Source organism: Lemur catta, chromosome 11 (assembly GCF_020740605.2).
Source record: "Lemur catta isolate mLemCat1 chromosome 11, mLemCat1.pri, whole genome shotgun sequence".
NCBI classification, from domain to species: domain Eukaryota; kingdom Metazoa; phylum Chordata; class Mammalia; order Primates; family Lemuridae; genus Lemur; species Lemur catta.
Window position 1 is genome coordinate 69860198 of NC_059138.1, and position 72089 is coordinate 69932286.

General features: G+C 41.6%; 2 protein-coding genes, 2 long non-coding RNA genes and 1 other non-coding gene across 9 annotated transcripts in view; 2 read left to right on the forward strand and 3 right to left on the reverse strand.

The window, feature by feature from the left end:
• TOMM7 (translocase of outer mitochondrial membrane 7) overlaps positions 1 to 811 on the reverse strand; it is a 7954-nt gene extending 7143 nt beyond the window's left edge. Inside the window, exon 1 of the mRNA XM_045564552.1 lies at positions 628 to 811. Coding sequence (XP_045420508.1) covers positions 628 to 730 — 103 coding nt within the window. The 5' untranslated portion in view covers positions 731 to 811. The remainder of the gene's footprint in view (positions 1 to 627) is intronic.
• A 21305-nt stretch (positions 812 to 22116) lies between these two features.
• Positions 22117 to 25048, forward strand: LOC123647120. Of its 2 annotated transcripts, none has more exons than XR_006738140.1 (3): positions 22117 to 22134; positions 24084 to 24117; positions 24513 to 25048. It is a non-coding gene; the product is annotated as an uncharacterized LOC123647120 (long non-coding RNA). The 2 variants fall into 2 exon arrangements; XR_006738139.1 differs by lacking the exon at positions 22117 to 22134 and adding an exon at positions 22190 to 23798.
• LOC123647886 lies at positions 24171 to 24239 on the forward strand. Its single transcript, XR_006738415.1, has one exon. It is a non-coding gene; the product is annotated as a small nucleolar RNA SNORD93 (small nucleolar RNA).
• Positions 25049 to 27542: 2494 nt separating the features above from the next.
• Positions 27543 to 41180, reverse strand: LOC123647405 (solute carrier family 40 member 1-like). 4 transcript variants are annotated; one of them, XM_045564816.1, is made up of 7 exons: positions 41026 to 41180; positions 39860 to 39949; positions 39313 to 39439; positions 37601 to 37668; positions 34746 to 35456; positions 30339 to 30637; positions 27543 to 28017 (listed from the first exon to the last, which is right to left on the reverse strand). In XM_045564816.1, exons 1-6 carry the CDS (start codon positions 41174 to 41176, stop codon positions 30342 to 30344), a joined length of 1443 nt encoding a protein of 480 aa, XP_045420772.1. In that variant the 5' UTR covers positions 41177 to 41180; the 3' UTR covers positions 27543 to 28017; positions 30339 to 30341. The 4 variants fall into 4 exon arrangements, 3 of the variants coding, with proteins under 3 accessions (XP_045420772.1, XP_045420774.1, XP_045420773.1); XR_006738224.1 differs by having other exon boundaries at positions 27655 to 27739; positions 29729 to 30637; XM_045564817.1 differs by having other exon boundaries at positions 27655 to 27739.
• A 2439-nt stretch (positions 41181 to 43619) lies between these two features.
• On the reverse strand, positions 43620 to 49835 carry LOC123647462. Its single transcript, XR_006738238.1, has 3 exons — positions 49576 to 49835; positions 48865 to 48973; positions 43620 to 43688 (listed from the first exon to the last, which is right to left on the reverse strand). It is a non-coding gene; the product is annotated as an uncharacterized LOC123647462 (long non-coding RNA).
• Positions 49836 to 72089: the final 22254 nt, after the last annotated feature.

The following is a 72089-nucleotide window of genomic DNA, read 5'->3' on the forward strand; positions in this document are numbered from 1 at the left end:
CCCTTGCAGTACAGGTTGGTGTTTAAGGCTACGGTCCCTCATGCTCCCCTGTCTGAGCCCATAGCGCCCTCACTTGATACAGTGACCTTGGGCAAGGAACATAACATCTCTATGGCTCAGTCTTCTCACCTATAAAATGGGTCCAGTAACAGTAATCAATCAAACCTTTCATTGTACAGATGAGAAAGCACAGGCATCCAATGACTATTACAATAATGTTTCATGGCAGTGGCCTCTCCAAGAGTTGTCTAAATTCCCAATACAGGTTTCTTTCCACTTAGGCCCACCTAGAGAGGTGAGAAGAAACACCCTGAAAACTCACCTAGTGCCAAACAGTTTCACATACACGAGGTCATCTAACCCTTACAATCGCGGAAAGTAGGTCTCACCTCTATTTTACAGATGTAAAATAAAATAGAAGGGACAATGTGACTTGTTAAAGACCACCCAACTAGAAAAGGAAAGAATGGGAACTCGAACTCAGATCAGATCGGCCCCACTAGACCAGACAGCCTCAGAGGACGTGCGCGGCGGGATCTCTCTCCCGCCCCCGAAGGCCAAAAATGGAGTCGCAGCCTCCACCACCGCCTTCCCTCCAGTCTCTTCCTAGGTTCTTCTCCCACTGACCTAGGTAAATCACGAGAGGAATAAAGCCCCAGCGGATGGCAAACTGGCCGCCCTTGAAGAGCTGCTGCAACCTCTGCTTGGCCTCTTTGCTCAGTTTCACCATGGCGACGGCCGGGCGGCACAGTGAGGACCCCCAAGAGCAGCAACCGCGTACGAAATCCGCAAGGAAAAGGAAATGCGCACGCGCCACACAACGGCCTTTACGGCAGGTGTCGTGAGCGTCGCCACCAGAGGTCGTAATTCATCACACTTAACCTGCCCCACTCCTCCGCGGCGTCGCCAGTAGAAGGCGCATGCGTATTTGGCTTGCCTCTGTAGTTTGCTTTCCTACTCACATTTTAGGAATCACTTGGCTACTGCCTGAAGCACTGCTCTTGGATTTCCTTGCGTCCGGAACGCCCTCCCTCTTCTTACAGTCATTACCCATTTTTTGAAGTCCATCTCCGGGTGTGCCTTCCTTGATACAGAAGGAACGTTAAATAAATTTAAAAGGACTAGCTAGGGTTTAGTCCCGACTCTTATTCTCACTTGCTATGTAATCTCAGACAAGTTATTTAGCTTCTCGAAATCAAACTGATCTACCAAACACTAGGTAGTCTTTCTTCCATCAAACTGTATATATGTACCCATTAATCAACCTCTCTTCATCCCCAGTTTTTGTGGGGGTTTTTTGGCACTGCCCTTAAGAATGTCATGGTTGAGTGGAAAATATGTGAGTAAACAGATGATTCTGATGCAATGTGAGTGTATGTATTAAGTCCCACAATAAAGTTATGCACAAAGTATGATAGACACAAAGTATGATAGGCAGGCAAAAGACACCTAACATTGTTTGGAAGAACCGAGGAACTTTTGAAGGAGCCAATGGCAGTCAAACTGGAGAGAGGGAATGAATTTGAGAGTCAAGAAGATAAAATCTGCAGGACTTATCGGTCAAATGAACGTGGATGGCAAAATTGAAAGAGGTGGTCAAGGATGACTACCCAGTTTTGAGCTTGTGCAACTCACTGTGTTAGTAGCATCACTCCTTGATCTCTACGAAGTCTGAGTTATGTAGAGTCAGCTTTACAGTGACTCCTACACATAGGATTTGGAATGAGGGCAACATTGTAATGGCTGGAGGTATGTTATGCTCCTTGAATACATTTCTTGTTGAAAGAAAAAAGGTTGAAAACCTCTCTTCTACTCTCAATGTATCCTCCTAATTCGGGTCCTCGTAACCTAGAGTAGATTATGGTTAATAACAGGAAGATAACTGACCTGCCTACCTCTGCTCTCCACCCTCACTATCTACTCTACACACTGTAGTCAATATTAGTCTTCTAAATCACGGTTCTGCTCATGTCACTCCCCTTTTCAGAAGTCTCCAGTGAGTTACCAAGGGCTACCTCCCTAAATCTCAGTTTTCTGAAAATAAGTATAATTCCAAGAATATTGTTGTGAAAAATAGCAGTTGATATTTATGAAAGGTATTTGCAAATCTTAGAGTGTTAGATATGTATTAAGTAATATCATAGTCATTGATAAAAGATAGTACCCAGAAAATGCTAAATTAGTGGAACCAATGAACAAAATTAAATTAGTAAGGAGGAAAGAGCTAGCCTTGTAGCTGAGACAATCAGGAAAAAGTTCATAGAGAGTATGGGACTTGGACGATCTTGAGTGTGTACAGGTGCAGAAATGCAATTTTATCTGTTAAGACAGAGATTATCTCCTTTCCTTCAGCCTTGGCTCCTCCAGTTTTCCCTCCAAACTTAATATCCTGGTTTTAAAACTTCAGTACTAAATCATTAAAAGATATTTTTAAAAAACACACATAAGAGGTTCCTCTCCTATTTTATAAATAATAATAATCACCATTTTTTTAGTATGTGCATAGAAAAAATGCTAGAAGAATATACTCTAAACTCTTAGTTGTATAATTATCTCAGGGGATAAGGGAGAGCATTATTGGAAATCATAACTTTCCACATATGCATATCTGTAATATGTTAAATGTTTTTCATAATGAGCATATGAGCATTTTTCTTTTGTCATCAGAAAAAAAGGTAGATTTTAAAACAAAATAAAACCCTCCAAGGACTCCCCATGGCCTTTACGATAAAAGATAAAAGATCCATGGCACAACCTGTATGGTCCCCAAAGGCACCATGCTGTCTCTCATCTCTGTTGTTAACTCTGCCAGAAATGCCTTCCCATACCTCTTTCTTTTTTAAGGTCTGGTCAAGATCTTTTCCAGGATAAAATCTCGATTTGAGCCCTTGATCCTTGGTAGCCCCATGCTATCTTATTCCTGCTACTGTCTCAAGCTGGCTTGTCATTATTTATCTACTTGACTATCTCCCCAAGAGGACTACAGGCAGAGACACAGTCTCACTAATTTTATATCCCCAATGACTATGTATGTAACACCTGTGGAATTGGTAAATGAATTTCATCAGACATTATTAAGTCTTGGTTGATCATGCTACTTAGTCTTCCACAAAATGAATATCTAAAACACTTATTTGTAAATTTACAGTTAGAAATATCCTTAGTGTAAGAACTGCCATTCTCCTTCCTGGTAGGCAAGAACACTTAGGTGACCAATTATAAATGATTATTAATACAGGGTGCTTACTAGTACATACATGCACTGTGCTCAGTGCTCACATGCATTAACTCATTGAATCTTCACAAGCCTGTGAAGTAGGGACTGTATTATTATCATTTTATAGATGAGGAAACTGAGGCACGAGGAAGTAAAGTCAATTTTTTTGCCCAAGGTCATGAGGTAGAAACAGGGTCTAAACCCAGGCAGTCTTTCTGCAGAACCTCAATGTTAACCACACACTATATTGCCCTATGGGTAAGAAGTAAGCATAGAACCAGAAGGGAAACCTTTGTATGGTCTCAAAGAGTATCTTCCTAGAGCTGTGGTAGATAAGAGAACTGTTTTTACTACTGGAGTGACACATACGATTAGACCAAAAGCTGGCTCAGTGACCTTCAGGGATGCTGGCTGTCTGAACAAATCAGATCCTCTCTAAGTGAGATTCATATTCAAGACAGAAAGAAATAACAGTTTAATTGAAGCTTATTAGAAGAGAAGACATGAAGCAATAGAAGCCACAAGTAGGCAGAAGTCATGAGGCAGAGAATATTGAGTTATGATGATATCAAAGCATGAGGATGGAGAATAACATGCTTTCTGGTGAGAGGGCAACAAGATAATCCCACCCTAGAGTTTGCTGGATGCTGAGAAACCTTCCACTCCCCAGAAATGTTCCTAAGTTGGTAAGTCTGGCTGTGACATGACTTTGACATGGCTGTGACGTGGTTGCAGTTCTCTGATGTAGAGAAGAGTAGAACTAGTTAATGACAGTATAGCCCATGATCTCAGATAATTATAAAATAGAAAAAGAGATGTGAAGGCATAAAGGTGAGAAATCCAGGGTGAAAATAAATCGACTGTCAGGGTTTCACCAGCACTATTCAAGGAAAAGATGCTACTGGCTCTATTTTATTAGAAAAAATACTTCTAGAGAGGATTAAATGGTTGAGCTGTTTAGATTATAAGAAAGAAAGAAACCCATGGATATATGAGTGTTGGATATTTCTGACTGCACAGCCAGGCTTCACAGAACAGGAACAAATCCTTTGAATATCTGTTTCCACATCTGTAAAATGGGAAGAGAGTGACTACCTATTGTAGACTGAAGTGTATCCCTCTCAAAATTCATATATTGAAGCCCTAACCCCCAATGTGACTGTATTTGGAGATAAGGCTCTTAGGTAGGTAATTAAGGGAAAATGAGTCATGAGAGTAGGGCCCTAATCCAATGGGGATTGTATCCTTATAAGAAGAGGAAGTGACACCAGAGAGCTCTCTCTCTTCCCACATGCAAGGAAGGGCCATCTGAGGACACAACCAGAAAGTGGCCACCTACAAGCCAGGAAGAGAGGCCTCAGCAGAAACCAACTCTGCCAGCACCTTGATCTTGGACTTGGAGCCTCCAGAACTGTGAGAAAATTAATTTTTGGTGTATAAGCCACCCAATCTTTGGTATTCTGTTGTGGCAGCCCAACCTGACTAATACACTACCTAACAGAGTTGTGTGTGAGAAGAATTAAGTCAGATAATGTAAATGTATTAATGAAAGTACCACGGACGTATTGGGCACCTCCCTGTGCCAGGCACTTCACCTACATCATCTCTAGTCCTCCAAAACTCATGTTCTTTGCCCCGCCTCACACTGCCTGGAACAGAGTTGGTTTGTTGAATTTTGTATCTGAACGTCATAATCTTATTAACACCACATTTATAAGCCATAATTGTTTGTATGTATTTATTCATTCTGGAAAATTGAGTACCGAGGCTGTTCAGCTCCCTATGCTAAGGAACATTATGTGTAGAGAAACTTAAGAAAATGAGGCACAGTCTCCACTTAAAGATTTTACCATCTAGAGATGAAGACAAGTGTATTAATAAGTTACTTGTCCACATGACTAATCTTCGGAAAAACAATGATGTAAAGTCAAAATTAAGCATAGAGACCCTGGGGGAAAGAGTTGCATTTGAATCCTGGCTCTATCACTTAGCTGTGTTGTTACAAGCAAGTTGTTTAACCTCTCTGAGTCTCTTTTCTCATCTGCAAAATGTGATAACAGTAGTGCCCACCTCCATCAGTTATTGTAGACACAAAGAAATAATGTGCCTGAAACATAGTGTCTAGCTAAGTAAAGATTTAATCAAATGTGAGTAAAGCTATTATTATTGCTGTTTGTTGTTTGCCCCTTCATTTTTACTAGTTTCAGTTTCAAAGATCAACCTTTTTCAGAAGTGTTTTTTTCTTAATTCTAACACTACCTAAGTGGAGCCTCCTGGGAACTGGCTGCATCTACTACTTACACAGCTAAAATGTGGGGAAGGGAAAGAAGAAGGAATATGCATTATAAGAATAACAGAATATAGTCCTCAAAGATTATATTTTATACCTTGTCTCCATCAGGTGTTAATACAGTGCTGTATAATGGTTGAAACCCAACAAATATTTGTTGCTATGAAGAAAAGAATGCATGCTTAGAGGTCATATGGCTCTGAAATCAGACCTGCCAAGATTTGAATCTGATTCTACCATTTACTTAAAATGAGGATTTGAGAACCAGTTGATAACAAATCAGAAAAGCTAATTAATTCTCCATGGTTACCAGGAAACAGGCCCTGGTTTCCAAACTGCAGCCAAATAGACGAGCCAAATGAAAAAGAGAGAAAATTTTATCACACGTCTTGTTTTTCAGAAATGTTGCATATTTTAAAATATATCAATATTCAAACACCATGTGCTTTTTTGGGTTTTAACTCTTACCTTGTCCTCTTTTTTCTGCTATGCTGTTTTTGAGCAGATAAACAATTTCTTATTGCCATGGTACAGCTTGGAATTCTGAAGCATATCAGGCAAGCATATGCAAGAAATAAAATTTCCACAAAGAAGGGATTAGTCAAAAACCATCACTGGGACATCAACCAAGTGTAAGGCTCTGCCAGGAAAAGGGGGTTTCAGAAAACTCATACCCAACCACTGCCCAGGAGGATTTGGTGGTCTTATTTGGGGACAGAGTACACATACCCCTGATGAGACAAGAAAGCGTGGGATAAGGGCCCATTGTGTAGGGCAGCCAATACATTGTTATAGAGATTTAGAAGAGACAGAAGTCACAAAGGGCTGGAGAATCTGGGGGAAACTTCACAGAAGTGAGCCTGAGCTGATTTTTGATGGCTGGGGAAAAGGAAGAGAAGGAGAAAGAAATGCCAGGAAGTGTATTAGGAGGAAAGAGAGAGAGTGTGAAACACTTTAGGTGGAACAGAAAGCTCCAGGCAGGAAATAATGAGATCAAGTTATAAAAAGCACTAAAATGTCAAGTTAAGAAATTTGGATTTTAGCCAGAGAGTAGCTGGAAAGCTGCTGAATATTTTAGAGGAAAAAAATTTACAAAGTGAAAGCATTTTTAGGATTTAATTTTTTCAATTTTCTTGATTTTGTTGAAAAGGAAATAGATGCACATAGTCTAAATTTAAAAGGTACAATAAATAATAGTGAAAGGCCACCCTCCCACTTCTACCCCCTCCTGACTACTTTTCTCCCTGGAGGCAAACCAATGTTACCAGTTTCTCACGTATTCTTTCAGAGATATCTATGCACATGGAAACAAAGACACACATAAATCCACCCCGCCAGCTGCCACCTTTTTTTGTAAATGAGATGCATGCATGCTGATTTACCTTGCATTTTTCACTCAGAAATATAACTTAGAGATTATTTTGTATGAATACATAAAGAGTCTTCATTCACTTTTTTGTAATAGATGGATTGGTTCAAAGGAATATACAGGTGAAATTCTGTTTCCCTCTTCTGTACCTTGCTGCCCAGTTTTCCCTGGAGGCAACCCAATATGTCCAGTTTCTTATATATCTTTCCAGAGATATCCTAGGCATATGGAGACACACACACACACACACACACACGCACAGAGAGAGACACACATCCTTCCCCTGTCTCTTAAAATAAATAGGATGTTGGCCAGGCGTGGTGGCTCATGCCTGTAATCCTAGCACTCTGGGAGGCTGAGATGGAAGGATTGCTTGAGCTCAGCAGTTCAAGACCAGCCTGAGCAAGAGCAAGATCCCGTCTCTACTAAAAATAGAAAGAAATTAGCAAAGCAACTAAAAATAGAAAAAATTAGCCAGGCATGATGGCACATGCCCGTAGTCCCAGCTACTCGGGAGGCTGAGGCAGGAGGATCGCTTGAGCCCAGGAGTTTGAGGTTGCTGTGAGCTAGGTTGATGCCACGGCACTCTGGCCCAGGCAAGAGAATGAGACTCTGTCTCAAAAAATAAATAAATAGGATGTATACTATGTACTCACTATCTCACCTTTCTTTTTCATTTAAAAACATTTTTAGAAATGCAAATGAGGTCTTAATTTGAATTAATAGTATTGCACCAATATCAATTTCCTGGTTTTGACAACATATTGTGGTTATGTAGAATGTTGTCACTGGGGGAAGCTGAGGGAAGGACACACAGGAACGCTCTGTGCTATTTTTGGAACTTCTTGTGAGCCTTGAAGTATGTCAAAATAAAAAGCATTGTATAAAAAAAGTATTATAAATATGTCTTAGTGATTATCCCATATCAGTACATAGCTTCCTTTTTTACAAATGCACAGTACTATACTATATTTCATTAAAAATGTATTTAACTTGTTCTCTATGAAGACAAACTATTAATACTTCAAATGTCCTTAGCACTGAAAAGTGGTAACAGTGTCCATCAGTGTAGAGCCTGTTTTTGACGCAGTAGTTAAGAGTCGTAACCACAATGAAGATTCTCACAGGACAGCTGTGACCGGAGAGTGAGGAGCTCCCACTTTTCATCCTCCTCCTGCTGCTCACTAATTGTTTGACATTGAACATGTCACTTAGCCCTCTAGTCTTGGTTTCCTCATTAGGATTACCTGCCTGTTACCTCCCCATTATTTTGAGAGTTCAGTGAGATGATAGTTGCAACAGTTATTTATTCAAGTCGAATCCACTGTGCAAATAAAAAGTGAGGCAAGTATGATCATCACCTAGAGCTTGTATTGTAATCCTCTATCCACAATCAGGAGTAGTAGGGGTTATCTCCAGACAGAGTCAATCTCAGTTTAAGGAGAGTCAAAGAGAGCTGCACCCTAATCCATGTTCTTTTTCATTTAAAAAGAATGACTTTCTGGGCCCTTCTGTTTTCTAATCCAGTCACTAATGACTGTCACAAGATGTGCCACACAGTGACAATGATAAATACAGTATTTACATTTGGTAGCTGTTCTGTACCACTTAAATGGACAGTTTGATAGCTCCGTCCATTTTGTAGGCAAATCACCCTGTTGGACACATCAAGAAGCAATTTTAGTTAAAAACCAGACATTCCAAAGGGGTCTTACTTAGGGGTGATATTCAAAATATTGGCTTCCACCAGTCAGAATGGCACCACTGGTACCAGCAGCACGCCCACACTGGTTCATATTATGGGCTGGAAGGCAGAGTGAAGGTTTTATTTTTTCCAAAGGGAACTTCCTATTGACTTTCTCCAAGAACAAGATAACTATCATGCCCAAAACCTTCCTTTTCATTTTTTCAAGTTAAACATTTTCTCTTCCATATTCTATGGCAAAGGACTTGGAAAGATTCAAAGCTTTTTTTTTTTCTAAAGAAATGCATGTCTCCTCCTGCAGAGTTCCTTGCTGCACACAGCTTGCTCAGCGTGGACACCTGCTCTCCCAGCGGCAATATCAGTTTGTTATTTAAAATCTTCATGATCACCATGCCCACCATTGGTGATATTAACCAGGTAAGGGGTTATGCCCTTGAATCCAGGAGGTCGACTTTTCAGAATTCACCCTAAAGAAATTATGGACATGTTGAGGGGGTGTCAGTTCACAATCATCATCTTAAATACCCTCCTTAGCCATAGGAATGAGTCCCCAGCACCTTTGTCCAGTGTGACCCACCGTTTGGTGGCCACAGTTGATTGGCCAAAGCATAGATTCTCAACTCAAATAGAGCCAATCAGAGTCTTTCTCCCAGAATTTGGAATTGGGACAAAAACTGTACTTCAGTAAAAAAAAGGGCTCTGAAATGGCAGATTCACTGCTTTTATAGTGAGCAGAAGCAAGCTTGCTCTTTGCCTAGGGGGAGACATTACCTCCTCCCCAAAGGTTGCCTTCTGCAAACATCACCCTGAATGACAGCCTGGGCAAAGTACAATCAGGGCCTTTTACTTTTGGTATGCTCAGGAAGGACATGCAGGGACGCTCAGTGCTTGCGGCAGATTGCCTCTCCCAACAGCACTTTTAAATCAGGATGGGAACTTTAGTCAGGGTTGATTCAGAAATGAGACTGAACTAAGTCAAAAGGAAGGAGATTCCAGAAGTCCAAAAGCAAGGAGCTGGAGAGAGCAGGTGAGTCAGGGGCTGAGTCTGCAGACAAACAGAAACTGAAGACAGGGATATAGAATTTTTGCAGGATAGAAGCCATAAGAAAGGATGAGGCAGGAGAGAATACAGAGGGAGAACGTGGCTAGAGAAGGGCCCACATAAATGGCCCAATTGAAAAGGTAGGACAAAAAGACTGAGGCAGCAGATGGAACAGAAAAGGCAGGCAGAAGGAGAACCAGGCCACGGGAAACTACAGTCAGAACACGCTCAGAAGGTCAGGGAAACCTTCCCCGGCCCATCCCCAGGACAGGTGAGGTGCCCCCTGTGCCCTCCCTTCGCACCCTCCGCCCGCTCAGCTGCCCTGTAGTCAGCTGCCTTTGGATTGTAATTCCCCCCGGAGCAGGGTAGGGTGTGTCTCCACCTCAATACCCAGAATCTGCAGCAGAACCTCTCATGGCTGGCCCTCAATGTGTGCACTTTAAATTAAAGAATTGGCCAGTTAGTAGGTGAGGTAGTTACTTTCTGGAAGCATTATGTGGTCCACGATGCCAGACGCTGCAGATAAATTATTTAAGATGAGGACTGAGAACAAAGCCATCGCTTCTGGAAATCGGGAAGTCACAGGTCACACTACTAGAAGACAATTTTGTGGAACTGAAGGTGCACACACCAGGTCTCCAGGGGGAGGGTAAAAAGTCAAGGTAGTGGTGAGCTAACGTTTTCACATGCCACCACCAGCCATCTCGCGTGTGACTGTCATCAGGTGGAGCCATCTGCTTTGCCTCAAAGAGAAACAGAAGTGTTACAACTGAAATGAAAAGAAATGGAAATGGTCAATTTCAGCTTTTTAAAAACAATTCCACAGTGGTTCTGGAAATTTAAATATCAGAGGAGGAGGTGAATATTGGGAGGAGGTGGGGAGCAGGGTAGAGCTAACACCAATCAGTGGTGTCTGGGAATGAAAAGAGGAGGAAGAAGCCCCCTCAGCCGCTGCCCCCAGCAGACTGGGGGGAGGTTGTGGGTGTGGGGGAGGAGGCCAGAGATGGGGCAGGAGCTTGCTCCGGGGCACCAGTCTGGGGGATCATATCAAGAGATCACCATGTTCCCTTTTTCCCATGACCCCCAAACCCACCACACATGTTCCCACCTCAGGACGTTTGTGTTTATGTTCCCTCTGCCCGGAATGCTCTTCCCATAGGGCAGTCCCTCATTTCCTTCAGGTCTCTTCTTTAATATCAGCCTCTCAGAAAGCACTCCCCTGACCACGCTGTCAAAACAGGAGCCCCTTTCCCTGTCACCTCTTGATTTCATTTCCCTGCTTTTACTGACCTTCCTGACACCTGCAGTACACATCAAGGGGTACGTTGCCACCTGAGCTCCTGTCTGATTTTCTGTCTCTAACAAAAATGATAAGGAAAAGAAATAAAAACAGAAAACGTTCTTCAACTTCACATATACATTTCTCGCTATTCTAAGGAATTTTGTGTGCTTGCTACAGGGTAATATTTCTATTGGAGGATAGAAGTTCCCTTTTCAGGACCCCCGCAAAAAGAAAGAAACATTGACATTGGCTGTCATCACAGACAGTAACTTTGGTTTTGAAATAGAAGGTTGGGTCACCTCATCCCTTGGGAAGCAGTGGCCAGGTCATATACACAGAGCTTCACCACGGAAGCCCCTCTGTTTGCACCTCCTAAGACTAGCTCAGACTGACAGCAGGGGTTCCTCACCAGTCAGACTTTTGAAACAAGAGCAACCTCCTAGGAGAGGGCTAAGAAGCCAGTGTGGTTAGCATCGCATTAAATAACCATCACTCTATCTTCTAATAGAACTATTATAGAGTAGCAAGCAGGCATAAGCTCTCAGAAGTGAAAAATATTTTTTAAAATTGCAGAAATTTTTATATATCTTTCTCCCAGAGAGAATTCTTCTCTTACTGCCTTATAAAAAGAACTACAACCAATTAATTAATAATATAAAGGTCTATAAAGGAAAGGAAGGATTCTCCTCATCTTTGGCCAGATAGACCTAAACATCAAGCCAATACCTGCAGACCAGCCTATGCTTTGGGAGCAGGTGGGAGGAGGAGTTGATTTCATCATCTCTTTGCTGTGGGGTAAGGGTCTTCTGTCAACAGGAGCTTGCGTTGATGCCTGTGGTTCTTCCAGCAGAAGGAAACCCACTCATGTCCCGAGACTTTGCTAAGCCATTCCAGACTGTCATCTATGAACTGTCATGTGTCTTTGGTAATCTCAGCATCCCCTGAACAGAGTCAGGACCCTTAATGCCAAAGAAATAGAGCCTTAATACTTTACTTGGGTGGGACTAGACAATAGTCACATCCTTCCCTGCTCCACGCGGGGCTCACTTCTTTGCCCTGTGGGCTGGTTACAAACGCCTAGATTAAAACTAAATATCCAAGTCATCTTGAATCCAACCCTGCAAGGGGTGTACTGTGCTGAGGCAGACAGGAAGGTCAGCAGAAGAAAGAGAGAGAGGAGATGACAAAACTCATCACACTTCAAATCTTACTCAAATTCAAAGTGATTGCTCTGGATTCTGAGCCTGTTCTTAAGGAATGAAGCCCATTGCCATGAGCAATGACTCCTGCCGCTAGAGGGGTGAGCTCAGACATATTTGGGGAGATGAGCTGGAATGAAAGCCTCCAGCTAGCGATGCAGCCGCTGGGTGGGAGGAGGGGACAGTGGGGAGTGCCATGGCTGCGGGGAGAGCTAGCGCCATCGGCACCATTCTCTCTCCATCCGCACAGGTGAGGCCAGAAACCGGGAAGAGACCATCCCAGGAGGGAGGACAGCAAGGTAGGAAAATGGCTGATTTTAAGCAGTGAGAGCTGCTCGTTATCATCTGCCGTCCCTCACTGGCACACAGACAGACAGACAGACAGACTCACACACACACACACACACACACACACACACACACACACACACACACACACACACACAGCAGGACCACTCTAAGTCCCCCCCTCAATAGAAGATGTACCCACCCACATGCTGGGTTCTCAAGAGCAGGAGACAGTAGTGTCATCCTCAGTGCCGAGAAGTGGCCAGAAACTCTGTGGGGAAGGAGAAGGAACTCCGCGAGGGAGGAGGGGCGGTTTCCCCAGGACCAGGTCACCCAGCAGGCTTGGAGTTCCTGGGCTGGGGTAGTTTGGGGTAGAACGATCAGTTAAAGGCTCACACCTAGTACTCACCTTCCTAGAGGATAGGAGAGCCCTAGGCAGAAGTAAAAGAAAAAGATAAAGTTTCTGCCTCTGTGTACTTCATATTCTTTTTTTGTTTGTTTTGTCTTATGTTTTATTTTTTTTATTTTTTTTTATTTCAACATATTAGGGGGGTACAAATGTTTAGGTTACGTATATTGCCCTTGCCCCTCCCAAGGCAGAGCTTCAAGCATGTCCATCCCCCAGATAGTGAGCACCGCACCCATTACGTGTGAATATACCCATCCCCTCCTCCCCCTCCCATCTGCCCGACACCCAGTGAATGTTACTACTATATGTGCACTTAAGTGTTGATCAGTTAATACCAATTTGATGGTGAGTACATGTGGTGCTTTGTGTGCTTTATATTCTAACAGGGAAGGCAGTCGGTCATAATAACAGCAGCAAATACTTCCATGTGCCTTCCGTGTGTCAGGCCCTCTTCTAAACCCTTTCTATATGTTAACTCATTTCATCTCTATCACAACCTGTACAGTATGTACTGTCATCCCCATCTTACACATAAGGAAACGAGGCACATGCAGCCTAAGTAACTTTCTCATGTGCGAATGGCTAACAGGTAACAGAACAGAGATTTGAATCCAGGAAGTTTAATTTTAGAGTCCATGTATTTAATTGATGTAGATAAGTATAGGTGTAGGGGTAGGTATGGGCATGAGTTTGGAGGTAAAGGTTGAAATAGAGATGGAGAGAGAGAGAGAGAGAGAATGAGAGAAGGATGTACCTATCCACCTCTCCAGAGGATAGGAGACCCCTAAATAGAAGTAATGATCTTGAAAGGGACTTAGTTTTCCAGAGGAAGCCAGTTGAGAGATAGACAGATGGATAGATAAGTACAATAAAGAAAGTGCAGTAAAGAAAGAGTGAGTAATGGAGGGAGGGGGCTTTTTACAGGTACGGTGGCCAGGGCAGGTGACGCTGTGATCGTCCAGGGCAGTTCCCAAGGCCTGCCTGGGCCATGAGCAAGTGTGATCATGAGTGAGCAGGTCCCAGGTTTCAGTAGCAACCCTCAGAGAAGACCTAGGACTGGGAACGGTCACATTCAGTGGTCACTGTCCCGAGGGCAGCTTACACCGCAGCAAAGGCCAGTGAGGATGTGGGGGATACGTGTCAACCCTGTTCTCACTCCCCTGTCATGTGGACCCGCCTGGCCCCCGACAAGCGAGCACCAGATGCCGTCTGGGGACCAGAAAGGAAGGGGAGCAGAAACCTGAAAGACTGAGGCTTTTACAAAAAATAGACTGAACATTTACCTCAAAACCCTGTTTAAATTATTGAATCTGAATAGATTACTCAACTAGACTAAAATGCGAGGCCCGCTAGGCGCCTGCCCTATCCAGCAGAACGTGGACTTACAAGGCAGAGCAGATCAGCAGTAGAAAAAATACAGAGTAACTCTGCTCTCTATGGTACAGTGTCGTGGAGCTGCCGCCTCGACTGTAGGGCTGCATTTGGAGAGGAGAGAACAAAGGACACCGGACGGTCATAAGAGGAAGCCAAGTGAGTCCTGTTGCTTTTTTTGAAGGCGGAAAGTCATGTTCACACAGATGCTTAAGAATGTCAAGGACTGGAAACTAAAAACACATGTTATGTACTTCTCTGGAAAGAAGAAAAGGATTATTCATTTTGTTCATTATAATTTTTCTAAAGCTGAAAGCATGATTTAGGAGAAGCCATTTGTGGCATCGCTGCATTCAATTACCCAGCGCAAATCTGGACGGGCCTGGCAGCTATTTCCAGGCTTCCAAATGTGGGTCATAAATATGCATTCATCAGAAAGGACAATGCAATCAAGCGGCTTCACATCACTTATCATCATTTCTGTGGAAGGCATGTATTAGCCAACTGTCTGCACGGGGTTCAGGCAGCGTGGGTTTTATATACAGAAATTAAGTCACAATCCCCACGCTCTTGAAATTTAAACTTGGCAATGTTGATTTGCACAATTACACAAATAAACACCCTAACAAAGCTTCCTGTGCAATCATTCTCCATCCCACACGCCCACTCTGAGATCCAGCCACAGGGAAGCTCTTTCTCACGTCCACTCAGGAATTCTGCATACACGCTGTTCTCACTACCTGGAACTCCATCCAGATTGTAGCAGAAACTTGGAATGTGGCATTGTGCTACATTCTTCTAGGAACTGAAAAGAGGGGAAATTTCTTTTCTCGTACAACAGGAAGAGTCTCACACTGTCGGACACCTAGACAATTTTTATTAATATTACTCCATCACTTCTTTTCTAAGAAATCACCCCATTTTTATTCAGGGTGGTAATGTGCCAAGCATTTTTCTCAGTATCACTTGCAGCTAAAGAAGGGCAGGTGACACAATTCTGGCCAATGAAATGTAAGTGGAATCACCAAATGGCACTTCTGGGAAAGTGATTTTTTAAAAGGACTGCCTCAGTTGACATTGACCTTTGCCCTTTGCCCTGTACCCTTCTTGGTTTTCTTGCCAGGAATGCAGATGAGATGCTGGATGTGTGATCACAAGGAGTCAACTAGAAGAGTTAAAGCTATAGTTTAAGGTTGGCTGAACAGAAAGATAGAAAGACCCTGGGTCCCCTTGCACCAGTTACGAATTGTTATTAACATATGAGGAAAATAAAATCACTATTTGGTTAAGCCCCTCTAGCCAGATCTCTATTATATGTAGCCAAATGGAATCCCTAATGGATTCTAAGAATGATAAAGATAAGACTCTATAAACTGGGGGGCCACTGTGACTGGCGCTCACTTTTTGACAGTGTTTTCTTCCTTTTCAGCACCTGCGGTTGTCCGCAGAATTTGAAGCAATGTCAGCACAGAAGGGTTTTGCCCCAGTTCAGTCATGAGCACTTAACCATTAAGTGGGGGCCCAAGATGTGCCAGACACAGTGCAGGGTGCTGTGGGTATAAGCCTTGACCTCATGGCATTGGTGTTCCATTCAGGGGAGACGAACAAAAAACAAGTAAGAAAAGGAAGTGCTGTGAAGAAAGAAAGCAGATTAAGGAAGATAGACATGCCGGGCAAGAGCAGTGGAACTGGCATTTTATACAGGGCGGTAAGAGGGGGCCTCATTTCTAACGTGGTGTCTTAGTCTGCTCAGGCTGCCATAATAGAAAACCGTAGAGTGGGGGCTTAAACAACAGAAATTCATTTTCTCGCAATGCTGGAGGCTCAGCCTGCCAGCAGGGTGGTTTCTGACGAGGCCTCTCTTCTGGACTTGTTGACAACCGCCTTCTCAGTGTGTCCCCACATGGCCTTTCCTCTGTTCACATGTGCACGAGGAGAGAAAAACTCTGGAGAACTCTGCAGTTTGAAGGTGGCCACAGCAAAAAGGACTCAATAGTAGAGGCTGAGAAGAAGAAGCCAGGAGGTGGGAGAAACACTGAGAAAGTGTGAAGACTTGGAGGCCAAATGGAAAATGTTTGGAGAAGGAGAGGATGATCACACAACTGAGATGAAGGCTGAAAGGTGAAGGCTGAAATCACTGCTGACCTCAAAAAGAGCTATTTTTTTGGAGTGATGGATTGGTGTATGAGTTGTCTACTGCTGCATAACAAACTTCCCCAAACTAGCAGCTTTAAGCAATAAACATTTATTATCTCCTCGCTTATGTGGGTCAGGAATCTGGGAGTAGCTGAGCTCAGTGTGTCTGGCTCATGGTCTCCCACAAGGCTGCAGTTGTGGTGTTGCCTGGGGCTAGAGTTGTCTCGAGGCTTGACGGGAAGGATCTATTTCCAGGCTTGCTCGTGTGGCTGCTGGCAGGGCTCAGACCCCTGTTGGCCTGAGACATTTATCCTTTGCCAAGTGGGTCTCTCCATAGAGCAGCTGAAGCCAGAGCAGCTTGCTTCTTCTAGGATGTAAGAAAGAATCTAAGAGAGAAAGAGAAAGTAGCCCAAGATGGAAATTACAGTCTTTTGTAACCTAATCTTGGAAAGTTCATAGTTTACATCAGGGTTCACTCTATGTTGTGCATTCTGTGGGTTTTGACGAATGTATAATGACATGTATCCATTCTTACAGTGTTAGACACCATAGTTTCACAGCTCTAAAAATCCCCTGCTCCATTTATTCTTCCCTCCCTCCCCCCAATCCCTGGCAACCACTGATCTTTTCACTGTCTCCATAGATTTACCTTTTCCAGATTGCCATATGTTCATAGCTGTAGCCTTTTCACACTGGCTTCTTTCACTTAACAATAGGCATTTAAGTTTTCTCCATGTCTTTTCATGGCTTGATGGCTCAGTTCACTGAATAATATCCCATTGTTTGGATATCCATTCACCTACTGAAGGATATCTTGGTTGCTTCCAAGTTTTGGCAATTATGAGCAAGCTGACAGAAACACTTATATCCAGGTTTTTGTGTGGACACAGTTTTCAACTCCTTTGGTAAACACCAAGGGGCATGATTGCTGGATCTTATGGTAAGAGTATATTTAGTTTTGCGAGAAACTCCTAAACTGTTTTCCAAAGAGGCTGTACCATTTTGCATTCCCACCAGTGAATGGGAGTTCCTGTTGCTCCACATCCTCAACAACATTTGGAATCGCCAGTGTTTTGGAATTTAGCCATTCTGATAGGTGTGTAGTGGTATCTCAGTGTTGTTGTAGTTTATAATTTTCTAATGGTATATGATGCTTAACATCTTTTCACATGCCAGTCTATCACTTTTGCTCTGCAGCCCACACTGCAGCAGAGGGGATTATACAAGGACATGAATAGCAGGAGATGCCCCACATGATTGGGTTCAGAAGACAGTGGAAAGGAGGAATTGGAGACAAATATAGACAACTCTTGAAGATTTTTGCTATAAAGAGAAACAAGAAACTAGGGGTTAGTTGCAGAAGGATGTGGAGTCAGAAATGTTTTTACTTTATTTGTTTTACAACAAACCTAATCATTCTTTACAATATAAAGGTGATATATTTGATATATTGAATATGTAACAATACTGTTTTATATTCTATTCATATATTTTCTAGTATTGTGAACAACAATGCTCAGGTTTGTAAATAACAAACCTGTGAGGGGATTTTTAAAAAATAGGCTATTTTATACCCATGCAGGTTTCAGAAACAAGAGCATCTGTACCCCAGGGCTTTCAGGATACTCACATGTACACCCTCTAATTGCTGAAATCAGCCACATGGGTTTATTTAGGCAGATGAAACCAATATGCTTCAGCGAAGGCAGACATTCTCTCTTGGCTTGAAAACAAGCCTACAGCTGCTTGGAAAAGGCAAGCTGTTGGGCAGAGACCTGCACATGGCAAACAGCCCAGTGACCCCAATTAAAATGTTACCCGACTAGAGTGATCGTTTAAATTATAAATAATGTCTGCAGTTGCTTTGTATTCTGACTCTACACTGCAACAACCCACTAAAATGTGCACTAAATACAGACACAAGAGTAAATCAATGGACCAATTAATTCATGAGAGCAAATGTCCGAGATCTGTGTCTGATGTTAGTCCATTGAGAACATGGGAGTCTTAGATCCTCTCCAGGATAAGGATCAGGCAACTGTAGGATTTGGGGAGGGAGAAAAATAACACACTTCCCCACCCTGCTTCCCCGCCACTCCTTTTATGTTCAGAACCAACTCAGACATAAGACACAGAAAGGAAGTTCAAATGTTAGCTTTATTACTGTTCAGATTGTGTCTTAAGAGCTGAGGCCACGTACTCCCCAGCCCAGTCTAGACCTTGGGCCACCATTGCCTCACACTGGTCCTGGGCAGTGAGGGAAGAAAGAGGGAGGGAATCCTCACAGTTTACAGCCTTTGAATAGATCTGCTCTTCTTTGAGAAAGATGAGCCAGTGGATGTCACCTGCCATAACCTAAGTGAAGGCCAAAAATCTAAACTGAGTGAAATGCAGGGTCGTGTTGTTGCAGGGTTAATGAGATACACTATTTTTCATTTAGTTTGGACTATAAAATGTGCAAAAGTTATGGTAGCGACACTTGTAATGTACCCTATTGACTGTACACTGAACTGAAAACACCCTGAATGGCTTCCAAGTGGGCACTTAGCCCACTGGTTCCCCTGGCCCGCTCAGAGAAGATAAAAATCCCATTGAGAACAGGGGATGGGCAGAGGATGGAAGCCCATAGGACTATCTCAGTTTGCATGCTTTCAACATTGACATAGCACAGGATTTTATTGAAATTCCTTCCTTCTCTGGAAAGGAATGAGGAAAGAATGGGTAAGAGGCCCAGGGCATTATCTGTCAGAAATTTTTCCACTGAAAAACATGGTTGGGGGGAAAAGCTCCCCTCTAACAGCAGCAAAGCTAGCAGAGAGGTGCCAACATCTCCCAGTGCCCTGGGATTCCTACTCTACAAATACAGATGCTCCTCAACTTACTCTGGGGTTATGGCCCAATAAACCCATCATAAGTTAAAAATATGGTAAGTCAAAAATGCATTTCATACACCTAACCTACCAAACATCATAGCTTAGCCTAGCTTTCCTTAAATGTGCCCAGAACACTCACATTAGCCTATAGTTTGACAAAATCATCCCATACAAAGCATATTTATAATAAAATGTTGTATAGTTCATGTTATTTATTTAATACTATACTAAAAGTGAAAAACAGAATGATTGGGTACTTGAAGCATACTTTCTACTGAATACATATTGCTTTTGCACCATCACAAAGTTGAAAAATCATAAGTTGAGCCATTTTAAGTAGGGGACTGCCTGTAGTTCATTGCATATGTGAAAGGCAAGTCAAATAGACACCAAGCAAGGAAATTCAGCAGGTTCTATTGAGCATTTACAATGTACAAAGCCCTAGGCCAGGTACTGGGAAGACAGGAATAAATTCACACCTGAGGTGACCCAAAGAAGCTACAGCCCGGGATAAGACCCCACCACTATCCCATTATGAGCCTTGAAAAGTCTATGGCATGAATACTCAAGTACTTTGGAGGATAAATATTGAATCTCTTTCCTTGGAGTCACTTCGCAGGCATTATGCTGGATCCTGGGATGCAGTCGAAAAAGAAACAGAGTTCTCATGGAGCTTACATTCTACCATCATGACAACTGCTTTTGGAGAATACCCTAAGGCCAGCTCCACCAGAGAAAATCCTGGATGATCTATTAAAGTCTCTTCTATTCTACTATCCTGTGATTTTTCTTTCTTTTCTTTTTCTTTTCTTTCTTTTTTTTTTTTTTTTTTTTTTTTTGAGACAGAGTCTCATTCTGTTGCCGGGGCTAGAGTGCCATGGCATCAGCCTAGCTCACAAACTCTTGGACTCAAGCAATTCTACTGCCTCAGCCTCCCGAGTAGTTGGGACTACAGGCATGCGCCACCATGCCCGGCTAATTTTTTCTATATAATTTTAGTTGTCCGGTTAATTTCTTTCTATTTTTTTAGTAGAGACAGGGTCTCACTCTTGCTCAGGCTGGTCTTGAACTCCTGACCTTGAGCAATCCTCCCGCCTTGGCCTCCCAGAGTGCTAGGATTACAGGCGTAAGCCACCGTGCCCGGCCCTGTCCTGTGATTTTTCTTTAACTCTCTTGGCCTCTTTGCTTCTTTGCTCTCCTAAATTACATGTACTGTCAGTTTCCTACTGGTAATGCTAGACTCAACGTAGGTAGCCCCCCCTTCAGGAAGTCTTCCCTGCATCCTTAGAAGGCCAGGCTCTGTGGCCCTTGGCACTCTGCATGGGCTTCTATCAGCATGTGAATCTCACCATATATTCCTCACTTAGGGCAGGGGAAGTTTCTCATTGGACTTCACACCCCTCCAGCACCAATTACAGTACTCGGCACAAAACAGGCACTCAAATATTTGTTGCACTGAGCAGTCTCTCTAACCAAAATGATCTCAAGTGCTCCAGTTCCTAGAAAGCCCCAAATCTCAAAATTACAGGGACAGATGAAGGATAAAAGCAAATGTAAGAGTAGGGCTATGACTGCAGGTCCTGCCAGCAGTGCTTCTGGGGCTTTCAGACTACCTTGGGGAGGGTATGGGATACTTGGGTTCTAAGACTGCTGCTGTTGGCCTCATACCTTCCACACCTAACCCCCACTCAGCTTTGCTTCCAGAGAATTCACACACTGCATTAGAAGATAAACCCTTTGGATAATGTTGACATGAGGCCTTGAACATGCAAATTCACACCTTTCAAGTTTATAAATATCTAATGAAAGAGCCCCTAAATATGGAGTATGTGTGACTACGATGCTCACCCATACCCACTGCCTGCTACATTGCCTGGCATGAAGACACTCAGTCATTAATTCAGCAAATATCTATCGAGAGCCTGTTAAGTGCCAGCAAGTGCACTAGGCAGTAAACAGCACTAAACACGGGAAACAAGCTCCCCCTCGCAGGGCTTATAGGGAACGCCAATCTTACCTTCTAGAAGGCTGAGTTGGCTCCTCCCTCTGCACAGGTCCCACAGTCATTGTATTAGCTTCCTAGCGATGTCTTAACAAAATATTTTGTGACCTCAAACAACAGAAATGTATTGTCTCACGGTTCTTGTAGCTCAAGTCCAAAATCAAGGTATCAGCAGAACCAAGCTCCCTCTGAAACCGATAGGGGAGAATCCTTCCTTGTCTCCTCCTAGCTTCTGGTGGGGGCCGACCGTCCTTGGCATTCCTGAGCTTACACCTGCATCACTCCAATCTCTGCCTCTGTCCTTACATATCTTCCCTGTGCGCCTCTGTCTTCACATGGCATTTGACACCATGTAATGAGGGCACAAGTCATGTTGAATTAGGAGGGTCCACCCCAAAGACTTCATCTTAACTTGACTTCATCTACTACAGTTGCCACTTTGCATCACTGTTTCCAAATTAGGTCACATTCACAGGTGCTGCAGGTTTGGACTTAAACACACGGGGGGGTGTACGATTCAATCCATAACACCTACGTTCTGTATACAGTGCTGCATACCCACCCAGCCAATGTAACTGTGTATTTTACTGCAGTCAAGATACTCCCCTGCCCCCCAACAGTGACACAGAGGTGCTTTGGGGACATTTGCAGACCTCGTGCATCATTCTAAGCATGCAGCCCTGTGGTGGGATTTCCAGGCACCGGGGAGGACAGGGTAAGGCCGGGCAGGGGATACCAGGGCAGAGGAGGCCAGGACAGGGGAGGCCCCGGCCCCCTTTCCCTGCCGCTGGCAGGGGGCGCGCGAGGGCCTCTGGGCGCGCTGGCGGGTGCCCGAGCGGGAGGGGCGCTAGGGCAACTTTTTGGTTGGCTGCCGCCCGCGTGGGTCGGCCCAGACTCTTTTAAACTTGATCTGGGAGGCGCCTTCCCCTTTCCGCCGCGGCGCGCGACTTGGTAAGTGGCTCCTGACCGGCTGGACTTGGGAGCGGGCCACGTGGCTTCGGGTCGCTCCCGGGGCCCGCCCAGGCCAAGGGACAGGGACAGGGACAGGAGTTAGGCCTCAGCTCGGCGCCCCGGGGGAGCGCCTGGTACGGCCCCTGTGGGGTGGAGACGTCCTCGGGGTGCCTGGGCCCTTCCTGCCCGTGAGCGCCAGCCAGTGTCCTTGTGGCGCCTTCGGGGGCGACCCCCCCCCCTTTCTCGAGTATCCCCACCGCCCCAACCCCCCCACTCAGCAAGAAGCCGCCAGGCGTCCGTCACCTCCCGTGCCTGTGGCCCTGCCGTCAAGGGATCGGGTCCACGGGTAGCTTCTAGCCCGTTTTTAAGTGAAATAATCCTGTTTCGAGAACCAGACACCACCCCGGGGCGGAGGCGCAGAGCCCGGGACAGTCTCCGGGTTCTTGGCGCACTTGGGGCTCCCGCCGGCCCAGTAACTCCTATTGAGGAAGTGAGTGAGATCGGGGATCTGAAGCGCTGTAAATTTCGGAGCCGAGCAGTCTAATGACAGTGTTAGCAAGAAACGGAGGTAATTGCGCCCACGCACCCACTACCCCGCTACAAATGCCATTCAGTTGCCACTTTGCACCACTGGATTTTTTTTTAAAGGTCTAGGGGATGAGTCTTGCGGGAAACGATGGCTACAATGAGGCAAGCAAAGCGCTGTGAGCCTTAATAAGGCCCTGCGATTTCCTCCCCCAGATCTACCTTTGCAGGAGTGGCCAGCGCCTTATTATACCGCAGGGCGGCCCCCAGCATTTTCAGGGTGCGAGGCCCATCTCGGTTTTCTGTCCTGGGAAAAAATCTGGACCGTCGGGTTCTGACTTGTCCAAGGCATTGAACGCCCAGCTTCTGTCCGCGAAGTTGTTTTGGTGTGTGCGCGCCCTGGCTCTTGAGAGCATTAGTGAGCATTCTCACTGCTTATTACTGGTACAAATTGCTGTACAAAATGATGTCCTCCGAATTTAGTAAAATTTGTAAAAATCTAAATTTAGATGTGAATGAAGGAAGGAAGGAATCTTTGTGGCCATCATAGGTACCACGTAATAGTTTTCTGTTGAAATGTGAGGCTTGTGGTCGACATGTTTTCCTCAGTTGTGAAATACTGTTACTGGCTTTTTAATGGTTTGAAACCAAATGGGAGATAGAAATTACCACTCTTTTAAAGAGGAAAAAAATGTGCTGATGCAGCCTGTATTCTAAGCACCTTTTTTTCAGCTAAATACCTGGGCCCAAAACACAATTTCCCCTGCCCTGAATACCTTGATCTCTGGAGAATATCCCTACACCACAGGGGAATGCAGTGGCTTTTGGGGACCATTGCTTTAGGTGTTGGGGATTCCTGTGGATCCAAATTGTTTTAACTATTCAGTTTGACCTGTGAGAGACACCATGTCTGGGAAGCAGCCTCTGCTAGTGTCTATTTAAGGATTGTGGAAACTGAACAAGAGCCCAGGTCTAGAAACTTCTCAGCCAGTTGAACTCAGACCCAGAGTAAACAAGTTTGGAGCTTCCTTTGGTTTTTAAATCTATGAAAGTTTTGTTTCCATTTTTCCTAGGTAAATACTGTTGCCGATAATGTTTCTTCTCTAAAATTGATACTATTCCAGCCTAATGTAACGGAGGTAATGACAGAAAGATGGTGACAGGGGACATAAGATAGATTCCCAAGGTCTGGGAACTTAATTCACTTCATTTTACTTCTAGTTGGAAAATAGGATGCCCAAGTGTTGGGAAATTTGGAGAAAACAACTTTGTACAGAAATTCTATTCAAAGATAGTATTTTATTCATGAAAGGTAGCTAATAAATGGCCACAATAAAAGCCACTCTATTTTTTAAAACAAAAAGTTAGGGCATGATACTCTTACCATTGTTCATGTTGCTTTTTTTTTTTTTTTTTTAAACCAGGTTCAGTGGAGTTCAAGATGCTGATGAATTTAAGGTATGAACCAAAATGGAATTTGGCTACAGTTCTTAATAGTTCAATAGAATTCTTGGCCAAGGATGAGAACTCTAATCTGATTGGATTCTGCTCTGATGGATTAAAGGATTTACCTGAGGCCAAGTTGATATGCAGGAATTTACTAAATGGAATCACATCATCCTGTTTAAAATTATGCTCCAGCTAAAAAGAAAAAAAGCCGGAAAATGGATGATACTTCATTCAGCCAGGAAAAAGATAGGATTTTGAGCAAAAAAATTGGATGTGACATTACTGTTAACAGTAGGTAGTGCACTGGGAGATTGTATTTACTTATCTTCCTGGTTTTTGTAAACAATATAGACACTGCTGGTTTTTGTTATTTAGTGATACCCATTGTGATATTTCTTTTACAGGTTTGGTGCTTCAAAGAAGCTGCTTTTCAAGTGGATAAGGAGTATTTGAGTATGTGACCATTGATATATACAGAATAGAGGTTTTTCCCTTTTTTTGGTCCCTTTCAGGTTGGTAGCAAGGGTGAATTTTGAGATAGTCCCAATTATCTATAGGAATATTTATCTGAGAATTCTGTGCCTCTGCCCTGTAGCTGAGTTGGCCCCATAGAGAATTTCTATAGAATTGAATTCCATCATTTAAAGTAGTTTTTCTACTAGCCCTGGTCTGAAACTTGATACAGTGCTGACACCAAAGAGCAAGTCCTTAATCCTGGTTCATATACTCTACAAAGATATGACTAAGTCTAGTTCTGCAAGTAGGTCAGTTTTAGAACATACTAATTCTAACTAGATGATCTATTTTACAACTAAGACTACTTTATGAACTGTGCTTTAACTTAGAAAAGTCATTTTTAATCACATTCTTTTGATTATTCTGAAAATATGTTTTATAGGATACTCATAAATATTATTGTTGAGGAAAATATTTGGCAATGGTGGACTTAATTCTACCTAAGATTAAAGTATTTCACTTTTAAAAACTTAGTTTGTGTGTGTGTATTTTTTTGGTAGCTTCTAAGTAGTTTGTTTTTGTATGCTACAAATTTTTCTACGACTGTTCTACATCTTGATTATGGAATGACTATACATTTGTCAAATCTCATAGTTAACAGCTACACTTTATATCTCATCTGTAGTATTGCACTTACCGCTCAATTTTTTCATAGTCCATTTGGCCACGAGCTAGGAGGGAATGGGGTGTGAAAATTCTATTAACCATGTCCCATTAATACTGCTGTGAGTTCCTTGCAGCCTTGCTTTCCATATTGGCTCTTTTCCATCCCAAGAAACTTTAGGTCCTTGGCAAATACTAGCTAGCCAGGAAATTAGAAAAATGAGGTTAGATGCTGAGTAGTTAGTTGTGGGTTGAGCACAAAACATGATGCTGTGTAAACCACATGGTTGACTGAAAGCCAGCCTATGCACTTTTTTCCCTGGGATATTCAAGAATGCTTCTGAAAGGAGGGATAGGTTCAAATATTGATGAGTCATTGTTAATTCCTGTAGGTGACAGGTCTAACCATAGGGCCTGCTGAGCCCTGCCCCAGTGACCAAAGTACTTCTGACATGAGCTGAGTTATGCCATCTTGCCTGTATGGGCAAACAAAGCCCTTCAGATATGCCCCTTAAGGTTCCAGGTTTAATAACATTCCTTATTGCACGTCCCCCCCCACCACCAAATCCCCTTCCCTGTGCCCTGGTGATAGAGAAGTATCCAAAACAGTACCTTGGTTAAGAAGTCTAGCATCACCAAAGAGAATGAGATGAGTGGTTCTACAGAATCAACTTGCCCCCCTTGGTTCAGTGCATGCCTGCATGTACAGCACAGCTGAAGCAGGAATGGAAAGATGCCAACATGACTTACACTACCAGACCATTCCTTTGTGCTCAAGTGCCCTGAAGGGAAGTGAAACAAACCTGGAGTTGAATGAAATGTTTTCAAAGAGAAGTTCACTAATTCCAAGTGAGGAACTTGGGCATGAAGAGAATCTTTAATTATGACTATAAAAGGAATTGTGATTAGAATATAATATTTATGCTAATGGCACTAACCTCCCCAGATAGTGATGGAACTTGCCCAGTATAACAATGGCGCCACTGTTGTATCAGTTTAGGTAAATTGAGTCGTAATTTGATTTCAAGCCCATTTTGTCTAAGGAACTCTACAGTGTTTGTAAGTGCTTGAGTACAAGTAGATTTTTTCGTAAAAGTAAGCAAATCTTTCTAGTTTAAGTATTTCAGACTAAAGTATTTGTATTTTTGAGGGCCCTAAAGCCTTAAAAATTTAATGATATAATTTGGCAACTATTTACTGATCTGCCATGTGTTAAGTCCTGTGATAGAGACAGTTCCTAACTTTATAGAGCTTGCACGTGTAATGTATTCATTTCAATATGTAAGATGGAGCTGGTTAGACTGTGCACTTTTTTTTTTTTTTTTTTTTTGAGACAGTCACCCTGTTGCCTGGGCTAGAGTGCCGTGGCATCAGCCTAGCTCACAGCAAGCTCAAACTCCTGGACTCAAGCAATCCTTCTGCTTCAACCTCCCGAATAGCTGGAACTAAAGGCATGTGCCACCATGCCTGGCTAATTTTTTCTGTCTATATTTTTAGTTGTCCAGATAATTTCTATTTTTAGTAGAGACGGGGTCTCACTTTTGCTCAGGCTGGTCTTGAATTCCTGACCTTGAGCGATCCTCCTGCCTCAGCCTCCCAGAGTGCTAGGATTACAGGCATGAGCCACTGCGCCCGGCTGACTGTGCACTTCTGTTGTAAGGAATAATTTCATTTAGTATTTGGGTCAGTATCTGAAAAATTCAACTGTTAGAACAAGCTGTGAAGAGACAATCGTCTCTTTTTATACCCTACCACCACCACATTCCCAAAATAATTGGACGTGGTTTATAAACAAATATCAACCTACAATAATTAGAAGAGGGAACAAAAGTTCAGCAAGATGAGAAGAGCAAGAGTAAAAACTGAGCCATCAGGCCTCATGCTGTAGGGTCCGGCCAATTTGGCTCTTCCTCAGTGTAGAGAAAAGAGCCAACTGGCCAATTAGCAACTTGGCAGTTGCATAGACCTTCAAAGTAGAGGAGGCGAGTATAGTCATTTGCATCCTAGGCTCCCAAAACTCAAGGGAGAGGTTGGTCTTTGTTCCCTTCATGATCTCAAGTACTGTAGTTTGAAGGAAGAAGTAGAACAGAAGGTATCCGGATAACTAAATGGGAACCTAGAGAAAGTGGGGATTGGTGCATTTGGCTCTGGAGCAGGGAGGTCACTTGACCTGGTGACCCTGTGAGGCTGGGCCCACCCAGCTGATTGCCTGGCCAAAGCCAGGGCGAACTGCTTGAAAGGAAAACCAGATAAACAGCCAGAGATGTGTTTGAAAGGCTTATTTTTATTTTATACTCATAAAGATTGCCTTTTCAAAATTTACCTTGTATTCATCAACTGAAATTTTCTGATTCCAATATTTTGTTATTAATATAAAATCGTGATGAATCACAATCTGGGATTATGCCACCAAGGCCCCCTCATGGAGTTTATCTGTACTGCAAGGGCCAGGGGTCTTGAGGAGCCCTCCGCCTTGCCATCTGCATTTCCAGAAGGACAGCTCCACACCCGTCTGTTTCAGAGACAAAGATAAAATCCAGTCAAATCAGTTTGATGTATGTCACCTTGATTTGTTTCTGGGAGCAGCAGAATGTTGGCGTCTAATACCATTGATTTTCCAGCCAGACAACTGCCCTGGTGTGTTACCACCACTCTTTAGGGCTGAAGCCCATTGTATCATTTGTAGGTCTCTCGCATTGGGAAATACGTGGAACTTTGGGAATCAGAGTCTAAAACTTCACTCCAATGTGGTAGCCACTAGGCTATTCAGTACTAGTCCAAATTGACATCCTATAGGGGTGAAAAACATCAGGTGTGAGGAATTAATTTGAGAAAATATATTATACCTCAATCTTCTATTGATTAGAAGTTAAATGGTATTTTGAGTATACTGGGTTAAAGGAAATACATTTCTAAAATGGTGTGTGATTTGCATTATATTTCCATTGGATGGCACTGGTCTAAAACACGAATCAAAATAATCATGGAACTATGCAAATAATGGCTCTACAACCCAAGAGCGAGACAGATGTCGCTGTTCTACTAAATAGGACCTTGAGGAAAAAGAAGAGTAAAATTAGCACTTAAAATGCAGAATTTACAGGTAAGTAGCTAGTTTTTTCAAGGGCAGAAGGTGCAGGGTAGATAGCCATTATTACTTAGACAATGGCATAAATTCTATACTCAAGCTGCTAATACATCTGGACATTTTAAATAAAGACAAGAATGTATTTATTAAACACTTTTCTGTTTATGCCAACTCTGCAAGCATTAAAATAATCAAGGGTGAAAGGATCTTGTATGCTACGCCTCATCAAAATACAACTTCCTTCTGAAGAATCCCTATGGAGAATAGTTCTGGTTTCCTTATCTAGTTGGCATGTGTGTGTGTGTAGTAATGTCTTTCAGGGTTTTTTTATGGAAGGGGAGACATTGTGGGAGGTGGTATAAATATTACCAGAATTTGTATAAAGTACTCTCTAAAAATTACGTTAAGCAAAATGTTCCATAAAATTCTCTCCTTCCCTTGTTTTCACTTAATTGTTTGCTCTAAAAAGCAGGTCTGTGTAAAATCCCCTTTTGGAGCTTTCTTGCTACTAACAATGGCTTTTTCTCTTTGTTTTTAACAATAAGTGAATTCTTCCCTTAGTTTTCACATTTCTCTTAAGTAGTAGTTCTTGGTGGTGGACATGCGGGTGCAAATTTGGCCACCTCAGAGATATTTGGTTGTCTGGAGACACTTTTGATTGTCACAACTAGGTAGTTTATGTGTGGTGCTACCAGCATCAAGTAGGTAGAGGCCAGACATGTGGCAAAATATCCTACGGTGCACAGGACAGCCGCTACGACAAAGGATGACAGTTCAAAATGTCAGTAGTGTAGAGGTGGAGAAATGCTATTTTAGAAAATGTCATTCCCATCAACACTCACCCTGTAAGGTGCTACTGAGTAGGCTACAGGTTATTCCCAAAATGTGACTTTCCCATGTACAAAAAGTTCTCTGTACTTTGAGGCCAGAGGAAGCTATCACCATTGTTTTCAATTCTAAGTGAAACTTACAGATTGTGGCATTTATAAAGTAGCAATTCATTATTCTTTTAAGCAAGAGGTATATAGATTTTCTTCTAGTGTCCCCAAAAAGCTAGTTTTCTTTCTTTTCTTTTTTGAGACAGGGTCTCGCTCTATTGCCCAGGCTAGAGTGCAGTGACATCATCATAGCTCACTGCAACCTCAAAGTCCTGGGCCCAAATGATCTTCCCTCAGGCTCCCAAGTAGTTGGGACTACAGGCATGCGCCGTTATGCCCGGTTAACTTTTTAAAGTGTTTGTAGAGATGGGGGTCTCACTATGTTGCTCAGGCTGGTCTGGAACTCTTGGCCTCAAGTGATCCTCCCAGCTCGGCCTCTCAACTTGCTAAGATTACAGGCATGAGCCACCACGCTCATCCATTAGTGCTGATTTTTTATAAGTGACCAGAAACTCACAATGTACTCATCACAAACCTGTGGTCCTCTTAATCAGACCTGGTCTTAGCTTGATCACTGAGGCGAAGCTGGCCCAAGTCGGCTGCGAGACTGCCGGATTTCTGGCCTGGCCCAGAGTCCGTACACCACACAAAGGTTGTTATCGTGATCTGTTTCTCCAACAAATAGCTTCAGTCCTCATTAGAGACACTTAGCTCATCCAAAGAACATTCAAAAACTAGCGGAAGAACAAAAACTCCACACCCAAAGAATGGAATCCAAACATCAGGCCCCACCAGCGTGATCTAATTTTAACACTGACCAGAATATTCTAATGTTAGAACCCAACAAACAGTAAAAACCCTGAAACATTGAGTTACTATATTGGCAAAATTAAAACAAGCCCCTTCATGTTGTCTGGGGTGGAATCTCCCTGACTTTCATGAATGGGTGCGCCACGAGTCAGACCCCTTTCAAACTCTGGAAGCATCACTGCCACAAAGACACGCTAAATGCAGTGGATGTTGCTGGCAAAAGGCAGCGACATAATTGCTCTCCTGGGTAGCAACGAGCAGCAGGTAGACACCCGGAAGCAGTGTGAGATGTTCCTGCGTTCCTAGAGCTCTGAGAAGCCAGAGGCGCTGCCTACCTCTCAGCTTAAAGGCGTCCAAGTGCTCTTCTTCACTGTCTTCTTGGCATGGGCATTTTTACTCTTACACTTTCTTGCATAAAAAAAATACAGCATGTGCCCCGTGGTTACAAAAGGTATGGAGATCAAGACCAGCATGCCAAACTGCTGCGGCCACGGGGCCAGCATGACGAGAACGAAGTGGATGAGGTCCATGAGGTAGTTCAGGGAGCACTGCACGCCGTTCACAGCCCCTCGCTCCACTTCTGGAATGTTCTCCTGGAGAAGCTGGGTCACGGTGAGGTCAAAGGACCAGAGGCCTGCAGGGCAGCAGCGTGAGGGGGAAAAAAATGTGAACAGATACCAGAGAACATTGGTGAGAATTCTGCTCTGACATTGACTAGCACTGTCGCCATGGGCAAATGAAACTTTCTGTTGCTCAGTTTCCTCATCTGTGAACTGGGAATATTTCAGGCACTGTCTCATTGGGGGATTCCATGAGATAACATCGTGAACCGTGTGGCTCTGTGCATGGTAGTTTCTGTCATAATTTGTGGTATTATGTTTACCTTTTCCAATCACCATTACCACCATTATCATCAGATGCACCGTAACTTCATTTTGGACGTATTTCTTTATGCCCCGACTTCACTGTGAAAATGTTCAGGACAGAAAGCAGAGACTTGCACTTCAAACCTAGTTCTGAGTCTAGATTTTCCTCTTTCCCTCCTGGTTGGGCGGAGGAAGAATTGGCCTCCTTTCCCCAGACCCCCTGCGTTCAACCGCACACAGAGGCTGCGTTTGGTTCCACTTCAGAAGCGACTTCAGGACCTGCCGTGCAGACAGCGTTAGAGCAGAAGCCAGCTGTGGTGATGGCAGTGCCGCCCTCCCAGGATGGCATCTCTGCTGGGGGTGCTGGTGCCCGCCTCCATGGGGACCTGCTCCCAGCTTCTGCCTGCCTGGCTGATTTCCCAGCCAGCTGGGCTTCCAGATGCTCCCTGAGGTCCAGCTCTGGCCCTGCAAAGGCCCCCTGGTTGCCTTTGTCCTGATCCCTGGATTTAGCTGTGGACTCAAGAATGACTTGGAGATAATGTGTTGTGACCTTCAGTGTCTGCCTTTGCAGAGCACCAGCCAGGCCCTGTGTCCTCCTGAGCCAGCCACCCTGCCGTGGCCCCCACGTGGGAGCCCTGACCACGTCCACCGTCCTCCTGAGCTGTCCTGACCACCCCATGGCCTCTAAGTCCCTCAGAGCTTGGCCTGCTCTTGTTCCACACCGGACTCTGACCCAGAGCTCACCTGTAAAATCCCCACACCTGGCCCTTAGCAAGCAGTGCTTACACAGTTAAGAGGTATTTGTAAAATGCCACAGTGCAGTTGTACAATGTGACATGCTCAAAGAATTCAGGGCTAGTTATGCACTGAAAATTATCTCTAAATTAAGGGCATAGAGGTACAGTTCTGAGATTTTAAGAAGCAAAGTGAATTGTAAGCAATGTGCCACATCTTGTTGTAGCCAGAGTTCTGTAACTTAGTTCCCTGATATCAGAGTGGAAACAAGCATTTACTGGGTAAATAACTAGGATGAGCCCTGTGGCTGGTGCCATATACTGGATACTAAGGCAGGCCGCAGGCCCATCACCCAAGGAGAGGACCGGTCATCACAGCCACCTGGCCGGACCATGCTGGCAAAGACATAATATATCCTTTTGGGCACTGGTGCTTTTAATGCCTGCAGTTGCAACCGCTCACCACCAAGCCCAAGGTCACTTGTCATCCTGCCAGGAATAAATGTAAATGGTACGTGCTGGCATTGGGTGTGTGGAGTCTAGAAGCATCCATTCACCACTCAGCACTGTGGTTCTCTATGTCTCTCTGCCCTCCCCACACCCAACCCTCACACAACAGCACTTGTGAAAGTTGCAGCTAAAATATAATAATGACAATGAGGACCGAAGGCGAGAATTAATATTCATTTCTGACAGGTAGTTCCTACACTTGAGAAAGCGTTGTGCTAAACATGCTACCTACGGGAATTATTTCAGTGCATCCTCAGGACGCCCTGGATAGACAGCTTCTGTCACTATTATCCCGTCGTACAGATAAGGACGTGGTGACATGAGGAACCTAGGTAACTTGCCAACATCAGCAGATAGCCTGGCTCCGGGCCCTGAGCTATCTCCCTCATGAGTGTCCAGAGTGTTCTGTCTCTGGAATCCTCATTCAAGACACAGCAAGAAAGACTGTTATTATAATACAATGGAGGAAAGGCCATGAGTGCTTTTCCACATTGCAGGCACTGCAGACGGGCTTCCGAGTTTTCCAAATGGGGTCTTTCCTTTGTGTCGGGAAGAGCCAAGTTATCCTGGTAGATGGGAGTTGCTGGTGGACATTTTTATTCCCCTTTGAACTAAATACTTTATTGTAATGTAATGTGAATTGTATAAATCTTAAATCGTCACTCTTCTCTCAGTTGTTTGTGCAGTGAAAGGCTAGGAAGGCAAGTCAAACCACCCGCCAGCTACCTCACTTAAAATATTTTAGAGGTGGTAATCTCTCGATGAAAGAACAGGTTTCTAAGTCAGTTATTTGGAATTAGGAACACAGTTTCTTTCTCAGACATACACATTACATCAGAGGATGTGGTTCCCAGGCTAGCCCAGGGTTTTATAACCTCTTTAATTGAGGCAACAATACTCTGATTTTCTCTCTCCTAATATGCCAAAGCTTCTGTAGACCAAAGGGCTCAGGGTCTCCAGGGCAGGAGTCAGGAACACATGCCCCCAACCCTGTGGCCCCACCTCACTGTGGCGTCAGAGAGGAGAAGGTGAAGCCTGCATCCCAGGAGGGCAGGCTCTCAGTGCCTGGCGTAGAGAATGAGGGACACAGGGGAGGTGTGTGGGAAGGGTTGTCGAATGAATTGGGAGGACACACTTGGTTTTTGATCTACACCTTCGACCACCACAATTTCCACTCCCCTCCCTGCTTCTGACCTGGGGGTGGAGAATCCCTTTGCTCTGAGCTGTGCCCTCGGGGGGAGGGGGGGACTTTGAAGGTGGTGACTTTGGATTTGGAGGGGAGGGAGGAGGGCTGGACAAAGAAATGATGTTCTCTGCATGGAAACCTGTTCCTGGGGATTCCATGTCAAAGAGTGTGGCCCGATCTCTTCCCAGGCTGAGACTCTACAGGTCTAAGCACTAAGGCCAGCGTGCTGTTATGTGGTTTCTGTCAGCATCACCATTGATCCCCAACATGTCACTGTTGGACATGTTGGGGATCAAATGACCAAATTTTTTTAAAAATTTGTTTTAATAAACACCAAATCAGATATGTCCTCACTCCCAGGTATGAATGACATATGGTATGAATGACATATGGTATGAATGACAAAGCCAGGCGCGGTGGCTCACACCTGTAATTCTAGCACTCCAGGAGGCTGAGGTGGGAGGATTGCTTGAGGTCAGGAGATCAAGACCAGCCTGAGCAAGAGTGAGACCCCGTCTCTAGTGAAAATAGAAAAATTAGCTGGATATGGTGGTGCATGCTTGTAGTCCCAGCTACTCGGGAGGCTGAGGCAGGAGGATTGCTTGAGCCCAGGAGTTTGAGGTTGCTATGAGCTAGGCTGATGCCACAGCACTCTAGCCTGGGCAACAGAGCAAGACTCTGTCTCAAAAAAAAAAAAAAAAAAAGAATGAATGACAAATAGTTGGTGACAGAGCTCAGAGACCAAGTATTTGGGGAAGACAAGCTTACAGACCCTCAAGGTTAGGCACCCTGTTCTCGGGGAAGGATTGCCTACCCTCCTCCAGGCAGCTAAGGAAAGCCCCACCCCCACCCCACAGCTGCCCTCTTTCCCCTCTCCTCATCCCAGATCCACAGAAAAAGGATCCAGGCCAAAATACTCCTTTAATGTAAATGCCATCTGTAGCATTTTCATGCTCGACACCCAGGAAATAACTATCTTCACCTTCCCAAATCTCCATGTTTTCACCTTTCTATTTTGCCTTTGCAACCCTGGCTGCCTAGCCTGGAGCACTCTTCCCTCTCCACGTCACCTGCGTGCCCTCCAGGGATCTCTTAATTGTGCCTTCTTCTAGGAAGGCTTCCCCAACCTTCAAGACCAGATTTGGTGTCCCTCCAGTGTGTTCCCAATCCTTCGTTCTGCCCTAACACTCCTATCACTACATTGTCAACAACTTACTTATTGGTCTCCTGCTCAGACTGTAAGCTCCACGAAGCCAGGACCTTGTCAGATCAAATAACTCTCATATCCCCACTGTCTAGGACAGTTTTTTGTCACATAACAGGTTCTCGATGAGTGAATGATCAAGATTTACAATGGTATGGTGATGAGACCAACAAATGCGTCCAAGGTTACCTAGCAACATCACAAGCTGCAGAATCCCATGCCAAGAGTGACCCACTGCTCACCAATTCGTGCCAGGATCACTCCCGAGAAGAGCAAGATGATGGAGATGTAAGACTCGGGGGGCTCAGGGTGCTGCTGGCCTTCAAACAGAACCGTGCTGTTGGTCCAGTGGATGGAGGAACGGTCTGGGAGGATGGGTTGGTTCAGGTTTCTTTCAAAGGGATAAACATGCACCTGGTCCTCCTTTAGCAACTCATGGTTTGAAGATGAATTTTTGCTTAAGGGAAGTGAGAAAAAAGCCAGATCAAAAGGACTTCCAGGAGCAAAGACAGAAAACACGCAGAGCATTAGACAACCTAAGTGGAGCCAGCTGGATATGACGCCGGTGGTGACCAAGCCATAGTGCCCCCGGAGCCAAGTGAAGAGAATTGTGCCCATTAGGCCAGATAGAGCCGAAAGGGCAGTGAGGATGCTAAGCAGGGAGCCTCCGATCCCTTGGGTGTAGGCGAAGCCAGTGGTGATGCAGTCAAAGCCCAGGACTGTCATGTAGAGAAAGGCCAAGCCCAAGCCAGCCAGGAAGATGGTCTGCCTGCGGTAGGCTTCCCACCCCTCGCGGCACGTGCGGAGCAGCCTCTGCAGCTTTCGAAGGCCAAGAGGAAACCCTGTGGTTGTGGCCTGTTGTCTTTCATGTCTAGACTTGTGGTCCTTTGGCTTTTCCAAAGTTCTGGGCTTGTAGGTGAATCCATCAGTGGCTTCCCAAGAGTCCATTTGCCCTAAAATAAAATCCAGATTAGCTTAAAGTTAGCACCCTGCTCATATCCCCTCATCCCATCCCCAACCTCATCTGCTTCTTTGTTGGACAATTCCTGTGTTTGCTGATGGCTTCCTACTCCAAGCACCTGTGTCCCTCAGCCTGAAGAGCTCTCTCCAGCCACAGGAACATGAGGCTCAGGCCGTTGGTGCCCTGGGAACAACTCCCCACCCATGAGTGCCAAGGGTTGGTGGACAGACACCCCAGTTCCCTTAGACCTTGGTGGAACAGTTCTAGGCTTGTCCTGCACAGTCTCTCAGATGGTCCTCCGCAGGACTGAGCCCAGCTGCCCCCAGTGGTGACACTTGTATTAACACACCCTTTACAGGCTTTTCTCTCTTCCCTGCCTCACTTCCCAGTTCCTCCCCATGCTTCCTGGGATCACCTTCCAAATACATTCCTTTTTACCCCAAACCCTTGTCTCAAGGATTGCTCTTGAAAGAACCCAAACTAAGACACACAGTTAAGCCAGGAAGGTGGCATTGAAAAGAGGAGGTCACAGACGAGGGTACAGGACAAAATTTCACATGCTTGAAACTTGGTCATGAGCTCCTGGAAAAGAGTGACAGATATTTCCTCTGGTTATTTTTTTGAAGAAACAGATACTTAGGAATAAAATGGCAAATACCTTTCAGTCTTCCAGGACAGAACAGACAATGACTAGAAACAGATTGAAAATATATATAACCATTTGTGAGAGGTGTTTAGCACAAATTAAGACTAGTTCTATGAAGAACTAGAGGAGTCAAATAAGGCTCTGGAGGAAGGAGAGAGGGGCAGGTGGGCCAAATCCATTCTAGACCAACTATTAATTAAGAGCGTCACACTATGGGAAATATGATGCTCTTAACTATAGAAATGGATTTATTGCCAGAACAGTTAAAAAAAGATAGCAATAACAACAATGATAGAAACAATACCTTACATTGACTTAAGTTTTGCTATATGCTAGGTAGTAAAATAGGGCTTTCCATAAACTACCTTATTTAATTGTTACAACAGCCCTATGAAATCAGTTCTGTTTTGTCTTAACAGATACGGAGACAGAGCATATGAATAAATTAACCTTGCAAGGTCACACAGGTGGTAAGTGGCAGATGGGAAGGATACAGCCACTCCATCTATCCATTCATCATCTAAATATGTATATGTATCTATTCATCTCTCTCTACAAATACAGGTATTTTATTTATTCAATGAGATATGGTGGACTTTAACTACAAAACAACTGGAGAGAAAAGAGAACTGATTACAAGAATTCCAGAAAGAGAAACTGATCAGAAGCAATTCCCGGACTGTGTTGTATCAGACAGATGGGCAGTGTGGTCAATAGGCAGGAATGGCTCTTTCTTTGGGAGAATAAGGTCATGTCTATTGGCAGGTCCTCCTTCCTTTTATCTTCACTATACTATTAGGGAATTTCTGATTTAAAAAAAAGAAAAACACTGTTCATAATATGGATGACCAATTCATTGCATTGTCTTGACCAAAGAGCAGCCCATACTTCTTGACACAGTCTTCTCTCTAACGTAGGATCTTTAGGGAGGCTGTTTATAAGCGAAATAGGAAGGAGTAATTTGCCCCCCGGACTGTGGGCTAGGTTGTGCAGGTTGTATACTGCACAGTCCCATGGGGGTGCTACTTACATTGGAGTCTTTCTGAATGGAGCCCCTGGAGTTATGCAGTACACAACCTGTGTAACTGTACAAGGCCGCCCCTCCTGCCCCCAACATTAAGATCAGCCATATGAACTGCATGACCAATGGCACAGCTGGAGCCTTCTCATTTATCACTGTTTCTAGGCACATTTGCAGACAAAATGTTGAGATTATGATCAGACACAAGTTCTGGAAAGAAGAAACGAAACACTGACATAAAGGAGAAAAAAAGAACAAGAGCTCTCTCTGAGTTTGCATTACCTTGAATATTCACAGCCTCCTGTTGCCTTTCTAGGAAGTTCCCCCCTGTGTGTTGCTGGGGTTTAACAGCCAATTGGGGAACTAGTTGATAAACCCTGGACAGAAATAGAAACTCTACAAGAAGTGAAACCAAGTTCCATCCGAGAATGAAACCACAACCGATCACATGAGATGCCCATGTCATCACCTGGCCCACAGACAGGGGAGCAAATATATTGATGATCTGGTCCAGCCGCCGGACTGTAGCATTCATCACTGTAAGTGAGAGGAGGGAAACATTGTAACTTAGTGAGTGAGTCCTTCCTTCTGGTGAATTTAACATCATGTATTTGCTAGATTTGCTAGCCATGCACTGAGTAATAAATGATAGTGAAAACAGGAAAGATCCTTTTGGATTTAACTATAGATTAATCAGAGGATTTGCAACCTAGAAAAGACCTTCAAGATCAGTTCTGTTGGAACTCGGACAATTAGCAGATAAGTAAACTGAGGCATAGAGAAATGAGGTTACTTGGAGCTACTTATTCTAACTCCCATCTATCTCAGCACTCTCTCCCATCACAACCCATCACCTTAACAACAACAATGATATTAACAGCCCTTGTTATAACTAACATGTTGACAGGGGAGGCAGGTGACAAGGGGAGAGTAGAGGACAGAATTAGTTGAATACTTACTCTGTGCCAGGCACATACTTCTAAGCTTTCTACATATATTCATCTCAATTCTCACAACAACTCTAACAAATCAGTAATGTTCCCTTTTACAAATTAGGAAACTGAAACACAAAGAGGTGAATTTGTTTGCTCTAAGTCACAAAAGTGGAGATGAGATTCAAACCCAGGCAGTCTGACTCAGAAATATATTGTCCTAACTATTCCACCCTCCTGGAAGAATATATTTACAGAATCACGTTTTAAATTGTACTGAACTTCAACCAGAATCTGTGCTTTATTTTAGATTTCTTTAAAATTAATTGAGAATAGGAAGATTTTCTTCACCCAGAGACAGAGAACACTTAAGACATCATGCCACCAGGCTTTTACTAACGTAGCTGTTTTATTTTGGGTGGTGTTATTTAAGCCGCAGCACATCCAAATAAGTACAGTTTGAAAGAAAACATGATTATAAGGGGTTTCTACTCTTTGTAAGGCATAATTTTAATACTCCTCCTTACTAGCTTCCTTTATCTTGGCCATCAACTCTCACCAACATTTGCTAGCAGAGAGTACCGATTGCACAAATATAGAGTAGGACAAAATCTTCAGCTTTAAATTGGCAATTTGAATATACCGCAGTGTGAATGATCCAAGTTTTATAAATGGAAGGAAAAACAAAGAAGATGCCAGATTCTTTCATTTAGCTCCATTATTTAAAAAAAAATTCTATCCCTACTTTCAGTGATAATCAATAGTCACATTTAAGGATGCATTTTTTTAATAAAGCTTATCACTGCCCAGAATTAAGAAATCTTTTAATTCACTTGTTTTCCAGGTCTAAAGTTGCCCAGAAACTTCTGTGGTGCGTTTGAAAGGCTTCTCTCCTGAAAGCGCAGTCTATGTATTCTTTTGATAATAACAGTATCAACCACTTCTTAGGCATTTCCTACAGGCAGACATAGTGTTAAATGCTTTACAAATCCTGTGTCTCATAGAATCCTTCCCAAAACTACAGATGAGGAAAGTCGGGTTGGAAGAAGCTAGGTAACTTGCCCCAGGGTATGCAGCTAGGAAGAGGCAGAGCCGGCTTTAGCTGAATTCAAACCCTGGTCTGGTTTACTCCAGACAACGTTCTCTTAAAGGCTGTTTCTGCGGCCTCTCTCCGCGCCCTGCCTGGCCCGGCAGCTCTGCGCCTCTCGGCTGACCAGAGGACACTCGAGGGCCCCGTGGTCCTGCTCACCAGCCAGCTGGGCTCTGTCGCCGCCCGTGAGGCTCACGATCCAGTCCCTCTGAACGGTGATGGTCAGCGCGGTGCCGGCCAGGTTCGCCAAGGCCGCCAGGGCGGTCACCACCGCGTAGCAGGCCACCTGCCCGGGGACGGGAAAGGCACTCTGGAACCCCAGAACAGAAACGGAAGCTTCTCACTGCTTTCCCGGCCCACTGGGGTACATACCGGCGTTTATCTGACAGCTCAAGGGACAGCTACATGAACACAAAGACCTTTGCGAGAAAAAGGTTCGATGTGGGTTTGGGGCCCAGTGCGATTGCGTTAATGCTGAGTGTTTCCTTCTCCCGCCGGCCCTCGGCGCCAGAGCCAATGCTGGTTTGTACCCGGCAGACGCAGACTCTGCTGTCCCCAAGTTAGGGGAGAGGAGAACGCTAAGGGAAGGTAGCCAGACCCAAACCCAGCGAGCAGGGCTGCCCAGGGAACGCCCCCTGACGGCCACGCACGTCTGTGCCCAGGACGTGCGCGCGGGTGGCGCGGGAGCGAGACGGGAGGCACTCACGGTCAGCCAGCCGTGCCAGATGTGTCCCATCTCCCTCTTGTAGGAGAACACGAGCATCAGGACGATGCAGCAGGCAGCGACAGAGGCGTTCTGGGTGAACAGGGAGGCGTGAGCCACTGTGAATGCAAACACCCCCGCCCCGATATTTACTCTTGGTTTTAAGAGGCAGGTCACACCTACATCGTCACAATACAGACTAACTGCGTTTGGCCAAATCCTGTGGCAACCAGAGTTAGCGTTTTCATCAGCAATCACAGGCTTAAGTAAGAGGCGAAAAGCAGGCTCTTGCACACACTAAAGGCAGAGCCTTTGTACCCACAAGAAAAAAAAAAAAAATCTGGACTTTACAAGTGAGTGAAAGCATCAGAGAAAGATCATATGAAAAGCTGGATTCTAGATAAATCAAGGAACTTAACATTTTCCACTGCTATGCCACACTCTTCTGGATTGAATTTGTAACTGAAGTTATCAATTTGGCCCGAGGACCAACACTCTAGATTTTAAATAAGCTAGCCTTTTCAGTGATGTGGCTTCAGAGAATGCCTTTCCGAGTATCCTAGGTGGAATGAAAACAATCATGTTGACTAGTAATGAAAAGAATAGGAAAAACTGGCCCGGCACAGTGGCTCACGCCTGTAATCCTAACACTCTGGGAGGCCGAGGCAGGAGGATCGCTCAAGGTCAGGGGTTCAAAACCAGCCTGAGCAAGAGCGAGACCCTGTCTATACTAAACAGTAGAAAGAAATAAGCTGGACAACTAAAAATATATAGAAAAAATCAGCCGGGCATGGTGGCGCATGCCTGTAGTCCCAGCTGCTCGGGATGCTGAGGCAGAAGGATTGCTTGAGCCCAGGAGGTTGAGGTTGCTGTGAGCTAGGCTGATGCCACAGCACTCTAGCCCAGGCAATAGAACAAGACTCTGTCTCAAAAAAATAAAAACAAAAACAATAAAAATAAAAAATAAAAAATAAAAAAATAAAATATGTTAAATATAGCACCAGAGCATGATGACATAAAGCCGTATAACTCTTTTTCTAGAGTTTACAAATTATGCTGTATTGCTGTTAAGTTCATATCCATCATTTTGTTTCACTACATAACCCCAAAAAAGTTAGTGAGGTCATAATATAGCATTTAATTATGTATGTCATAGTTAAGAGTATTACCTTTATTTCTTGGCTTCCTGTCGATCCAATCACTAATTAAGACTCCAAATATTAATACAGATCCAGCCACCACTAAGCCAAACACTGCTGATAGAAGAAGATTATGTCCATATAATTCTATCAGGAACACAGACATGGCAAAGTGCCACATTCGGTCTCCCTGCAAGTCAGTAGAGACAAAGCATGTGTTAATCATTGACCTAAAAGATGGAACAAAGTTAAAATCCAGAAGGATGCATTTCTCCCAAAGGACATGTAATATGCAGAATTTAAAAACAGAATGTCAAAATTATACTTTTATGCAGTACATCCATAAATTTATTTTTATGCAATATAGTTATACATTTAAAAAACTGGACAGAATATATTTTAAAATCTTAAGAGCATCAAAGAGTCACAAAGCTAATGAGAAAATATCAGACAAACACTTGGGAGAACCTGAGAACCCCTAGAAATAAGCCCAGGATGCCCTGAGGACATCTGCTGATTCAGGAAAAAACAGCAGTGAAATAGAACAGCCGTTTTGGTGGCCTCAGAAAGTCAGATGATAGAAGTCCATGCTACCAAAGATGGAGACTAAGATAAACTAGTTTCTACTTTAAGCTGAGACCCCATGTAACTAAATTCTCCGTATAAGCAAGAGCAAACCTGAAGCAAAACAACCCTTGCATGGACTTGTAGTCCAGTTTTACCTCATCTGGATGGTCCAGGAAACCTCAGGCCTTGAACTTGGATTAAAGTGTTCCCAAGTGGCTAGTGCCCACTATGTATCTTGTAGAAGCCAATTAAAATTCTCTCCAAAGGAAGATGCCTTCATCTTAGGCTTCCAGGAACCCTTACAATTATTTTTAAATACAATGCCCAGCATATAGCCAAAAATAACCGGTGATACAAGGAAATGAATCACCATGAGCAAGATTACAATAAATAAATGATAACTAAAACAGACTTATTGAGACTTCAGATATTTATATTATCAGATGTTCGCTGGAAAATAGTATTAATAACACTTACTATATTTAAAGAAATAAATGCCAAATCTGATAACCTGAACAAGGAATTGGAAACTATAGGAAGTGACATGGGCAGTTTGAAAGAGAACTAAATAGGAATTTTAGGACTGAAAAACATAACAACAGAAACTAAAATTGAAAACTCAACTGATAGGTTTCATAGCAGATTAGACATAATCCAATCTTTAATCAGTTAACTGTAGATTTAGCTGAGGAAACAGGCTACAATAAAACACAGAAAGACAAAATGAGGGGAAGGACAGTAAGAAGAGAAGATGAGAAAGAAGAAAAAGTAACACCTAATGGGCCAAATAGAAAACACAAATCACAAAATAAGATGGTAGATTTAGCTTAAATATATCATTAGATATTACTAAGTATAAATGGACTATATGTTCAACTTAAAGGATAAAGATTGACAAATTGAATTTAAAAATACAATTATGTGCTGTTTAAAAAGAAACATTAAAACAAAAAAATAAGAAAGGATGGACAATGATATACCATGTAAACACCAACCAAAAGAAATCCACATCACTAAATTAATGCCAGACAAAATAGACTTTAGGGCAAAAAAGCTGTACTTGAAATAAAGAGAAGCATTTGTAGAAATTGATCATATAATACTTCATAGAGCAAATCTTAATTTCAAAGTGTTGAAATCGTCCAGAAGGTTTTCTCTGAACTTGAGGCAGTTAAACTAAAAATCAGTAAGAAGAAAATCAGAAAATCCTCATGTTTGTAGATTAAAGAATACATTTCTAAATAATCCATAGGTCAAACTAGCAATCACAAAGGACATAAAAATTTTTTAACAAAGCATATCAAAACTTGTCAGATGCAGCTTAAGCACTGTTTAAAGTGAAATGTGTACTCTTAAATGCATATATTAGAAAGGAAAGCCTGAATTTATTAAGAAGTTAGAAAGGGAACAGCAAATTAAACCCAAAGAAAGTAGAAGAAAGGCAGTAATAAAGGTATGAGCAGAAATTAATGAACTAGAAAAATAAAGACACAATAGAAAGACTTGATAAAGCCAAAAGCTGGCTCTTTGGAAAAACTGATAAAATCAGTTGTGGTATATTGTATGATGGAATACTATACAGCAATGAAAAGTACCAAGCCAGGGCTGTGTGCAGTAACTGGGTATTACAAACATAATGTCGAGGAAAAGCAGCAAGACATAATAGAATATGTATGGTAGGATTTAACTGGGATGCCTACACAGTGATAAAACTATGAAGAAAACAAGGAAGTGATCCCATTAAAGTGAGGCTCATAGCTCCTTCTCATTGGTGAGGAAGGGGTGTGACTGAGAAAGGCCCCATGAGGGACATCTTGGGTGCTGGCTACATCCTAGGTCTTCACCTGGTGGTGGTTTCATGGTATTCACTTCATAATTATCTATTATTATTGTTCCTACATGTATGTTGCATGCACTTTTTTCTATTTGTTCTATATTTGATAATTCAAACATCTTTAAATAAAAATACACACACATATTTTGAGACACTCTAATGCCTTTAATATTAAAGTTCTCTTAATCATCCAAAAACATTAATTTTATTTTGATTCGTCTTACCCACATCGATAAGGCACAGCTCACATAAATCAAAAATCTTGGACTCATGAGGTAGATCAAAGTTGCTCCTAAAACACATATATTCAAACCATAAGCATTATGAAATAGTAAAAAATATATGTATTTATTTAAAGCAAATTTTGCCAGTAATGCAGAGAAGGTAAAATGCTATTTAGCATGAGTTTGCTTTTAGAGAGTAGTCCAGTGCTGAACAAAAGTATAGGCAACAGAAAAGCTTTGCTCAACAAGTTAGGGGAGTCTCAGGGCATTTGTTAAAAAAAAAAAAATGTCCCCTCTGGACAACTTTCACCACCATCTCTCTGCATATCTGCTCTTCTCAAAGTCATCAATGACCCCCCCACAGGTCAATCCAGTCATCAATTCTGAGTGTTCATCTAAGCACCTGGCAAATCGCTCCCTTCCTCCCTGGTGAAACACCTTCTCCACGAGGCCCCCAACACCCATGTCTTCTGGTTTCTCTCCTACCTTACTGGTTGTTCCTTTTAATGCCTCCTTCCCCAACCTCCAATCTTTAGAGGCCCCAGGTCTCCAGCCTGGGACCTCCTCTATTTTCCATCTAAACTCACTCTTCTAATGGCATTCAGCCTCATGATTTAAAATACCATTTACAAGGCTGACGAGTCCCAAATCTATAAGTCCAGCGAGCACCTCTCATCTGAACTCCAGACTCCTATATCTTCAACCTCAGCTGGGTGCTGAGTAGGCACGCTAAATCGAACGTGTCCGAAACAGAACTCCTGACCTTCTCCCATCCAAACCTGTTTCACCTCATCTTCTCCTCCCCATCATAGTAAGTGGACACTCCATGCTTCCTGTTGCTCAGGCCGGAAAACCTTGGACTCTTCTCTCTTTTATACCCTGTACCCCAATCAGCCACCATGTTGCCTGAACCCTCAAAAAAATAACCTGAACCTGATTACTTTTCACCACCCCTACTGCTACCAGCCTAGACACCCTCACCTCTCGCCTGGATTATTGTGACATCCCCTCATGTACCTCCCTCCTCTATCCACTTTCAATCTACCCTCATCACAGCAGCCACAGTGGTCCTATTAAAACCCCAGGTCTGATCATGTAACTCCTCTGCTCAAAACCTCTAATGGTTCCTATGTCACCCAGAGCAAAGCCCAAAGTCCTTAAAAGGCCCTGTGGAACGCCTTCCCTCAATTTACCTCTCTGACCTCATCTTTTACGACTCAACCCCATTCATCACATTCTAGCCACAGGCTTCGTTCCCATCGCTGGACCCACGCACTGTCTGTTCCCTCTGTTTGGAATGCTCTTCCCCCAGGGGTGCACATGACCCACCTTGTCGGCCCCATCAGCTCCATCAGGTCTTTACTTAAAAGTTATTTTTTGGGCCGAGCGTGGTAGCTCACACCTGTAATCCCAGCACATTGGGAGGCTGAGTTGGGAAGATTGCTTGAGGCTAGGAGTTTGAGACCAGCCTGGGCAACATAGTGAGACCCTGTCTCTACAAAAAAATTTAAAAATTAGCCATGCTGGTGCACACCTGTAGTCCCAGCTACTTGGAAAGCTGAGGCAGGAGGATCACTTGAGCCCACAAATTCGAGGTTACAGAGAACTGTGATTGCACCACTGCACTCCAGCCTGGGTGACAGAGTGAGACTCTGTCTCTAAAAAATAAAATTAAATTAAAAAATTTTTAAAAATTATTTTTTCAGTGGGGCCTTCCTTACCCACCCTATCTAAAAACTGCACCGTCTAGACCAGCACTGACCAATAGAACTTTCTACAATTACGAAACTACATCTTCACTGTCCAATAGGATAGCTGCTATGCGTCTCTCAAGCACTGGAAATGTGGGGTATGACTGAGAAACTAATTTTTAATTTTAAGCAATTTAATTATCAATAGCCACACAAAGCTAGTGGCTACCATGTTATAAGCACAGCATGTATATATATTCCTTTATCTCCTTTTGCTGCTTTCTTTTTTCCTTATTATTTGCCACTAACATACTATATAATTCACTTACAATTTATTTGTGTATCTTGTTTATAATTTGTTCTACCTGCTAGAATGTAAGTGGGGAAACAAATTATGGACTACATGGAGAATGTAGTGCACAAGGGGAAAGATCCTCATCTGTTTTGTTCGCTACCATATTCCCAGTACCAAGAATAGTTTCTGGTACATAGCACATAGTTAAAAAACGTTTGCTAAGTGAAGGAATAGAGATGCAGTAGAGGCCCTACAAACCCCACTCCAGCATTGGTCTGCTCTCTGTTCACCTGCTAGGCCTTGATCTGAATCTCATCTCCTGACCCAGACGCTCATATGTTCTTCCAGCCCTTCTCCTGACATGTCCACCCATGCAGACGACCTTAATCTAGTTTCCCAATGGTGGACCCACTATTGTCACTTCAACCCACCACTCTGTAGCCTCTTGATCTTGGCCCATCCAAAGGCTCTCAACCAGCCTGGTCTCTGTTGAGCTTCTATTCCACTAGGCTTACCTGAGACAACAAATAGCCAAGAGGCACGGGGCAGACCTGGAGTGCCGTCAACCTATGCTTCTCTTTGCTAAGACTCCAGAGAACAGCGCAATCCATCAGAGCATCTCTTGGCAGTCAACCAGAGTTATAAGGTAGACTTCAGCCACCAACACCACACACCCAAACATAAGACAAATGGACCGGTGATGAGGGACTTCTGCATACTCAATAACCTCTTGAGCATAGGCCATGCCCTTCTATGCTTTCCCAGGATGCATGACTTTGCCCCACCCCTTGATGGTTAGGTGGCTATTACTGGTCTGAGAATTCATTCCAATACATCTACAAGGAGTGTGCAGCATCCTTTTTGGAAGAAAGCCTACTATGAGACCAAGGGATAGTGAAAGGGACAGAAGAGAACTCTAGCGATGACGATTACTTGTTATAACCAATAAATGGGCTTCCATTTTAAGAGCCCAGATGTCAAGAGCATCCTATTATAGTGGCCTCACACAGGCTGGGGAGGAAGTAGAAATTAGAACTGTTGTTGAAAGCTTTCAGTTTGCTCTTTCTTTATTAAGTCTAATGACTCAGGCTTAATTTGGGGCTTTTTGTAAACAGCCAGGCACATCCCTCTTGCATAGATGAGAAAATGTGTAATCCGTCTGTTATAATGCCTTGTATATAATCCACGCTACACAAATTGCAGCTAAGAATATGAGAAGTAGTAATATATACCTCATTCTGCCACGTCATGTCCATCACAATGAGAACAATCCTTAAAAGTAAACTGTATATTGAAATGTATTACCAAAATTGAAAGTGAAGCAAAAAATACTTTTCATAGATGGTTAAAAAGTTTCTTTTTCACTGGGCTAAAAAAGACAGGAAACCTAAAGTCTCCTTCTGGGCACCCTTTCTCTTTCTATTAAACATCAACGTAATATAGTACAGAATGAGTTTTAGTTTTAATTTCCTTTAAAAATCATTTCTGTTATTTAGTGAAATGATTAAGGTTATCTAGTAAATCAGACCAATTTCCCTTCTAGAGGAAAAGGGCACCTGTTTAGCAAATGACAAGTAGCTGCTGTTTTCTCCTTTTTCTTGCTAACAGAACACCAAGGGTGTTTGTTCAGAGTGGCAATGCACCCCCCAGCCCAAGGGGATGGGGTCACAATGGATCTGAATCCCTTGCCCTGATTTCATTTCCCAGACTCCCCTGTGGCTAGGATTGGCCATAGGACTGTTCTAGCCATGAACGGGGGGCTTCTGGGAAAGATTTTGCTTTCTGATAAATGAATCAAGTGCAAGAGGAAAGTTTGCTTTTGGTTTTTTTTTTTTTGCTTTGTGCACCCACATCCTTCCTTTAACTGTGACCGTGATGCCTAGCACTGCACCAGCTGTCTTGCAATCATGAATCGATAGTGCAGAAGTCAATGACAAGGCAGATGGACCAAACAAGACGGGGTCTTGATAGCATTGCTGAGTGGCTGCACCAAGCCTGAGTGGATGCCTACTGCAGTTCTTGTTTAGTAAAGAATGAATGTTCTTAACATTTAAACCTCTATCAACTGAGGTTTTATTTTTTTTATTTGTAGCCTGAAGCATTTCCGACTGATACATAGATCTTTAATTACTGGTTCAATAACTGCCCATACACACAGTGTCTAAATTTAACTACTTCTAATATTTACCATATTTGCTTTACCTCTGTGTATATGTGTATCTTCAATATATGTGGAAAATAAGTTGTAGATATAATACTTTATCCTTTCAGCACATATCTCCTAAAAATAAGAACATTTTCCTTTATAATCGCAATGCCATTATACCTCCTAGAGATATTAATAATTCTCTGATATCATCTGAGAGCTAGTCCTTATTCAGTTTCCTTTATTGTCCCCAAAATGTGTTTTTGTGGTTGGAGAAAGTTTCCACTTAAATGAGACAAATGGAACTTGAGATTTTGTTTTACTTCTTCTTTTAATCAAAAAGGAAGATTCACTACTCTTCCCTTCTGTGGCTACCAAGTTTCACTCTCCAGCCCATGTGCGCCCAGCGGAGCCCCTGGGAAGATTTGAATACAGCTCTGGAGTTGAGACTGTCACAAATCACTTAACAGCCTCACCCACATTGCTTTCAAAAGTGTTGTAAGAATTCCCACTTGGAAACTTAGCTGGGCTTGAGCTCCCGTGTACTGATGCTCTTAATTAGACAGGAAGGCAGAGGACTGTGAACATTTAATGTGGAGTACGGTGCCCTCTCTGTGAGACAGGCTTCTTGGTTTGGGGTCCTAACTTTACCGCCTTCCCCCAACAGCCCCACACATCACACTCTCACAATTTACAAGTAACAATGTGAGAAAATAAACAGGAGATGACATTTTTACCCACAGCTGTGGTAATTATAATACTAATTGTGTGTATGAAATAGTCAACACTTTTTTTATAAATATAATTCTTAAAAATTAGAATGCACCCACACTCTAGAAGAGAGAGATGGGAAAACAAAGCTAATTGCTTTGTGACATTTAAATTAGTGAAAACAATTAAGAGTTTTCTAGAACATTGCTATGTAAAAAGACATATGTTGTTTGATTATCTTTGCTTGTTTTTTTAACCTCCTATTTTATTTAATTAAGACCACTACGCTCAGAGGGACTGTGCAATTTTAGAGTGACGTGAATGCAGCCATATTCCCATAGAGGCCGTGTGCCCCTTTCTCAAGTGGAGCTTATTAAAGTTACATCTAACCAGAGGCTTACCTAAAAGACTCTTCTCTCTCATCATTCTCCTGATGCCTGAAGTTTTAGTCTGTTTCTCCTCATTTCCAGAATTTTCAGTGTCATTTAATTCTCTCACCATAACTACATGCTAGGAGAAAAACGTTTCAAATAATGAAAAATACATTCAAACTACTATCAAATGGTCCTAAACTGGAAGAAGTCAATGGGCTTTAACTTAATTCCAATTGTATTCCTCCAAAACCATTTATATTTCACTTTTTTCAGCCACAGAAAGTTAATTGTGTGACCTATTATAAGGGCTTTATTTCATATGAATAAAGTCATAGCAATTGTCATCGACAAACAGAGGCCAATTATTAACACTCAAAACTCATTTTTGGGGGGGTAGAGGGGACATTCAGCCAGTTATAATCAGAGACTCACGGATTAATCACACACACAAAAAAGGTTAAAGATATGTTTTGACTAAATTATCTGTGTTGTTATTCAACCCAGGAGCAATGGTGTAAGTAATTTGTCCCTCTTTAATATGTTATTTTTTCAACTTTAATTTTTCAGCAGGGTAAATTTATTAAGTTTGGTAACTTATAACTAATGCAAGTTATAAATAAAAGCTTCATCGCATTTTCACTAATACACAGAAGCAAATGCTTGCTTCTGCTAGTGACTATTTTACTTCTAAATAGAGTTCAGATAAGGACTTTCTAAAACTTTTAACAGTTTGCTTACCGTAGACAGCAGGAGGGTTTAGGTCTTTCACTGCACCCCCAGAGGTCGTATAGAAAGATGAATTTCAAAGCAGTGTAGCAAATGGCTTCTAAACCACACACGGGTGTTGCTCCCATGGAGCGCTTTGTGCAGAAAGTGCTGGAGGTGCAAATGTTTCCTGTGGGCTGTCGAAAGAGAGGCCAGCAGTTTCTGCCACCCGTGACTGGCCAGCAAAATGTGGTCTGGCGGGGGCCCTTCTAGGCCCATAGGTCGCTGCACTGGGAGAGGGGGACACGGAGTGCAGCCAGTCCTGGGGGCTCAGACAAGGACAAGACATGTCCAAAATGTCCTTGTCCTGTAAAAACCTAGGATACATACAGGGACATTCAGTAAGAGTCTTAAAAAAAGAAAGTTTTATTTTGTGCTTTGAAATATGTCAGAAATCACTTAGAGGCAAATAAGAGCTGGCCCTCTGCAGAGTTAAGTGGGCAGCGTGTCTCCAGATCTCCGTGCTCAGAGACTGCCCCCGTAGTACCGGGGCTCTCCAGGCCTTTCCAGGCAAGACTGCATAGTGTCTCTTTCTTTTCCCCCTGCCCCTTCGAAGCTTTCACTCCCACGTGTGGTGCCTCAATCCCTAGGCCAACTCCCCCAGCCAGACCTAAACAGATGAGTCCTGCTAAAGGCTAATGCCAAGCACGAGTCTTGGGCAGGTCCTCCTAGGTAGATTGGCCTTCTAATAGCCATGCCAACCCAACCAAAAGTATTCCATTTTTATGGGAACTCCAAGAACCAGTATTTTCTCTTGGGTGGTAGAAGGTGGGATTGGGAACATTTCCAGGTCGTTAGCTCATAACATAATGGACACTATTTAGTGGCAGCTGTGCCCCAACCAAAAAAGAAAAAGAAAAATATTCTGTCCCAAGACCATAGAGCGTTGAGTAAAGGACCCTCAACGCCCTGATTCACTTCAGTAATGACCTAAAATATTTCTCTCAGACAGGCTCAGATTCCTGAGACTGCCTCTGTGTTTCGTCCATGTATCTTGTCTGCAGTTAATGGCAGAGAGTTAGTTGAGAAATCTAAGATAATGAGGCTTTTACTTTATAAATGTTCTACCCAAGAAATCCAAAAAGATAAAATGAAAGCGTTCCATTTGTCACATTCTAGATAAATTATTTAAATTTTGCTGTGAACACTTCAGCCTAAAATAAATGGCTTTGTTTGCAGAAATGCGTAGCACACATTTGTCAAAGCTCCTCACCCGTTTGGAAGTGCTGTAGTCCTAGTAACTGGGGAGCTGGGGGGAGCCTGAGTCCGGCAGGCTGACAGGGTGTGACACGAGCCCCATGACAATAGAGCTGACATCCCCATACCACCAAGCCTATCTCAAGGCCAGGGACAGGGTGGGCACAGAGCAGGCACTTGAGAAAGCCATTTCCCAGGTGCTATGTTTACCAGTGTGGAAATGGAGCAACAGCACCAGGTCCTGAGCCAGGGGCTCAGAAGAAAGAGGACACGTCCCAGCTTCACCGTTGATGTACACATGTGGGAAAAAGGAGCAGGTGGAGTTATTCTTTCCAAAAGGAAAGTATCCCGCAGAGTATATGGAAATTTTAATGCAATCCTGAAGCTACAAGGGGTTTCTCTAGGCAGGATTCAGCAGGAGTCAAAAAAGCCAATTTATCTTTGGGCAAAAGCTTGACATTACCAGAGCACAGAAGAATTTTGAAGTCCATCAAATAGCTCCCAAGTACTGCAAATTTTCCCAATTAAAGTATATGCACATGATAAACATGTTATAGATATGTATATATACATCGATATACATATATAGTATATATGTACATACGTAAGTGTATGTATACATATTTAATCAAAGATTCCTGCAGTGTAACTCAAACTTTCAGTGATGAATCAGAGATGCCTTGGTTATGAATAGAGAAATAATGAAATAGTTCCCAAAGTTTGGACAGAGGTGGGGAGGGGGCAGAGAGAAAAGTGTCATTTAGCATAAGATGACCAGCTTCCTGAAAAGTATCTTTCTCTACATAATCTATAAAAATCATTTCAAAGTTTGCCACTTTATGCTTTCCATACCTTTCAGGAACAAAACTGATGCATCCAAAGTAAATATTGACACAAGAGAAAAGGGATTAGTGACTGGCCCCAGGCAGGCCAGCCCTTACCTCTTTCAAAATCGGTTTCTTGCTGTTTATATTTACTGCTGTTGTTTTAAATAAAATGAACTGATAATTGAGAAATTGTTGCTAGGGTTGTACATGATAGTACATGGTTTTTTGCTCTCCAAAGGAGAATGTTTTCCCCTCGCTACACATCACCTGATAGAATTATGCACTTGACTTAGTAGCCCAGGGGCATTTGAAACCTTAAGCGAAAAGGCTCAAAGGGCCGCTGGGAGGAAGCAATGGGGAAGCAGATTAGAAAGAAGGTCTCTCCAAACGGAGTGTTTTTTTGGTTTGGATGAAAGTGTATTTCCCAGCCTGATGTGCTCCTCCTACAGACATGGGCAGTCAGCGCTCCACGAGCTACGGGCTTCGGACACCTCTGCCCACACAGACTCTGGAGTTAAACACCTAGGTTCAGATCCAGGCTCTTCTGCCCACCAGCCCTGTGGCCAAAATCAGGCTCACTAGTTTCTTTACGCCTCGGGTTTCATCTCTAAAATGGTGCTAATGACAGTACTCACCTCACAGAGTGATTATGAAGATTAAACGAAAATGATGATGCATGAAGGTGCTTAGGAGAGTGTCTGGGGTAGTTAGTGCTCAAAAGAGCATAGTTGTTGTCATTTATTAGTAGTATTTACACATTCAATTATTATTATTATCATCATTATCATTATTATATTCAAGGTATGAAATGGCAATCAACGTGAAGGGGGCAGTGAGCAGCTTTTGGGAAGATAAACCCACAAACACTCTCTTTCCTTTCCCTCTATGTCAGACCATGACTCTGAGAGCTTTGGAACTAATCTAGACATTCCCACTGGGATTAAGGTGACAGGCTGAGTCCCCAGAGCATAATCCATAGTGTTAGCAACAAAGCCATGAAAGTGACATAGAGCACAAAAAGAAACATAGGTTTACTCTTTTTAATTAATTCTTAAACAATTAATGCACAGATAGATTCGCCTTATAAAAATTCATACAATGCAGATAAGAACAAACTTTCCTTTGGCCACCATCCCTGATCCTAGAGCCCTCCGCAGAGGTGAACACTGTTATCAGGGTGGAATCCATTCGCCCACACCTTGTCCATAGAAAATGTACCCTGTTCATTTTGGTTCACATAAATGGACTCATCCTCTATGTACTATTTTGCAGCTGCTTTTTTTATTCAATAATGTCTGGAAGTGTATCCATGTTAGTATTCGTTTTTAAAATTTGTGTCTATTCCTACTAATCATAATGGATCGCTTCCACAGGTCTGATGAGCGTCCCTCCCTTGCCTCCTTCTGTCTGTTCCAGAAGCCATTGCTTTGAGGGAGAAATATCACTGGCATGAGATATTGGACATTTGTTCTTGGGCTGTAGCTATTCTATTTAATAACTACAAGTGAGTGATCACCACCTAAGTGCACATTTGGGAATAACACCAATTGGATGTCGGACAGATGTTGGGGGTAGGGGGAGGGGATGGGTGTATACCTACATAATGAGTGCAATGCGCACTGTCTGGGGAATGGACACGCCTGAAGCTCTGACTGGGGGCGGGCAGCGCATGGGCAATATACATAACCTAAATTTTTGTACCCCCATAATAAGCTGAAATTAAGAAAAAAGAGAGAATTAAACTCTCTGCCCTAAGGCATCCATGAAAAAAAAAAAAACTACAAGTGAGACCTTGAGCTAATCCTTAAGCTACTCCAGAATTCCATTCCCTTATCTATTAAATGAGAGATGGATTATATGATTTCTAAGTTTCCAAACGGCTATGATAATCAGTGTTTTGGATATTGAGACAGAGAAAAGCTATTTCTTTAAAATATCAGAATGAAAAAAGTTGTGTGAGTGGGTAAAAGCTGATGATCTCTGAGGAGCTTCTTCCTAGTAACAGGTATGTTTCCCACAAAGTCAGGCCTAGCCCTGAACTGAAGCCTGGCTTACCCCATTCTTTTAATGTATGCATAGCATTCCACAGTATGCGGGCTTTATTTGACAGCTCAAGAATCAAGGTGTTTTTGAGTAGTCACAGATAGCACAAATTCCTCTGAGAGAACTTGGTTGAAAGTAATTACAGCTGGACTATTTATTAGGGATGGAATTAGGGTGTTAGAGGACAGGCTTGGGTAAATAAACACCAAAAGAGAGGGATTTGAGTGCCCTAAAAGGTTGTGTTCAGTCATTTCTTCAACACTTATGGAGTGCTTGCTATATCCTGTGGTGGGATGTTAAAATAAAGAACCAAGACCACCGGGAAGGCTTGTGCTTCCCGGTCTCAGCCATTGCTTATTGTCTGCCCACAGGCAGTCTGCGTTATGGGGTGGTTCTCTTGCTCCCCAATCCGTCACCCAAGGCGCTTTACTGTTGGAGAGTTCGGGTGAGGTTTCCCTCAACACTGCTATTAATGTTTAATCAGTGAAGGAGGAGGGTGGTTGACAAAAACCTTTTTATTACTCTTATCTTTTGTTTCTGGAACATAAAAAAAAATTATCATTACTGACACCAAAAAAGAAAAAAAAAAGAAATGTTCTTTCGCTAGGAAACAGAAGACCGGGCCCCATCGCGGTGCGCTGTAGCCGCGGGCGGGGCGAGCGCGGAGTGGGGGCGGTGACACGTGAGGGTCGCCATGCTGGGTGGGGGGACGTGGGGACGGGGACGGGGGACGGGGGACGGGGGCGCGGGGGACCCAGCAAACTGTCCACCTTCTTCCCGTTCCTCTGAGGGGCAGTGGGCTGTGAGGACTTGGGGAGTTTGTGGCATGAACTGCCCCGCCCAGGCCGGTGCCGAGCCCTCGGAGAAGCCAAAGCCCCCACACCACACTCTGTCGCACTTACTCACAGTCCCAGCCGCGCTCCGGCTCCCCACCTGTGGTCCCCGCGCTCCCAGATTGAGGGGCTCCCGATCTACTTCTCACCTCACTCCCAGGCTCAGCCGCGTCTCTGGAGTCGGAGATACACAGCACGGACCCTCCCAACCCCGTCTGGTTCCCCAGTTGACTGAGGAAATCAACCCTTAGCCTCCGGCCCTGGGACTCCCTGCCACATCAGACAGATTTAGAGTAAAGCCGGCATTAGAACGAACCCTGGTGTTCTTTCTTAGAATGTTAAACGCAAATCCACGGAGGGCTAAGCGACTCCTCCTCTTCCAGTGTCCCGCGCGTCCCCCACCCTCCACGCACTAATCACTCCAGTTCAGAGCCTGCCTTCCTGACAGCTTTATCCCTGCCTCTGAACTGCTTTGAATTTTTGTCTCAATCGCTATGTGACTTTCAGGCATTCCTATATATTTTTTTCCTCACATAAACCTTATTTTGCCCCCCACAGTGAGGCAAACGACCTTGAAAAGTTTTGGAAACATCATTTCCATATTGTAAGTCATCATACTTTGCTGAAATTCATTCATTGCTTCTTAGCGAGTCGTCATAATTTAATTATTTGCCCTTTAGATCTCTTGCGTACCCTGCTATTTTTCTAATGGATAACATCCAAAGATGGTGTAAGGCAAAGATAGCACCAAACACCAGCAAGGGAAGGGAAGCTGTTTTTATTATGACGATGTCCTTATGTTATACAGACTGTGATATCCGCTAGATGAGCTCTGTGGATAATATTATATTTGAAATGAAAAAGATTCCACGTTCTTCCAAATTTGCATTCTCAAGGGCTGTCTTCTTGAATTTCTATATTTTAAAAACAGTCTTCTGACAATTAAAATCGTATTTAAATCGGCTTTGCAAATTCCAGCAAAAAACTGAGTCCACAGCATTTGAGGATTTATTCTGTCGACTTCCCTTGCTTCCCCCTAGCCAAAAAGATAAGCCATTTTTTAAAATTGTATAATTACTTAAAAAGAAATGTAAGTATTCAACGTATAGCTAACTGGGCTCCCTGGGAATTATGCTACAGAAGGAGAGAGGGACAAAAGGAGACAATGCCAAGAACTGGGAGGGGAAAACTGATAAATTGAATATGACTCTAAAGCAACGGAACAAAGGAAATTTTAATGAGTAGACTGCAATGCTGGTCACTCTGGAGGCTTTAGTTATTTCTGAATTAATCCTGAATTAATTTATTGAAATGACCACTACAAAGCTGTTTTAAGGGAACAGGACACACCATTTTGCAGTTGCATTAATTCCTTTCATATGATGGTTACACAGCAAGACTAAAGCATAGAGCAGTTTAGCAACAGCATAGCCCAGGAAGAAAAGTGGACTTTGGCTCCAATTTACCTATGGACTCCTGACCTATTGAGGTCTCTGAAAGTGTCCACATCTTAATTTTGCTTTTTATATGATTCTTGTTGGTCATTGCATGGATTTAAAAAAAAATGTTGTACTGAGCATTCCCTAGCAGAGAGAAGAAATGCCATCTTCCATACTAAGCCTCTCTGCCATCTGTATTTTTATTTTTTTTCTCTTCCTAAGAGGGAGTCTTCTCTGACAGCTGGGAGTTCAGAGTGTAAATCCACCCCTTATTAGCTCTGAACATCGGGCAAATGTTTTGACTTCTCTAAGTCACATGTACTGAACAAATATTTATTGCGCTACTATGCACCGAGTAGTTTTCTAAGGGATGGGGATTCAGGCAGGAACAAGGCAGAGCCCCCACTGAATAAGCTCACATTCTCATGATAGGAGACTCAATGAACAGGAGGGCAAAGAGGCACTTGGAGTGTCAGAGGGCACTAAGTGCCATAAGAAAAGCAGGGTAAAGGGAAAGTGTGAAGAAGGGAGGTTATCTCAGACAGAGCCATCAGGAAAGGGCTCTGCAGGTGATGAGATTTTACCAGAAACTAAATGAGGTAAGAGAGTGAGTCATATCTCAGGGAGGGACAGTGATTGCAGACACCAAGGTAGGAAAGAGCTTGGCCTGGGCCTAGAATGGCAAGGAGCCAGCGTGGCTGGAGTGAGGTCCGTGTGGGGCAGCGTAGGAAATGAGATCGGGGAGGTACATGGGGCCAGGGCATATGTGCCCCGTGGACCACTGTGGGACTTCCGATTTGATTCAGAGACAGGAAGCAATTGGAGAGTTTTAGCAGAGTAGTGATGTCATTTGATTTCATTTTATAAAACGTGCTCAGGTTGATTTTGTGGAGAATGGACTACATGGGGGTCAACATGGAAACAGAAACACCAGAAAGGGGGTTATGATAATGGCCATCACAAGGGATGATGGCAGTTCACTTATCTATGAGGATAATGGCAGCAACAATCGCAGGGTGCTGTTGTGAGAATTAAATGCGATAATACACGCAAGTGGCTTAACACAGTGCCTAGGGGATAGTACTAACTCAATGTTAGCATTCTTATTGTCATCATCGTGGTTTTGATTTTGAGGCAATTCTCCACCCCCAACTGTAGTTCCCTTTCTAAGCTTTGGCACATTGCTTAAGGAGTTCCAAATATTTCATAAACTTTTCCAAACATTTCCCCACGTCTCCCAAAGCAGCCTTACATACAGGAAGATTTAGGCGTTTGGTCAGAAATGTTCAAAATGCTTGGGCAAGACTATTTTTACTCACTGTGGTTGTAAATCCTGCCGTTTATGACATTAGAGAGGAAGCATGGTGGGCAGTCCCGACACAGTACTGCTTCCCGGCGCGGCTGGTAATGGCGGGGGCACTTCGGACGCCGCGGCGACGACGGGGAGCAGGGCTGGCACTGAGTGGGTGAGGTCTGGGGAGACGCTAAATGGGACAGCCCTGCACGATAAATGACTTTCCACCAAAACTTCCCATGCTGGCCCTCTGGGACACACTTAGGTGGCGGGAAAGTGTCCAGGCATGTTGTAGATGGCCCAACTCCAAAGAATTTACACAGCGTGGGCGACCTGGGGAGGTGGCACAGAGGAAACAGTGTTGGGCTGAGGATCAGGTCTCGGTCTCAACCCTAACAAGTACAAATCCTGTGACTTTAGCTATTTCATTTATCATTGTTAAGCCTTAGCTTAACAATTATCTACCATAGGCCAGTTTTGCCTTATCTATAAAATGGGAGAGTGTTCCCTCCTATCTCCTTGGAAGGTTAAGGAAGGTCAATAAGATAATGCCTGTATGTCCTTCAAGTATCTTATTAGAAAAAAAGAAAGAAAAAAAAAAGATAATGCCTGTATGCATTTATTAAGTTGTACATCGTCATTTGGCTGCACCTGTCCCTCTGCACATACAAGTTGCTAATGAGATAGAAAATACAGTCTCTGCCTTAGAGAATTTATAATTCAATCATCAGTAATCAAGAGCTGCAAGCTCCTATTAGAGGAGAAAGTAGGAAACGTGCTTTCAAAATTATAGGCCTGGTTTTCATAAACAAACATCTTATATTTAATTAAACTTTGCAAATGCCAATTCTTTTCTCCTCTAGTTAAGAATATTTGCCCAAGTATATTCATGTTGTACTAAAGTGTATTAAGTCAAAGATACTAAAAACACTACTTAGTCTTTTAAAAACAAAATTACAAGGAACATTGTTTATGATACCTACCTTCTTTTAAAATTGGGAAAGAAAAAAAATGGCACAAATTATCTTTTCTTCTGTTTTGCTTTGTTTTTTTTTTAAAAAAACTAAGTTTGTCTCCATTATGGTGAAATAATCTCATTGAGAGAAATTCTGATCTGCTAGGATAAAATTGAACTGATTTCTTTATGAAATTTCATATTTTACAGTCAGAAAGTAGTTAGTTCTATGCATTAGTTTGGTATTCAATCACTCACTCATAGACAGCATAGTATTATCTACCATAGGTCAGTTTTACATAAACTTTCAAAATTTATTCTAAAGGGCACTCCTAGCCCAAATAAACAAGAAAATGGGAATAGGAGGCATAGGGGCAACAAATATGAAAAGATAGACTTCATGTAATTTTTTAAGGGGATAATTTTCCTTAATTAATAAATTATTAAAGAAAAATAACAAAAAATAAAGAATTGTGTTAAAAATGTGCTGAGGTTAAAAACTTGGCACACTAAGTATATAAGACTAATTACTGTGGCAAACACTGACTGTTGTTTATTCTATTTTCATCCTCTTTCTTTCCTGCCAACAAATACCAATTTGTTTAGGTAGCAGGCAGAGATCTTTTTTTCAGTATAGATGGATTCCTCTTCTAAGTACAGAATAGGAATCTTAATTTGCCTAACCCAGTCACTAACTGTGGACAATGATTGGTCTAAATGTAGTGAGGAAACCCAGTTTTAGCCAATGAGATGTAAATAGACATCTCCTGGGTGGGCTTCCAGGAAAGCCTCTGATGCACTATATTACAAAGACAAGCTCTGATTAGGGATGTGGACTGTAATTCTTAAAGCAACCACTAAACAATACAAAGAAGTATAGCTAAAAAGCCCCCAATAGATAAATTAAAATGGAGTACTAAGGAAATTGTTTAAAAAGCAATGAGGTGGGAATAGAAGAACAAACAATGGAGGTACAGATGATGAGATGATGAAATGGTATACCTAACTACAACCATATCGATAATTACATTATATGTTGATGATCTAAACACATCATTTAAAAGCAAAGATTATCAGAGTGGATTAAAAAAGTAAGACTCAAAGACCTAATTTAAGTAAGAAGATACAAATAGGTTGAAAAGTATATGGCATAAAAAAGATATACCATGATTTCTTAAAAAATGTTTAAGCAACTCAGGAGAAGTAGAACAAAAAAAAAAAAAGGAGAAACTAACAGAAAACAAAAAATAGAATAAAAGATTTAAGCCCTGACATGTCAATAATTACATTAAATGTTATAAATACACTAATTAGAAGATAAAGATTGGCAGAGTAGATAAAAAATCATGGCCTGACTATAGGTTGTCTATAAGAAACTCATTTCAAATATGACTCGCAAGGGCATTACTATGGATTGAATGTTTATGTCCGCCCAAATTCATATGTTGAAGCCCTAGCACCCAATTTGATGGTATTTGGAGAAATTAGTAAGCAGAGGAAGGGTGGAGAGGATATATTGATATCAGATTAAATAGACAACAAGATAAAGGATTATACTAGAGATAAAAGGGAATATTTCATACAGATAAAAGGGGTAATCGATCAGGAAGACATAACAATTATAAATATGTCTGTGCCTAATAAACGAGCTTCAAAATACATGAAGAAAAAAATTGATAGAATTAGAGGGAGAAAGAGATAATTCCACAATCACAATAAAAGATTTTAATATACTTCTTTTAGCAATGAATAGAACTAGACTAAAAAGTCAGGAAAGACATAGAAGACTTGAACAATATTATAAATTACCTTGATATAATCAATTTTGTATAATATTACATATATACAATAACTGCAGAATACATATTCTCTTCAAGTACTCATGGTACTTTCACCAAGATAGACCATATGCTAAGCCATAAAATAAATTTCAATAACTTTTAAGGAACTGATAGCATAAAGAGTATATTCTCTGACCAAAATAGAATTAAATTAGAAATTAATAGAATAAGGTATCTAAGAAACCTCAAATAGTTGGAAATTAAACAACATGTTTTAAAATTTCATGTATCAAAGAAGAAATTAGAATGGAATTTAGAAATTATTTTGAACAGAATGATAAAAATAGAATACATAAAAACGTTTAGAATGCAGGTAAAGCAATGCTTAGAGAGAAAAGTATAGCTTTAAATGCTTATATTTTTTAATTTATTTTTATTTGTATATATTCATATATAAGTGCAATTTTATATATATTCATATAAAAGTGCAATTTTGCTGTATTGTGGTGAAGTCACAGCATTCAGTGCCTCCATCATTGGAGCAGTGCACATTGTACCCAACAAGCAACCTCCCATTGTCCCTCCCTTCTCACCCCTCCACCCACCAAGTCTCAATGGTCCATCATTCCATAAAGAAAATAATTTTAAAGTTCTAAGTCAATGATATAATATTCTACTTTAAGAAGCTAAAAAATAATGGTAAAGTAAATCCAAAGTAGAAGGAAGGAAATAAAATTAATTAGAATTGAAGCCATTAAAATAGACAATAAAGAAAATTAACAAAGCCAAAAGATAGTTCTTTGAAAATACCAACAACAAAGAATTATTGGAACCAAAATTTAAATATGGCTGAGGTTGAGGAGCCCCGAGCTACAATAATCAAAACAGTTTGGTATTAGCAAAAGATAGATATATAGACCTAGAGAACAGAGAGTCTAGAAATAAACCATATATATGGTTAAATTTTTTAAGTGCCAAGGCAATTCAACAAGAAAAAAAATATCTTTTCAACAAATGGTGCTGAAACTACTGGGTATCTATGTGGAGAAAAAATGGACATCAACCCTTTCTTCAAATTATACACAAAAATTAAGTCAAACTTATAATAGACAAATGTAAAACCTAAAACTATAGAACTTCCAGAAGAAAACATATGCAAAAATCTTAGTGACCTTGAGATAAACAAAGTTTCTTAGATAGGATCACTAAAACATGGACCATAAAAGGAAGAAATGATATATTGAACTTCGACAGGCAAAGAGGATATAAAATGGCCAATATCAATATTCAATATCATTAGTCATTAGGGAAATGCAAATCAAAACCACAAGATACAACTTCATACACACTAGAACAGCTAGAATAAAAAAGACAGTGTTGACAACTTTTGGAAAGGAGGTGAAGGAATTGCAACCCTCATATGCTCCCGAAGGGAGTATAAAAAGGTGCAGCCACAGTAGAAAACAGTGGTGCCTCAAAGGTTGAACACAGAGTTACCATATAACCCAGTAATCGCACTCCTAGGCATGCACCCAAGACAAATGAAAACATATGCCCACGTAAAAACTTGCACACAAATGTTCATAACAACTTTGTTGGTAACAACCAAAAACCTAAAACTGACAAACTCCTTATAATCAAGGAAAAGGTGAGAGAACTCAAATAACCAATATCAAAACTAAAAAAAGATTATAGATACAACAGATATTAAAAGGATTGTAAGAGAATATTATGAAAAACTATATCCAAACAAATTTCACAGCTTAGATGAAATGAACACATTCTGAGAAAAATACAACTCACAAGAATTGACACAAGAAGAAACAGAGAATCTGAATAGCGATATCTCAGTTAAAGGAATTGAATCGTTATCAACAATCTTCCACAAAGTAAACTCCAGGACACTTAGTTTCATTGGTGAATTTTATCAAACAGTAAGGAAGAAATCATACTGATCTCACATAAAATTTTTCAGAAAGTAAAACAGGAAGAAACACTGCCTACTCATGTTATAAGACCACTATTATTCTAATATCAAACTCTTACAAAAACATTACAAAAAGAGAAAATTACATACCAATATGCCTCACAACTGGTAGTTCATGATTTTGCCCTCCTAGGGATATTTGATAATGTATGGAGACATTATTTTATATCTTGTCCTGGCTGGAGGAGGGGGAGCCACTGGATAAAGAAATAAGCACTAGGAATCAACATTTCTGTGATGTTTGAAAATTTCATTATAAAATGTTGAAGGAAAAATTCAGGGATTATAATTTTTTTATATTCTAACAAATTTTATTTCTACCTAGAAGTAGATGGCTATATAAATAATATAAATACAATAATAAAGCTGATAAAACAAAAGCAAGAAAATGGATAACATGGCAAGATAAAATAATATATAAAATGTAGAAATTATCAAATCCTAAAGAAAGCTTAGTAATTGAAACCTTAAAAAAATTGTATTTGGGACTCTATAATGCTTATTCCTAGAAGCAAAGTGAAATAGAGCATAATTCATCACACTTTTAAGAGGAAAAGGGTATAAGTCACATTTTTAAAAGAAAACATAAAAGTCACCATTTTTACTTAATTTCTTCTCATAAGAATTTAACAGTATCATTAAAAATAATTTTCCAAGAAGGAAAAAAGTACTGCTATAATCTCTAAGTCTTTATTTTTATATAATTCTTTCCAATCTTTCCTCAAATGCCATTGTATTTTTACATGGCATCATGCATTATGGTTTTTCACATAGGATATCAAATGTTCCATGTCTACATAAGTTGTTTAATAAAAATTAAAATATATTAGTTATGGAGGACTTCATTAACATGATTTATAATTTCACATTCTGATAGAAGGTATTTATTTACAGGAGAATGCAAAACTCTAATAGAAGAGGAAAAATCAATTTATGAAAACATATGCCTTGTTCTTGCGTGAGAAGACTATGGAAAATATTAGCATGTTCACCAAGTTAGATTACATTAATTACCAGTTATAATCTCCAGCACACTCTCTTGATGAATTTACAGTGCAATTTATCTGGAAAGATTAGTGAGCAAGACTATCATACATCACATTGATGATGATGAGGAGGAGGAGGAGGAGAAGTAATAGGAATATCATCATCATCTTAATGCTGACATCTTTCTGTTTCCCAGCATGGCACTGATACTCACTGACTCAGATAATTTAATGTTTCTATCTCCACTGACTCCTTAGTCAAGAAGAGAAAAATTTATATTCCCGATGTAAACAAAGAAGTAGGGTGGGGCAGGAAGAATTCAAGAAGAGTCATGGGAGATATTCTAATACACCAAACCAAATGTGTTCCGGGGACTTATCTAAACAAATCATTAGAAGGAAGTAATTACAGGTGTGCAAAAAATTTTGAAGGCCTCATAGGTAGATCCAAGACTGATGGGCTTATTAAAATGCAGAGGTCCACGCTCCACCCTCACCCCTAGTCCCCATCTGCTGAGCAAAGATCTCTGTTGATGAGACTGAGAAATCTGCCCAGAAGATTCTCATTCAGGCAATCTAGAGCTACCCTTAAACAAAAAAATGGACTTAAAGAAGCTTTAAGACCTCTCTTGCCCTCAATTTTTCTGAGACTATAACTTTGGTTTTAGTAGCTTAGAACTTAAAAATAGCTTAAATGATGAAAAATAAGGAAATGCCTAAGGCATAGTTCTGTACAATGGAGTGGTAGAAAGGTCTGTTTGACAAATTTCCTTTGGAAGACTTTTTTTTTCTTTTTGTATTTGTTAATTGTTTATTTATCAAGAGAAACTATTCCTCAGCCCACATATTCATAGCTTAGGAACATAGTTCAGTGATAAACTTCGATGTAAATCAACCCAAAGAAATTCTTTATATTCCAAAAACACTCTGAAACATACCAGCCTTCCTCATCTCCTCAAAAATCTTTCATAGAATCATAATTTCTGTAGAAATCTGCATATGCCTTCTTTCTTGGTTCAGCCACAGCAAACTTATTACAAAGCTGCAACCCACAGTGTTACAACAAATGTTTTGACAATATGAAACCACAGATGCCTGGCCAGGAGACCACATGCCTGAGGTTTCGTCAAAGAGCTGTAAGCCATTGTAGTTACTGTCCTTGATAGGTAGCCAACCTCAACACATCCTTCCTGGCTGATGGAGAAATGGACTGCCTTGGAAGGCTGATTGTGCTTTTCCATTTTGTTAGATAACAAGAGCCCTGATACCCATAGTATCCTTTTTGCTGACTTCCACTGGATGCCCAATTAAAGTAGCTTTCCTTGGTTAGTTTTTCTTGCATGGCACTGTTGTGAAACAACACCCCATTGTTCCAGCACACAGACACAACTCAGCTCCTCTTTTGCTTGTGATTTTGGTTTTATTATATCTCTATTCTGGTTTTCCTGGCACTATGTGGAGGGAAGTAATGTTGAAAACCACATTCCCCAAATATATCTGTCAATTCTATGCATGTCTTTGATCTATGTCTTCTGTTAATGGCATTTACCCCTCCTCCATTTGTCACCCCATCAATGATTCTCCATCTGGCCCTGACCACCTTTCCAGCCTCTAATACACTTGGTGTGCCAGCCAGACTAGACTACTTAGACTTTGCATATTAAAGAATTAAGCTTACCCAAAGAGAGATCAGGCCTTTGCCCTCAGCTCCTGGCAGGTGATCTTAAAGCCCTTAGGATGTCTTGCCTGATAAGAGTGTCTTTGTTTACCTGGGCCACGCTAGATGGTCTAACAATGTGATTTGTGGTGGTGGTTTTGGGCCATATATTATCAGCTTGACCTCCAGAAGGGCTAGAGACTAAAAGTCAGCCATGTGGGTGGGCAGTCAACCATACATTTGTGACTGAACCCCAATAAAAACTCTGAACACTGAGGCTCAGATGAGCTTTCCTACTTGATACTCCATGAATATTGTCTTACATCGTTGCTAGGAGAAGTTAACACTGTCCATGACTCCACTGGGAGAGGACAGCTGGAAACTTCACACATGGACTTCTCCTGGACTCTGCCCTATGCCTCTCTCCCACAGGCTGATTTTAATCTGTATCATTTTGCTGTAATAAACCATAACCATGAGTGTAACTGCTTCTAGTGATTTCTAGGAATCTTTTTAGTAAATTATTAAACCGGAAGGGAGTCTTGGGAACTCCCTAACTTTGCATGCCTGGAATGCTCTGAACACATCATGGTCTTTTATTCTTCTAGGCCTTTCCTCCTATTGTTCCCTATGCCTAATGTTCTTTTCCTTATGACCCTTCTCTTCCCTATTCACCTGCCAAACTCTTGTTCTTATAATTAGGGTGATTTAACAGTACCTCTCTTGTGAGTCCTCACCACATCTCTCTTTCAGATGAAATTAGTCATTTCCCATCCCACTCTCATTGTGCTTTCATAGTTCCATCAGGACACCTAGCACAAATAATCACATCCTTCTCATCCTTGGATTCTCAGTACCCAGCAGAGTGCTTTATGCAGAGTAGATCTTTAGTGCATGTGTATGGATTGAATGAATTACATATGGACATGAGTAATTGAAATAAAAGGGAAAAAAACAGACCAGACAGTATACACAAATGAAGGGCAACTCAGTGACAAATATGTATGGCTATTAATAAGCATCAGCAAGGAATGCCAACTAACTTCTATTTAACATTCAATAGTATTTATCTTTTTAACCTGAGGCCAGCTTTCTTTTACTATAAAAAATGAGGGTAGGATAGCTACAATATCAATTATTTACCTCCTTCTTTCAGTACTTAACAGTCAAAACAAATTATTTACCAAAGAAGCACATACATAAATGCATGGTTAGAAATGCTACAATATGATGTGTAATATGTTGCTAAAATGGTTAAATTTTCATATTTTAACTCATAAGCAGATATAGTTTAGTGATCCAATTATTTTGGCAATAAAATATATCTACATTTCCCCGGGGGTCTTTTTGATGAGGGGCAAATGATTTTAGTTAACTTCCACTGAGTTACTATAAAAATGTATTTCAAGAACATGCTTAGTTTCTCTGAGGTATGTTCACTCAAAAAACAAAAAAAGTTGCAGAAATCCACAAGAACTCTATCACTTCCATTATTTCATGTTAATGTTTATGTTTTATTATGTTAAAGTAGCTACTCAACTAGGGCTTATCTTTTTGGACTTTTACCTTTTGGGTTTTAGTCTAAATGAAGCCTGTAGCTGATAACATTTCATGGCCAGGCTAAAGTAATAACTATGTAAAGTGCTCATTTACATTCGTTTTGGTTTCAGGAACAGAGAATAAGACTTTCATGATCTTTTACTTTTGTATGATAACATTCAGGGACAATTACCGAAATTGGATTTTTGTGATTGCCATCAATTTGGTGGCTGCTCAGAGGCCCTTAACCCTATAAGGCACGGTCCCCAACCTTTTGGGCACCAGGGACTGGTTTCATGGAAGACAGGGTGGCAGGGAGCTTAGGTGGTGATGCAAGAGATGGGGAGTGGCTGTAAATACAGATGAAGCTTTGCTCCCTTGCCGCTCACTCACCTCCTGCTGTGCAGTCTATGGGCTGGTTCCTAAATTTCATGGAAGACAATTTTTTCACAGTTGGGGATGGTGGTGGGGGTCAGGGAAGGAGGAAGTGGGGCAGAGCTCAGGCAGTGATGCTCGGCCTATTTCCTAACAGGCCACAGACCGCTATGGGGCTGCAGCCCTGGGGTTGGGGACAGCAGCTATAAGGGATCAAGGAAACAGGGACCTTGTAAATGAGAGCAGTATTGTGTAGGTTGGTTTTGCTTCACTTCTGTTTTGGCTTTTTATTATTAATCACAAGCAACTGCCCTGGTACTAGATATTTTGTTTTATACCAACCACTCTTTGATAATCAGTCTTGATGTTTTAGAAGAAAACCTTAGCAATGTCTTTGGCAGCAAGATAATTTACTCCTAAAATAGTCCCTAGAGACCAATCATTTATTGCTCTAATACCTACATTCAAGTCCAACTTCTTCGAAATGTTTCTAATCACAGTACTTTATCTTTGAAGCACATTCTAACTAAATGTTTCTGATCATGTAGCCCTAACTTAGCAAAGTAATGTCTCCATTCGTTTTTCAAAAAGAACAATCAGTGAGATAATGAAGAAACAAATGTATTTGAGGATCAGCTAGTCATTTTATCCTAACAGTATATTCATTGGCTTCATAGGAGGAGACCACAAAACATTTCAAGGCCAATCTTGATGGTTGTTTGTCTTCTAAACTTAAGTTTCCTCTTCTGGGATGGCAGCATGAGGAGCTCTGAGGACCACTTTCCAGCACACAGGTATAGCTGATGAAAGCTATTTAAAAACCACCATTTAAAGCTGGGCGTGGTGGCTCATGCCTGTAATCCTAGCACTCTGGGAGGCTGAGGGGGGAGGATCGCTCGAGGTCAGGAGTTCGAGACCAGCCTGAGCAAGGGCGAGACCCCATCTCCTCTAAAAATACAAAGAAATTTTCTGGAAAACTAAAAATATATATAGAAAAAATTAGCTGGGCATGGTGGCGCATGCCTGTAGTCCCAGCTACTCAGGAGGCTGAGGTAGTAGGATCGCTTAAGCCCAGGAGTTGGAGGTTGCTGTGAGCTAGGCTGATGCCACGGCACTCACTCTAGCCCGGGCAACAGAGTGAGACTCTGTCTCAAAAAAATAAAATAAAATAAAATAATATAAAAACCACCATTTAAAGTCTCTGGAAGTTATCCTAAGCATACAGCAAATGAAGAAATATTTATTCAGGAAAATCTACTAAAACTCAGAAGGAAGAGTATGTAGCATTTGAGTCATGACCCTCTCCCTCCTTCACACCCTCTAGCTCAGCTTGACTGAAGCTCCACTCTGTGACCAGATGGAGCTTTCTCTCACTCCTCAGGTCCCAATCGAAGGTTACCAGTATCTCAACAGGAGAATGGGACACCTAATTTCTCATCCTCTGCAACTCCAAGTTCAAGAGAAAAAAATTCCTGGTGAGTGCAGCCAAGAGGTTGGGAGCTCCCTTCCTCCACCAAACACTCGCCCATAGAATGCAGGTTCTACCCCAGTTGCAGCAGACCAAATACTGGGGTCCCAACCACCCTTGCTTAAGCTTGCTCAAGAAGCAAAGAGAGGGAAGCCAAGAAGATGGGAGGCTACTGCCCCACCCAGAATAGTGCTTCAGAGATTTTTCCTAGAGGGAGAGGAAGTTCAGAAGAAAAGAGAGCTCCAAACTTCCCCCAAAGTAACTGACTTCATTTAAAACAGAGAATGAGAGAAAACAGATTTCATTAAAATAGCCTAGCCAAGTCATAAAACAACCTCAAAGCAAATAACACCAAAAACAAGCCCCAGAGAGGGAGAGGGAAAGCAGTATCCATAGTCACAATGATATATTACCTTAATGTGCAATTTTCAGCCAAAAATTAAGAGGCATGAAAAGAAGTAGAAAGTGTGAACCATACATAGGAACAAAAGAAACTGCATGTGAGAGGGATCAGATGTCAGATTCAACAGACAAAGACTTCAAAGTAGCCATTGTATACGTACAAAGAAATCAAGGAAATGATGCATAAAGAAGTAAGGGAAGTTATGATGACAATGTACCATCAAATACAGAGTATGAATTAAGAGATAGAAATTATTTTTTAAAAAAGAATGAAATGGAAATTCTGGAGTTGAAAAGTATTAATAGAATAACTGAAATGAAAATTCATTAGAGGAGCTCAACCAAAGTAGATGTGAAGTGGCAAAAGAAAGAATCAGCAAACTTGAAGACAGATTGATTATGCAATCAGAAGAAGAGAAAAAAATAGAATAAAGAAAAATAAAAAGAATTTCAAAGAAATATAAGACACTTTTAAGTGCACTAAGATAAATATAATGAGAATACTAGAATAAGAGAGGAAAAAAGAAGGAAGCAGAAAAAAAATTGAAGAAATAATAGCATTAAAATGTTCTAAAGATCTTGAGAAAACATTAATCTACACATCCAAGAAACTCAATAAACTCCAAGTGGGATAGATGGAAAGAGATAAAAATTCAGACACATGATAGTAAAAATGCTGAAAAACAAAGTTAAAAAGAACATCTTGAAAGTGGCAAGAGAAAAACTTCTCATTACATACAAGGGAGCCCCAATAAGATTAATAGTTGACTTCTCAGCAGAAACAATGAAGGCCAAAGGCAAAAGGATGACATAATCAAAATGCTGAAAGAAAAAACCATCAACCGAGAATCTTACATCCAGCACCTTCCCAGATAAACAAAACTTGAAAGAATTCATTGCTTGCAGACATACTTTACAAGACATAGTAAAGGAAGTTCTTTAGGCTGAGAGCAAGTAAACCCAAATGGAAGTCTGAATCCTCATAAAAAAATGAAAAGTATAGGTAAAGGTAAAACTATATTGCAATGTAAATGCATATTTCTTCTTATTTTTTCTCTTAGCTGATTTACAAAGCAAGTATATAAAACTACACATATGCATGCATGTATGTATGTACATATATACATGTATTGTTAGGGCTATAACATATAGAATATAATATACTTGGCAATAACAGGACAAAAGAGGTGGCTTAGGCAAAGTATTGGAATAAGAAAATGGCACCATATGGTAACTCAAACACGCAGAAACAAATAAAACATATCAAATGGTAAAGAAGAAATTATATATAACAAACACCTTATAGATTTTCTCTCATTTCTTTTTTTCATCTTTAATAGACATTATATTAAATTAACAATTATAACAATGTATTCTTGGGATTGTAGAATATAAAGGTTTAGTATGTATAACAATGAGCACAAAAAAGGGGAAAGACGGAATGTAGTAACATTTCTATATCTCAGTGGAATTAAGTTACAGTTGTCCCTTGGTACATGTGAAGGAGTTTCAAGACATCCCGCATATACCCAAATCCATGCATACTCAAGTCCTGTGGTCAGCCCTGTGGAACTTGCATATACAAAAAGTCAGCCCTCCATATATGCAGGTTTCACATCCCATGAATACTGTATTTATGATCCATGTTTGGCTGAAAAAAATCCATATATAAGTGGACCTGCACAATTCAAATCTGTGTTGTTCAAAGGTCAACTGCAGTACAAATTTGAAACTGATTCTGATAAGTTAATATGTATACGTGAGCTCTAGAGCAACCAGTAGGAAAAACTAAAAAGTCTATAGTGAAAAAAATCATTAAATGAGTTTAAAATGTTACAGTAGACAATATTCACCTAATGCAGAAGGAAATAGTAAAAGGGAAATAGAGAAACGAAAAAGATATGAGACATACGGAAAACAAAAAGTAAAATGGCAAACATAAATCCAACTATATCAATAACACCATTAAATGTGAATGATTAAAAGATCCCATCAAAAATCAGAGATTGTCTTAAAAAATAAGATCCAACTACAACTTACAATAGGCTTATATTCTGATAAACTGATCATAAGTTGAAAATATTGTAAGTTGGAAGCACATTTAATACAACCAACCTACAAAACATCATAATTTAGCCTAATCTACCTTAAATGTGCTCAGAACACTTACATTATTAGCATGGCTGACTGGGAGCTGCAGCTTGCAGCCATTGCCCAGCATCATGAGAGAGTATTGTACCACATATTGCTAGTCTAGGAAAAGATTAAAATGCAAAATTTGAATTATCTTTTCTACTGAATGTGTACCACTTTTGCATCATTGTAAAGTAAAAAAATCATAAGTCAAATCATCACGAGTCAGGGACCATCTGTATATGTTGTCTATAGGACACACACTTTAGATTCAAAAACACAAATATGTTGAAAATAAAAGTACAGGGAAAGATATGTCATGCAAACAGCAAACATAAGAAAGCTCCAGTGGCTATGTTAATATCAGACAAAATAGACTTCAAAACAAGAAAAGTACTAGAGATAAATAGGGACATTTTTAATGATAAAAGGATCAACCTCTTGGGAAGCTATACTAATAATAAACATATGTACATCTAACAACAGAGCCCCAAAATATGTGAAGTAAAAACTGACAGAATTGAAAGAAGAAATACACAATTTAACAATAATAGTTAAACACTTTCATGCCCTATTTTCAATAATGGATAGAACAGCTAGGCAGAAGATCAACAAGAAAATAGAAGACTTAGAGGATACCACACACCAATTTGACCTAACATACATTGGTAGAACACATCACCCAATAACAATAGAGGACACATATTTCTCAAATGCACATGGAACAATCTCAAGAATAGATCATATGTTAGGCCATAAAATAAGTCTCAATAAACAAAGGGATATAAATAATACAAAGTATGCTCTCCAACCACAAGAAATGAAAATAGAAATTAATAACACAAAGAAATGTAGGAAATGTATAAATATGTGGAAATGAAACAACATACTGCTAAATAACCACTGGGCCAAAGAAGAAAGCACAAAGGAGATTAGAAAATACTTTGAGATGAATGAAAATGAAAATACAACATACAAAATTTGCTGGACGAAGGTAAAGCAGTGCTTAGAGGGATATTTATGGCTGTAAGTTTCTATATTAAAAAAGAAGAAATATCTTCAATTGATAACCTAATATTCCATATTAAGATACTGGAAAAAGAAGAGAACTAAACTCAAAGCAAGAGGAAGCAAATAGTAAGAATTACAGCAGAAATCATGAAATAGAGAATAGAAAAACAATGGAAAAAATCAACAAAACCAAATTGATTCCTCAAAAAGTCAACAAAACTGATAAACCTTTAGCCAGACTGCATAAGATTAAAACAAGACTTCAGTTACTAAAATCAACACTAAAATAGGAGATATTACAACTAGCCTTATAGAATAAGGATAATTAAGGAATAAATTTAAAAAGAAGTATATGGGAATACTATGAACAACCATATCCCAACACATTAGATAACCTAGATGAAGTGGTAAAATTACTACAAAGATAGAAAGTGCCAAAAATGGCTAAAGAAGAAATAGAAAATCAGAATGGACCTATAAGAAGTGAAGAGATTAGTAATCAGAAAACTGCATAGTTTTCAGGCCCAGTGGTTTCCCTGGTGAAATCTGCCAAACATTTA

What these genes read in the sequence shown, in the direction of transcription:
- LOC123647405 (XM_045564816.1), bottom strand. Translation starts at nt 41,176, where the DNA reads ATGTGGCACTTTGCCATGTCTGTGTTCCTGATAGAATTATATGGACAT. An exon ending in CAGGAAGCCAAGAAATAAAG is followed by an intron (nt 39,950 to 41,025) that starts GTAATACTCTTA and finishes CTGTTCACCCAG; the next exon opens with AACGCCTCTGTCGCTGCCTG. An exon ending in TCTGGCACGGCTGGCTGACC is followed by an intron (nt 39,440 to 39,859) that starts GTGAGTGCCTCC and finishes GTCCCCGGGCAG; the next exon opens with GTGGCCTGCTACGCGGTGGT.